Below are 72,089 nucleotides of genomic sequence, written 5' to 3' on the forward strand. Positions count from 1 at the left end.
TAAGCTTTCCTATTAATCATCCCCTCTGCACAGTATATTATCTGCACCACCTAATTTATGATGTCCAAAGGACACACATCACCTCTTCCTTATTTATTCTGATTTTGGCATGAAATTTTTATCATCACACGAAGGGGGGTGGTGACTTTGGGATGTTTTGCTCATGCCTTTTCTTTTGAAACCACATTCATTATGAAAACAAGTGACACCATTGAGAGAGTATCAGCAAATAGTAATCTATATGCATGCATAGTTGTTTAACCTAATCTATTCCCTAATGTCTTTGCAAAGGTATTTTTTTAAATTTTTTTATTTGTTCTTTCTGCTTGGTATAAATATATAGGTTGCTTGTTCATCTTCTTTAGATATTTTACTACCTATGATGAATTTTGAAGGAATATCCCATAATTCTTTTGACATTTTGTTCTTTTTAGGATTTGATGATATGGATAGCATATTTGCATCACCTGATGATTTCAAAAGCATGAAAGCCAAAGAAAAGAATAAAGGACTTCATCTCTTGGAGTACTTTGTTCAAAGATGTCATGAAATAGGGGTAAAGTGAAATCTTTTCAACCTCTGAACTCATCATCCTTACATGATTTTTTTGGTTTCTTTTGAGTAGGCTTGCTGATATTTGGGCAATTCTTTTGGTTTATCATTCTTTTAATATATGCTTTTGTTGGCTTTCAAATGATTCTTGCAGATTGCTTGTGAAGCTTGGATTCGGAAGGGTGATCCACAAGAAACTGTTTGCCATGAGGTGAAGCGGGTTCAGCCTGATTTCCTTGTTGTGGGATGCAGGGGACTTGGACCTTTCCAGAGGTATGCTAGGCTCTCTGGGGTTCTTTTTTTTGTTGATTTTCTCCTTCATTCTAATATTAGTGTAGATTTGCTTTGCAGTCAAGGGAAGAAATATTCACTACTCTACATCTGAAATTTTCAATGCTTTTATAATTTTTTTTTTTTTTAGGTCATAAGTATTGGCCCCTTCACACCAAACTGAGCCATCATTTGCAGAAAACTGCCATCTTTTCAAGCCTTGATCCCTAGATGCACCGCATTCATTTACTGAGTGCTACTAGCCACTGACTGTTTAACTAGAACATCAAGTAGGTGGGGTTATCTGGATTGTACCTCCTCTCACTTCTTTAGATCATTTACACCATGAGTTTGGAATTTAAGGAAGTTATTATTATTAACCTTAAGTTTACAGGCCAAATTCAACTAATTTTTAGTTTAGCTCTTTTACTAGTATTGAGTATCTGAATTCGAACTTGATATTCTTACAAAATGAGTTAACTCCAGTCAACCTTTTAGATAATCTGATTTTGCAGCGCCTTTATTATTAGCTACCCAGTGCTACATGGACCAAAATATCTTCCCTATTAGTCTTTAATCAAAGTAAAATCATCTCCACTCCAAAATTATTTTGTTCAATCTGGCCTTTGTACTGTAGGAAGAGCACAGACATGATTTGGCAGTTGCTTCAGATTGTCTGGCTAATGCTTTGTTGTTTTGTTTTTTTTTCCCTTTCCGTACTTGTGCTTGGTGGACCTAGTTGGGTGACATGATGAGGGGTTGGATTTCTTGACTGAATTACTGGACCAAGAATTAGAGGGAGAGAAGCTTATCTTGGGTTGGGGGCTATTTTTTTTTTTTTTGGACTATTAACTCTTTTTTGGTTCTATCAAATTAATTTGCAACGTAGTTCGTAGTACAAATTTCCCGCTTTCAAACAGTGATAGATATTTTGGAATGGAGACATGGAGTAGTCATTAAAATTCATAATCTGTTGTAGTTTGGGCTAATCAAATTCCAGATATAGTTTTTCTTAATTTGTATCTACTTTGAAAGTATAAAGACGTGGTTTTGACTGTTTTCTATGCAGGGTATTTGTGGGTACTGTCAGTGAGTTTTGTGTCAAGCATGCTGATTGCCCTGTCATTACAATCAAACGGAGTGCAGAGGAGACTCCTCAAGACCCTGTAGATGACTAAATGATGGTGTCGTGGCCTGAACTATCGTGTTTTGTACATAGACCTGATTTTAAGATTGTGAACGTCGTGTAAATTTGAATTCGAGTGAAAATTGGGGGGTTTAAGACTTGTTTTTTTTATGACAATGAATTGAATATGATGCGTTGTGCCATTGTGGTGATCTCTTGTCGAGTTCGCTTTAAGGTCTTTATACTGTACAATATTTGAAATATACCTTCTATATTGAATACTGTATGATTGTATTGCAGGGCCTAATAACTTTAGGCTTATTAGTCTTTGGACGTGTAAGGCAAAATATAGCTGTGAAGGTAGCTGTTAGCTGTGTAGGTAGTTTTTAGCTGTTAACAAACTGTTAGCTCTGAAGATAGATAATTTAGGTATAAGTTTTCGGTAAAGTAGTGGTTGGCTAGCTGTTACATTTAAAAATCAATATTTTATATTTAATACTATAGATTAAATTCTCAACAGCTACCTCAAAACCTCCCTTTAATTTCAAAAGTTAATATTTCTAACGTTTCATAAAACCTACCTTCATCACTAAAAGCTACCCTAACTACTATTTTGTCAAACACTTATATTTTTTGTTAAGTAGTGATTTGACCAAGTCAAACCACTAAAAACTACTCAAATGCTAGTGCCGAACATGTCCTCTGTAGTACATGCAACTATGCAAGTCTAGTCCGATGGGCGGTGGGATGAACATTTGTGTCCTTGAGGTCGCAATTGCGAATGACCTCTGGCAGCAGGTTGGAGTTGTCGGGGAAGTTCACAGCTATTTCCTCGTATGCTCGGGGCATGTGCATTTAAAAAAAGTTATTTTAAGTGAAAGGGAAAAAAATTACGAGGCACTTTTTTTTTTTATGAAAAAACTCTTTATTTATTTTATTTATTTTTTTTTTTAGCATTTAAGAGGAAACTCTTAATAAAAAATAAAGGAAGGTGGTTAAAAATTTAAATTAAGGTGTGTTCTTAAAAAAATAAAATTATAAAGAGATTTTTGGTAAAATTTCCTTTATTTATATAAAAACCTTAAAATCATTAGATAGTTGTTAAATTTTATTTTAAATTAACCTCTCAAATTAACTTTTTTTTTTTGTAATTATTTATTTTTATTTATTACTTGACACTTAAATTTAAACTCTTAAATGAAAGTGCAAATCTTTTTTTTTTTTTTTTTTTAAATTTAAACCTTCCAAAAAAAAAAAAAAATTCTTAAAGGCTTCAAACACGAAAAGAGTAAATAAACATTTTAAAGGGTATAAATGTCTAAACACTATAGTTATCTCAAATTTTTTAAAAGGTGGAGATAAGTAAAAACATTGAACCAAGCAAAATTTTAGTGATGCATTAATTCGATATATCTAAAGGTAGGTACAATCGAGTAGGGGTATCCATTATTCGGATTAAAACAGAAATCTAATCAAATTTAATTCGAATTATTAATTTGGATCGAATCGAATTGAAATTTTTTGAAAATTCGGATTTTCAAATTAGATCTTATTGACCTTGTTTGAGTCCAAAAAAAACCAAAATATGAAACCATGATTTTAGAAATAAGAATTTTTTGTATTCATCATGTAAAACTATATTTATAATTGTACTAGAATGTACTCGCACGGGATATATGTATGTTTAGGATAAAAATAGTGTTAGAGGAATTTATAGTTTTTTTTTTTTTTTTTTTTTTTTTTTTGGGTGGGGGGGGGGGGGGGGGGAGGAAGTTATGTATTATTTTTTCATGTTAATTTGGAATTGTAGCAGTTATTTGTAAGTAATCTTTTACGTATATAATTTAAGAGACGTTTTAACGTGGAGCCTTCAAATCCCCAATCCTAAGCTCACATTCACTTTCGCCCTTTTTCCTTAATTTAAATTTCAAAACCAAGAAAAAAAAAAAGAAATATACATGTGCTTTACATATACACAAATTCATCATCTAATAACTCCTCTCTAAAGAGATCAACCTTATCTTAATCTAATTGTAATCTCATTTTCATTACTCCACACCTCCACTTTCATTTCCACTCCCCATAATATACCAAAGTTTAGATTACTACTACACTTATCAACACTCATAGTTCATAGGAAAAATAATAATAATAATAATAATAATAATAATAATAATAATAATAATAATAATAAATCAAACTTGATGATATAGTAGATTATTGTATTGGGTATCTTTTATTTCCGATTCGGAAAACAATTAATTTTTGCTTTTAATGTTATATTTTGAGGAATCTCTGTTTAGTATATAATAATTATTTTTTTTAATTTTAAAGCCTTATGATTATAACGAATGTTATAATGATGTGTACTGATTAAGTTTATATGATTAAAACTTGATTTTTCAGCGCAATGTTGGTTTGATCTTTACCAATAAGTAGGGTGATTTTTAAAAGTTCGTGAGCCAATTGGAAATACAAGGTTTTGTTTTTATCGGATACGTAATTAATTTCTTATATAAATATGTAAGTTGGAAAGTGAATAAGGAATGTGCCATCATATTATGTAATTGGATTGGTTATAGTTTGTTATGTGTGAATATATAGTTCTTAGTATGTAAATGAAAACGGATTGAAAGATGTTGATCAAGGTAAATAATTTGATTAAATAAAGTGAACGTTTCAAGGTTTTCGATAGTTTTGATTATTGGTTATGGATGATAATTTAATTTTATTTGTTTACTGTATAAATTTTATGAATGCATTACAATTTAATCTTAATCAACCATTTAAATTCTCTCAATTATATCTTAAAAAATTCTCTCAATTATCTCTTTTACTAATCTTTTATATAATTTAAGAGACGTTTTAACGTGGAGCCTCCAAATCCCAAATCCTAAGCTCACATTCACTCTCGTCCTTTTTCCATAATTTAAATTTCAAAACCAAGAAAAAAAGGAATACACACGTGCTTTACATATAGACAAATTCATCATCTAATAACTCTTCTCTAAAGAGATCAACCTTATCTTAATCTAATTGCAATCTCATTTTCATTACTCCACACCTCCATTTTCATTTCCACTCCCCATAATATACCAAAGTTTAAATTACTACTACACTTATCAACACTCATAGTTCATAGCCAAAAAAAATAAATAAATAAATAAATAAATAAATAAACCAAATCAAACTTGGCGATATAGTAGACTATTATATTAGGTATCTTTTATTTCTGATTCGGCAAGCAATCAATTTTTGCTTTTAATGTTATATTTTGAGGAATCTTTGTTTAGTATATAATTATTATTTTTTAATTTTAAAGCCTTATGATTATAACGAATGTTATAATGATGTGCACTGATTAAATTCATATGGTTAAAACTTGATTTTTCAGGGCAATGTTGGTTTGATCTTTACCAATAAGTAGGGTGATTTTTAAAACTTCGTGAGCCAATTGGAAATACAAGGTTTTGTTTTTATCGGATACGTAATTAACTTTTACTAGATAAATATGTAAGTTGGAAAGTGAATAAGAAACGTGCCATCATATTATGTAATTGGATTGGTTATAATTTGTTATGTGTGAATATGTAGTTCTTAGTATGTAAATGAAAACGGATTGAAAGATATTGATCAAGGTAAATGATTTGATTAAATAAAGTGAACGTTTCAAGGTTTTCGATAGTTTTGCTTATTGGTTATGGATGATTATTTAATTGTATTTGTTTACTGTATAAATTAAATTTTACAAATGCATTACAATTTAATCTTAATCAACCATTCAAATTCTCTCAATTATATGTTAAAAAATTCTCTCAATTATCTCTTTTACTAATAATGATTAATAGGGGGAAAAAAAATCTGAATTTGTTTAATTTATCTCTTTAAAAAAAATTTGAATTCTATTTTCTAATCCCCTACTTACTACGAAAGAGAATTTGATACAAGAAATTGCTACACCATTTGTAACTTCAATTCTTCACCTTATCAGTATGCGCGTAGCAGCTATGATTTGCTAAAAAAAATATCATCGGCCTAAAAAGAGGGATTCGCATTTTCATGCCTCAAACTCCTATCCTTTCTCATACTTTGTCATATCTCAATAATGGGTAACTGCACAACAGCACAAGTGCAATAAGAATCTTAGGGGCCGTTTGGTTTGCATAGGGTAATCGGAATGGAATGAACAAAGGTAATGAAAGAGAATGGAATGAAACCCTTTCTATGTAGTATGTTGTTTGTTTTACAAGACAAAAGGGAATCACCACCATCACCACACAACCCCTCTTCCACACTTTTCCAGCCACTCCACCGCTCAACCACCACCTCACTGAAACTCGCTGCCCGTATTTGCACTTCTCCCATCCCCTCGCCGCTTGTATTTGCACATCCCCCACCCCTCGCCGCCTGTATTCAGACATCCCCTACCCTTCGCTGACGTATTCACTCATCCTCCACCCCTCGCCGCCCGTATTCGCACCTCCCCCACCCTCGCCGCCCCTTGTAAATCGTCGATTATCGTGGCTTGTGTTGGAAATCGTGAACCTATAAATCGCAAACCTGAAAATCGCAAACCTGAAAATCGCAAACCTGCTGCTCCTTGTGGCTTGTGTCGGAATCTTGGGCGGCAGAGAGGCTGCGATGTTTCGAATCTTTGGTAGGGGAAGGATTATCGACGATTTTGAGGGTAGGAGGATGATTTTCTAGGGTTTGTGTGGGCGGGGGATGGTTTTTCAAGGAGGGGAGGGGGAGGTGCGACGGGTTTCGACGAGGAGAAGGGGAGATGCGACAAATTCGACGAGGAGAGGGGGAGGTGCGCGGCGAGTTCCAGCGAGGTGGCTGGGCGGTGGGGGTAACTGGGTAAGGTAGTGGCTGGTGTAGATATGGTGGTGCAGTGGTGGCTTGGGAAAGGGAATGCAAAAGTCTAGGGGGGTGGGGAATTAATGTAGAAGGATTTTGGGTAAACTCGAAAATAAAAATGGGTAAAGGGGATGAAGAAAATGACAAACAAACAGCAACAAAAGGAATAAATGTTCATTCCTTTTCCCTTTGATTATAAACCTCAACCAAACGGCCCCTTAATATGTACACCGTATTTTTTCAATTAGTGATTATTATTGCTTTGATTTGTTTAACTATCACTGTATTATACAACGCCATATCGATTCGTGCATGATATGGAAATTACTTTCCCTACAGCTAAGGAATATGAAGATTTAATCAAACTGTGAGATGGTCCAACCAACTATTTGTATATATATATTTTTCATTAATATTGTGTGGTTTATTATAATTGAGTCATTAACCATGTACTCCGTATAATTTATTTTGAGTACGGTGTAAGTCTTTTCTATATAAGCTTTAGAGCTTTAAACCACGTTTTTAATGTAAGTCTATCATTAGTTATCTGAAAGCAAATGTTTAGCTATCATACGTTTTAATAACTGTTTTCAAAATCAACGATTGATAGTACATTATATTGTTTTATCATTATTGTATAGTTTTTGGTTCCATTAATATTGTGTGGTTTAGTTATAGTTGACTCTTTATCCATGAATATATCATTTTAGATATTAGAGGTGGGCAACGTGCCGTGCTGGGCCGTCACGGGCCGTGGCTCGTGCCGTGCCTGATGGTGGCTCGTGTCGTGCCGTGCCTGCATCTTAGCGTGCCGTACCGGACCACCTTTTAGCACACCCCAGCCCACGACACGGCCCGCGTGTCTGGCGTGCCGTGCCGAGCACCGGACCGCCCATAATTTTTTTTTTATTTTTTTGAACAACTTTTAAAATGGATATATTATTTAAATAATTTTATTAATTTATGTTTTTTTTATTTTTATATTTTATTCTTTTTATTATTCTTATTTTTATTATTATAGTTCTTTATTATTATTTATGTTATTTTATGGCTGTGCTGGGCCGTGCCTAGTATGCCATGCTAGCGACCAAACAATTTTGCCACCCGCAAGTTTATACCGTGCTCGTGCCTGATTCTTGAAATCGTGCTCAGAGAACGACCCACGGCCCACTCCTCGGTCACCGTGTCATGCCGGACCAGTGCCGCCTGCGGGCCGGCACGGTCCATGCCCACCTCTATTAGATACTATGTGATAGCTATTTGTATTTATCTTTGAGTTTTCATCCACTCCTATGATATAATTTTATAATTAATCAATCTTCTAAAAGTAAATTTATCAATGGTTAGTAATTAAAGATAAAAGAAAGGATATTAAAGTCAATAATTGATAATGTATTGTATTATTTAAAAAAAATGATATATGTAGTCCTTAATAGACTTTGTAAAATCAATAATTGTTTTATTTGTTAGATTGAAGTTTTGAGTAATCCCTATTATTAATACACCGTTTGGTTTCCCTAAAAAAAAAAGTTTTGAGTAATCCTATCTATACTAATATATTAAAAGGCGTTTATAAAAACGTCCATGTGTCACGTAAATCCTTTTAAATCACAAACCGTTCATGACGTCACATCACCTACCTAACATCTCTGTATGCCATATCATCATTGAATTAACCTTAATAGTTACACCACGTCACCCAAGCTAAGCAACCCACATTATTTCATACAAATATATAAGGTTAAAGGGATTTGATCACCCAACAACTTATATAAAGTTGGTTATTGAACCATTTTAGCCCATTATAAACATGTTATAAATGTGAAAAAGAAATGTACATAAGTGAAAACCATATTTCGATTTTGTTTCGGGTATTTTTGTGATTCCCCCTGGGACACTGGTCACGCTCTTCAAATACACGGCCCGGACACCTGCAAAACACGAATATTCCGTTGACCTCCGACGGTTAAGTTAGTAACCGAAAATCGAAAAAGCTAAAGAGAGAAAGTAGAGAGAAGTTGAAGCTATTTAATACTCTATTGAATGTTATGTCACAGTCCACCCGTCCCATCATAAATTATTGGGGTATTTATAGGGGTGGGGATTTGTGCCTTTTAGGGTTATTACCCTAGAATGCCGTTTTCTGATTGGCGGCGTAATCAGGCATGGACACGTGTCCTTAGGGGGCGCCGTTTTGCGGCTTTCTCGAGATTTGGGCCTACTGATGTAAGGAGGCCCTTTCCTCTCTTTTTCAGGTGCTCTTTGTAAGGCTTGCTTATGTGTCATCTTCCTATAGGGACACGTGTTGCCCTTTGATTGGGCCACGTGTCACTATGGGATTGGTCTACGTTTTGGGGGTAATTTTTACCCATTACCCTAAATATTTGCCCCTTAGAGGGGGTGGCTCGTACTCTACGGGCTGCCTCCTCTGATTTTGTACTCGTCCGGATATGTCTGAGTATTCATAGAAGTTTTGAGCATTTCTTTGGATGCAGACAGTACCGTTCGTCATATCAGGGGATTTCTCCTTGGGTCAGACGCTTGGTCTAGTTCGCCTGTAATTCCTCTATTGGACATTTTTGGGTCTTAAGGTCAGTCGGATGGAGCAGGCTGACTGTCTTTTTAGGGAGGACACCTGTCGTCCAAGATTTCGGGACGACAGTTTGGATTCTGCTGACCTGGCCATCTATTTTGACATGCCGTCAGCCCGTTCGCATTCCCTATTGTTTAGATGACGGAATTGGTTTTTTACCATTTGAATTCTAGGTTAACTTTTTCAAAAAGTACCTGTTCGAATTCTTGGGCGGGAAAGACGGATTTACTGTTTTGCCCTCATAAATTTTGCCTATAAATATAGAATGTTTGACTTCATTTTGTTACTTTGGAATTTTGAGAATTTTAGAGAGAAGTCGGAGCCATTTAGACAGAGAAAGTGATTTCTTCCCTAATCTTCAAGAGCTCTGCCGTACGTTTGAGGTTTCCGGTTAGAGTTTTTCAGTCAACCTTCGAGACTTTCCCAAGTTTTCCACACAGACGAAGGTAACCGCCTGCCCATTTTTCTTCCTCTTTTACTTTGTTTTGTCTTTCATTTTTATTTTTAAATCTGACTCAACACTCGGCTTTGCCCGTTTCTCCTCATGAGGCCGGCCGTTCTCCTAGGACGTAGGAGTCTAGAGTGGACAGGGACGAGTCGTCTCCCTCGTGGAGTGGGTCCATTTCTAGTGCGTACCAACTCACATAAACCTATTCTTCTCTGTCCCAACAGTCGTAAATGGCTCGGACCATGTAGACGTACGACAAGTACGCCGCTAGAAATCCAAAAGGCAGTCTGGTTAACCCAAGGGTTCCCTATGATTCGAATAACACGGACGGGGAACCACAAACACCACTACCAACACCAACATTAACACAGCCACAGTTAATATCAGCGAATGTTCGGTGGTCGAGGTGACCGCCTCATTCGAAGAGCGCCAAAGGAGGCAGGGCGTCTCTTCTGCTAGAGAAGTGTCCGAGAAGAGACGCGCCCGAGCAGACTCCGAACCTTCGTTTTTCCCAATTTGCCAACTCGGTCATAGATCCGGCCGAGTTGCAACCCTTGAAAGAACCTCAATTCTCTTCTCAGGCGGACGTTGGGGAGTCCGCTCGAATTTCTGAACTACCCCCACCACAAACTACCAGGTCGGCCAGGCCTAGGACATGCATAGTGATTGCTGAACCGGCCGACCTGCCTTCTCGCAGCGTCCTCCTCCTGGAAATCAGGCGGACGCCAGGAGGAAGGATAAGGGCAAAGGGCCCTTAGTACCAGAAGGAGTTTCCATCTCTGAGGGCGACCAGGGCTCCAAGACTAGGAGCTCGGCCGAGGCTGCTGAATTGGACACGGTGTTGTCCTCAGAATTTGAGTCCGCCCCCACCTTGATGAAGGGGAGGCGGAGAACCAAGAGGCAGAGGAGGCGGATGAGAAGGCCAATCCGGACAATTTTAAAGATCTGTACGCCTATCCGGTTGGGGACACGGCCCTAGGCTTCCTCAATGGTGGGCTGGAGGAGTTCAAGAACTTCCTCATGCTGGGAGAGGGATAAAAGCTCAAAGCGCCGAAGCGCTCTCATTCAGTTGCCGCTTGGGAGGATGAGCGGCCGTGTCGGCAATCATTCAGCGTGTACTGCGCTGCCCTAGAAGTGGGACTCCGCTTTCCTCTTCACTAGTTTGTCCAGAAGCTCTTGGACGAGTACAACATTGCCTCTTCCAGATGATGCCAAACAGCTGGTTGAACATCTTTGGGTATTTGGTGACGTGCATCCGGTAGGGCTTTAAGATGGACGTCCCTCAAGACAGTGGGACAAGTTCCGCGGGATTAACGATGGCTTCCTCGGCCCCATGATCAACTGCAGTGCCGAGGTAGTTTAATTTTTGGCTTTTGCGGCTGCCTTTGATTTTTACTTAGAACATTTTTCTCTTTTCATGCTTGCTAACTTTTATTCGTTCGAATGTCGCTCTTCCTTCTTCTCTGCGCCTTCCAATAGTAGAAGGACAAGGAAAATGAAAAGATCAAGAAGGCCTGGGCCCAAATCAGAAGGGCAGAGGACCTGAACACCGGCAATGTTGCCCTCCTGAAGATTCATTATTAGACGACCCTCAAGGCCTTATCCGACAAGGATGCTCGACAAACTGAGGACATCGTCAAGATAGGGAAAGCCCTTAAGAGAGATGAGCTGGCAAGGAAGGTGCTCCAGGTGGATTGGGACAAGTCGGTCAATAATGCCTCTTAGTGGAAGATGGGCTTTGAGGCCTCTAAAAAACTGAAAGCCGAATTATCCTCGTCCCAAGAGGCCTTCAAGTCCTCCCAAGATGAGGTGGCATCCCTCAAGCTTCGGGTGGGCGAGCTGAACAAGTCCGTGGATGACTTGTCTGAGAAGCTGAAGGCCCCTCGGCTGCCTAGTGCAATGGAGGTCGTCCAGATCGAGCACAAGGCCGAGGAGAGACTCAAAATTTATTTCTTTGAGGCCTTCCAGCTGATGAGCTCGGAAGGGATGGTTGCCTATCATCAGGAGCGCTTAACTAAGTGTCTGGAGTACGTCTGCCTCAAGGAGGAAGCCGAGAAGGTCGGTCAACCTCCTCTAGAACTCGACGTTACTTCGTCTGACTCTGAAGACGAGGAAGACGATGATGATGAGGATGACGAGGCATAGCCAACTGGCGAAGGGGAGGCGGCCAAGGGGGAGTCGACGGATGCTTCGGCCAAGGGGGAGCCGACGGATGCTTCGGCCGAGGGTGAGCCTGCCGATGCTGCGGCCGAGAAAGAGTCGGCCTTGGAGGAGCCTGCCATAGGTGATAAGCCGGCTGAGTAAAGAGCTCAGGTCCTCCAACAGCAATTTCAAAGCTTTTAGTACTTAAATTTTTCTTGCTTTCATTTCGCTTGTTTGAACAATTTCATATTCGGCCGCCTATTTGAGCGGTCTTGTATAAATTTTATTTCTGCCGCCTATTTGAGCGGTCTTGTATAAATTTTATTTCTGCCGCCTTGGCTTGGTTTTAGTTAATGCAACTTTTGTTTTTCTATACTTAGCCTTTTTAGCAATTTTTTCATGCTTTATATATGCTTGTACATGCGAGTACTGGGGGTATGCCCCCTTTGTTCGGCATTAACGTAGTCCATATTCCAGGTGGTTTAATTAACTTATTAGGTTTTAAACCTCAAAGGGTATGTAAGTTAATCAAATCATAATAATGATTGCCCTTAGACTAGGTGAATGTCGAATCAACATCATATATGGCCGCTTTATTGGCTTTGTTTGAGTTGTCCTTTGACACTATCGCTCGGACGCAACTCAAGAAATTTCAAGTAATATCTCAACTTAGAAATTTCTAAATATTGGCTGGGCTTGTATGCCTAGGCATGCCCTTGCCCCCATTTAGGTAAAAATACCTTGGGCAATTTTTATGGCTTCCTAATGCTCAGTCTGGTAAAAATACCATGTTGAGGTCGGATAGTCTGGTTGACTTTACAGTCTTTGTGGCCAAGTTGTGTAACTAAGGGATGCCCTTGCTATACACCTACTCGGCCGCTGTGTAGCACCTTCTTAAGGGCCGAGCTACCATGTTGCAAACAAAACTTTTATTACTTTTATTCGGCATTTCTGCTTAAGTAATCATAAATAAATGGAAAAAAATTTAGGAAACAATGTTCGACTTTTCATTAAATTCGTCAAAATTACATTGTTGGGGCAGTACGGCTTTAATTACAAGGCTCGGTCGTTTAGACGTAGTTGTATATACAACTTTTTTTGGCTAAGTGCTAGATTCAAACATAATACTTTCTTAGATTGTCTGTATTCCAAGTACGAGGAATAGGACGACCATCTAAGGCTTCCAGACGGTATGTACCATCCCGCACTTCTTCTCTGATTCGGTATGGCCCTTCGCAGTTTGGAGTTAACTTTCCGTCTTCATTAGCTCGGCCAACCGCTTCCATTTTTCTCAGAACCAGATCCCCCATCTTTAGCGGCTGCTTAGACACCTTGCAATTGTATGCCTTCGTCATTTTAAGACGATAGTTTTCATGTCTAAGTGCCGCATTGCCCCTGGCTTCTGGAAGAAAGTCCATGGCAGTCTTCATGGCCTCCCAATCGGCCGATTCATCATATAGCATTACCCCAAGGGTAGGCTCGTTCATCTCAATTGGGAGTATGGCTTCAGCGCCGTAGACTAGAAAGAATGGGGTCTCTCCTGTTGAACTCTTGGCTGTGGTTTGAATGGACCATAACACATTGACCAACTCATCTGTCCAAAGGCCGCCTGCTTTCTCAAGCTTGCGCTTGATATCATTGGAGATCAGCTTGTTGTAATCTCAACCTGGTCGTTGGCTTGCGAGGGTCCGATCGAGGTAAAACAGTGAGTGATACCTTGGTCACTTAGCCAATTTTTGAGTTGGCGTTTTCAAATTGGGGTCCATTGTCGAACACCATTGATTATGGCACACCATAGCGGGTGACAATATTCTTCCAAATAAAGGTGGACATATCCGTCCACTTGATTCCTCGGACGGCCTTAGCTTCAATCCATTTAGTGAAGTAGTCTACTGCTACTAATATATATCGCCTCTGCCCGAACGCAGGAACATATGGCCCCAAGATGTCCATGCCCTATTTTGCAAAGGGGAGCGGACTACTTATGGCCGGCAACCTATTTGCAGGTCGGTGAATAAGGGTGGCAAACCTCTGGCACTTGTCATATTTTTTCACCATTTTCATGGCGTCCGAATTCATGCTTGGCTAGTAGTACCCCAGGTGGGTAGCCTTTTCTGCTAAGGCACGTCCGCCTATGTGCGATCCGCATTGCCCTTGATGAAGGTCGTCCAACACATCATGCCCTCTCTCTGGGGTGATGCACTTCAAATATGGCTTAACAAACGCTCTTTTGAAAAATTCCCCATTCTTCATTTCGAACCAGGCTACCCTCCTTTTCATCAGCTAGCTCTCTTCGGTATCGTCCGGGAGTGTTCCATCCCTCAAATAGGAGACCACTCCGTCCATCCAAGTGGAGCTTCTGTCTATGATCTGCACAGGCTCGGGGATCAATACTCCTCTTTTCTTTTACTTCCCAAAAAACTGATCTGGGAGTATCACATGATGCCGAGGATGCTAACTTGGAGAGCGCGTCCACCTGATGATTTTCCGAACAAGGAACTTGTTGCAGGGTGAAATGCTCTAGACCATTGGCCTCATCTTTCACCATCTGAAGATATTTCATCATGTCCGGCTCCCTAGCCTCATATTCACCATTAAACTGGCTGACTATTAGTTGGGAGTCTGAACTAGCATCAACTTTTGTTGCCCCGGTCGCCTTACACATTCTAAGGCCGGCCAGAAGGGCTTCATACTCGGCCTCGTTGTAAGAGGCTTGGAATTGAAATCTCATAGCATATTCAAACTTATCTCCATCAGGAGACTAACAAATGATACCACCACCGCATCCAGTCACTGTAGCACTTCCATCCACAAAAACCTTCCAAATTTGATCCCCTGCCGGCTGTAAGTCCGGCCGTGTCATTTCAGCTAGAAAATTAACAAAGGCCTGACCTTTGATTGTTTTTCTGGGCTCGAACGATATATCAAAACCTCTCAACTCCAAGGCCCATTTAAGAATTCGGCCACTGGCCTCCAATGTTATGAACGACTTCTTCAGCTGTTGGTCCGTGTAGACCACTATTGAATGAGCAAGGAAGTATGACCTTAGCTTTTTTGATGCCATGAACAGTGCCAGCCCAAATTTTTTAATGGGTGGGTACCTCAGCTCGGCATTGTGTAGGGCGTGGCTTATGAAATACACGGGGATCTGATGGACGTCCCTCTCAACAAGGAGGACGACGCTTAAGAGTGATCTGAAATAGCAAGATACATGCATAGTTTCTCATCTTTGAGCGGACTGATGAGCCGAGGAAGTGTATGTAGATGATTTTTCAATTGTACAAAGGCTTCCTCGGCCTCTTCGGTCCACTCAAACATAGGTTTTTTCTTGATTGTTTGAAAGAAATATCGACACTTATCCCCTGACCTTGACAGAAATTGGTCGAGTGCAGCTAGACAGCCGGTCAATCTTTGAACCTCTTTGATAGTTCTCGGCGATTTCATGTCCAAAACCGCTTGGATTTTTTCAAGGTTAGCCTGAATGCCGCTTTGATCAATTAGAAATCCGTGAAGTTTGTCGGACTCAACACCAAAAACACACTTCTTTGGATTTAACATCATCTTATGCCGCCTGAGTTCGGTGAATGTTTCTCGAAGGTCATTCAGATGGTCAGTCGACTGCTTTGATTTGACAATCATGTCATTAATGTACGCTTTCATGTTTTGGTCGATCTGATCTCTAAAGACAGTGTTAACAAGTCTCTGAAATGTAGCAGTACAGACCCTGCTTGTCACAAACGCAATTTTCTCTTGATCTTATTCCCACAAGGGGGTTTGGTGGAATCTGGAGTATGCGTCCATAAATCTTATTAGGGCGTGTCTGGTCGTTAAATTGACCAGCCGTTCGATTTTAGGCAAGGAAAAACAATCCTTGGGACACGCCTTTTTTAGGTCAGTGTAGTCCACGCACATTCTCCATGTTCCATTCAGCTTCTTCACCAAAACTACATTTGCTACCTAATCAGGGTAGTAACATTGCCGAATGAAACCGGCATCTAGAAGCTTTTTAACCTCTGCTGCGACCGCCTGATTCCTTTTTTCTCCATGATTTCTCTTTTTCTGTCGGACAGGCTTCACCATTGGATTTACCGCCAATTTATGGACGGCTAGACTTGGATCTATGCCCGGCATCTCATGTACTTCAAATGCAAAAACATCCTTGAATTCTCTCAGCAGCTTTATGAGGTCGTCTCCAAGCAGGCCCACAGCCATAGTACCCACCTTGACCGTCAGATCAAGCTGGTCCGGATCGAGCACTATGTTCGTATGATCGCCAGCCGGTTGTGGCCTTAACTCTTCTGGCCGGCCGACGACCATTAGTTGCTATGCATGTTCTCTTTTTACGCGCTTCTGGCCGACTTGCTGTGTTTGGAGTAACCCTTCATCTGAATTTGGCTCGAACGATCGTGGTCTTCCTCTAGCTTTTGGCTTCACAGCCAGTTGATTGCATTCCTTAGCCATTTTTTGGTTACCATGAATGGTACCAATTTTCCCGTCCGTCCGCTCAACCTTCATCAGCATTAAATGAGGTACGATTATTGCCTTGGCTGCTGTTAAAGTCGGGCGGCCGAGTATGACATTGTAGACGGTAAGCTCTTTGACCACCAGGAAGCGGACGACCATGTCCCTTCCCTCTCCCTTCTTCCCAAATCGGACGGGTAAATCAATTCGCTCAATCGGGTGAGTGATACTCCCACCAACTCCAACAAGTGGATGGGAGATATCCTGGAGGGCATGTTTTGAAAACTTCAGATTTTTCAAACATCCTAAGCTGATTATGTCGGCCATAAAACCAAATTCAGTGCTATTCCCATCATCTTCCTTGTCATTTTGCTTTTTCTTCTCAGATTTGTTGTCTATCCGAGTGTACGTGAATTTTGACTTCAGGACGTACGAATTCAACATGCCCTTCTCGGCCTAGCAATCTTTTCAAATTGATTCATTCATTCGTGTCATGTCCCACGTCCTTGTGGTAATGATAGTATTTGTTTTTGTTGCGGTACTGGCCTGGGCCGAGCCTCTTAGTGGTTGGGGCTTCTCGAACTTAAATTTATCTTTGATTTCCATCAGGATTGAGTAACAATCCTTGTTGAACTCATACTAAGGTTCGTACGTTTTGGCCTTCTTTGATTTTGTCTGCTAGCTGTTGGCCACCCAGACTTCCTTTCGCTTGTTTCCTTCTTTTTTCTTCCCGGCCGAGTCTTACTGAGAAGGTTGTTTCTTCTCAGCCCCCTTGGCCGGTTGTTCTGCTTTGGTGAGCGAACAAAAATCAGATGCTTCGATATAGGCTTCGGCCTCCCGCAGCACGCCTTCATACGTCCGAACCTCTTTCCCGACTAGATCAAACTTAAAACCATTATGCCTTAATCCCTAGAGAAATTCAGAGTAGGCCATTTCATCTGGCAGATTATGAATTTGGGCTTTTTCTTGGTTGAATCTTTGCACATATGAACGTAAGCCTTCGTTCTTCCCTTGAATAATAGTGCCCAAGTTAAGACAGGTTTTTTTTGGGGGAATATTGTACGAGAAGTTTCCAACAAACAAAAGGCTGAGAGTAATGAAATAGTTGATGCACCCGGCCGGAAGGCTGTTAAACCAATCCTACGCCACGCCCTTTAGGGTGGCCGGGAAGCATCGACACCAAGTGATGTCATCCACACTTTGAAGATATATTAAGTTCTTGTACGAGGTGACATGCTCTTCTGGGTTGCCTGTACCATCATAGGCACCCACAAGTACACTCTTCACCTTTGTTGGTTGAGGAGAGTTGAGAATTTCTTGAGAAAACGGAGGTGGCTTGTCACCAAGATTTAACAGACGCATTTGCCAATCAATGGGCTGAGGTTGTGTGAATGGTCCGGCCAGGTACATAGCCTAGTCGAATTGCATTAAAATTCTGGGGGTTTTGATACTGAAACGGTTGAACAACTGGAATAGGAGTTGGAGTACGGAGAGCTTGACTCCTGTTGGTCCTGGCCGAGCTGGTATGTTTGGAAAGAGAGGGGTTTGAGAATTCACCCGACATTGTTGGAGTAGAGGCGGTGTCCGAGTAGGTTGCTCATTCTCGTTACTTGTGCCGGATATATTCCCTTGCGTCTTTCCAGCGCCGAGACGGCTCAGGATCTTCCCTTTGAGGCTGTCTAGTCTGCCTGGTCTGCCCCCCAGCTGACTGTGTTTTCTCAAGGAGCTTGGACATGTTCATCCGTGGCACCATGGGAGATCTTCCATGTCGTTTGAAAGGGGTGTTCCCAGTATCTTCGGCATTGGTTGCCTTGCTCTGGGTCTTCTTTTGAGTGCCCTCTCCTCCTCTTGTGGGTGGTGGCCTAGAAGAAGAAGGCAGCTTACCCTCAAGCTCTCTTCGGAGCATGCTCAAGGCTAGCTTAAGTGAACCAGCAGTCACCGAAGGATCCTCGGCCTCATGAAATGAAGCGGTCAGAGGATCACTGGAATTGATCGTTGCGATTATATCCTCTACATGTCTGTCCTCACCAGGACCAGGACCAGGACCGGTGTTAGGTGTCTGACCATCTATTGCCATAACGGACGAGTATCCCCACAGACGGTGCCAAATGTTTCAGGTATTTTTGTGATTTCCCCTGGGACACTGGTCACACTCTTCGGATAGATGGCCCGAACACCTGCAAAACACGAATATTCCGGTGCCGGAATATTCGCCTCTGACGGTTAAGTTAGTAACCGGAAATCGGAAAAGCTAGAGAGAAAAAGTAAAGAGAAGTTGGAGCTGCTCAAAATACTTTTAATGATCTATTGAATGTTATGTCACAATCCACCCCTCCCATCATAAATTATTGGGGTATTTATAGGGGTGGGGATTTGTGCCTTTTAGGGTTATTACCCTAGAATGACGTTTTTTGATTAGCGGCGTAATCAGGCATGGAAACGTGTCCTTGGGGACGCCGTTTTGCAGCTTTCTCGAGATTTGGGCCTCCTGATGTAAGGAGGCCCTTTTCTCTCTTTTTCAGGTGCTCTTTATAGGGCTTGCTTACGTGTCATCTTCCTATAGGGACACGCGTCGCCCTTTGATTGAGCCACGTGTCACTATGAGATTGGTCCACGTTTTGGGGGTAATTTTTACCCTAAATAGATTTCATAAAATATCCCAATTGCACGATTACAAAAGCAGCAACCCGGGACAACGTCCGAGCTACTCACTAGTTATTAATTATAACCCGTGCGGGCGCACACTAGTTTTTTTTTAAAAAAAAGGAGGGAGAGAGAATGCATGAGAAATGAGAGTTGGAAGTTTGGAGTGTTGTGGTGAATTTACTTTTTTTTTTTTTTTTTTTAAAGAAGTCCTAAAGGACACATATATCATTAATTAAAGCCATACGACATTTACAATGACAACAAACAATAATGAAAACAGATCTAACAGAATCAAACAAGAATTGATCGAGGAAGGGCTAAGAATCCAAATACATAAATATAACAATTCGACACAATCTCGATTTGTTGTTTTATACAACTTTTTGAGTGAATCCGTCACCGCTTCATAATTTTGTGAAAAAGAAAATTCTTGTGCTGATTTTGTAAACCGAATCCGAGCAATAATCATTTGCAGCCTCGCACAACTGGAGACCAAATTAAATGCTTATCTTTCGAAGGAGTTCGAAAAATCTTGTTTTTTGAAGGAGATCGAAAAAACTATCTTTTAAAGGAGATAAACCCTTTCTTTCGAGGGAGACATTATTATAACCCAAGAAACAAGTAAAAAACTTAAAGAATCAAAGATTGGGGCTTTTCACCGGTAAAACCGATGAAAGCCCCTTCGAAATTAACAATGATAGCTAGAGTTTAGGAGAGAGGAGGCTAAGCTAGGGTTTTCTGGTGAATTTACTTTTAAATTATATAAAAGATTAATATTAATCAGGTAAAACTACGTTTTCAACACTTGTAATATGTACAAGTGTACAACTATGTTTTCCAAACACTTAAATTATCTCATTACACTCTTAAAATTTACAACATACGAAGTTTATTCATTTGTATTTTCGGATCGAATTCAAATAATTAAAATTTAATTCAAAATTTTGAATTTTTCCAAAAAAACCAAAATTTAATTAGGATTGGATTTGAAAATTAAAACTAAATTTCAGATTAAATTAGATTTGGTTTAAATCCAAATTCAAAACAGAAAACCGAATACCGGAGCCAGAATACTCGAAACAAGAAAGCGCTGGGTTAATGTAAGGGCCACGTCAAATGATCAAGTCTATTTGGGCTCTCTTTGCCTCTACCCAAAATTTGTTTCCTTCCACCATTAAAACTACTCTAAATTCTATCATTTAAAGCAACATCATCTTCGTCATTATAATTTCAACAAATTCCATCTCATCTAATCTAATTTCACCTAGATTCCCAATTTACTTGACATAATCCAATTGATTTGCAGTAAATTTTGATTTCTTTTTCTGGAACAAAAATCAGCAGAAGCTGAAGACGAAAGCAAAGAAGTCATCGATCATCATTGACTCCTATGGTTGTTCATCGAATTTGATTGAATTATTCATGGAAGATAATTTTGAACCTTCTTCGTCAGTTGAGAGCAGCAATTTTCGATACCCTAAGATTGAACTCCATGATTATGAACCTCGCGCGTTTCCTACCCTGGTAATTTGAATTTGTGTTAGTTTAATTCAATTATTATGAAAATTGTTATTAGTATTTTGATTATTTAGAATTTAATTGTTCTGAATGATTGATTGATGATATTATGCGATTCGTGGCAACTTTTTGATTGATTGATTGAGGAATTATTGTGTGATCGAAAGGGGGTATGTTTTTGGTTTGATTAGAGTGTTGTGATAAGGTAGAATTATGGTGTTGATTATTTTAGGGTTCTAATTTGATCTTATGTTTAGGGTATTGTAGAGAATTGCTGATTGTAATTATAATACTTTGGTTGTTTTTTTAATAGCTTACAAGTGATTAATAAATGTGAAAAAAACTGAAAGAATTATGATCATCTTGAAAAACTTCTAGTTTTAATTCTATATAAAATGGAATTGAAATTCTGGTTCAGTCCAGCCGTAAACAAACAGGAATTCGAAGTCTTAGACTTTCAAATAAGAATAAAAGAATTAATTTAGATGCAAATTAATTGTCTACAGTCTCATGGTTGAGTTGTGAAGCGCTGTTTTGTATGCGATTAGCAGTGTAATGAAAATTGCTACAAGGCATCACTTGTAATTTACTGTGATATATGTAGAAATAGTTTTGGTGTCATCAATATTACCTGTTTTAGTTGACTTGAATGGTACTGCTTGTGCATGGTTAGGTTAAAGAGGATGTGAGATGTGTAAAACACTGTGAGATTGGAGTAGCTGATGAAGTAGGGGAAGAAGAGAAGAGAGAGACAGTGCATTCTGAAATTAAGTCTTCTTCAGATCCCGAAATGAATGATGATGTCATACACAATTCAGTCACTGGCCATAAAAAGCATGGTAAAATCTTCATTTATGATGCCCCTGTTTCTGAGGAAACTGGGTTTTGGATTCCTGTCTCTGTCCCTCCTCTACCAGAAAGTGAACATGAAAAATGGGCTTTGAATCCTTCTTTAAATGGGGGCTACTTGCCAGACACAGATATGGATTGGGATCATTTTATTGGAGAAAATAAGGATCTAACAATGTGGGATGTGGTTATGGAGATGATGATTGTGGCTGGTGGGAAGGTGAAGGCGATTGCTTCTGGGGACTTCCATCAAAGACAACTCTCCTGGATAACATCTAACTTTCTGGAGCAAGCATGGAAGGAAATGGCTCAAACTCTCACTGAGGCAACAGTAGTGAATGTGCAGGAGATTTTGGAGGCAGAGCCTCCACGTTGGCTTCCTGACAGTTCTGCATCAGCCTGCATGCTTTGTAGTGTTCGTTTTCATCCTATTATCTGCTCCAGGCATCACTGTCGCTTTTGTGGGGGAGTGTTCTGCAATGAATGCTCAAAGGGGAGGAGCCTATTGCCTGTGAAGTTCCGTACTTCAGATCCACAACGAGTTTGTGATGTGTGTGGTGTGCGTTTGGAGTCTGTGCAGGGGTATTTGATGGACCAAGTTAGTCGTGCTGCACAGTTGCCAACCCATGATTTGACGGATCTCAGTACCTTGAGATCTTGGCTTAATTTCCCTTGGAGCCAGTCCATGGAATATGAGATTTACAAGGCAACAAATGCACTCAAAAGCTATAACAAGGTATCTATGCTTATGAATGTGAAATAATAATAATATATTCGTAGTAAGTTTCTTACTTTCGTCCCACTTCAGGTAGGATTGAGCTTGTGAACTTATTATGCAGCTTGTGCTATCCATCTAAAATAAGTGCTGGGATTTGTTTAAAAGTTTGTGCATACATTTTAGTGATTTCATATGTAGATTTTTGTAAATCCTGTGTTGTGGTAGTGTGGTGAAGCACTGAAACTGCGAAAGGTTATATTACTATTTTATAAGTATAGTTGCGTAATTAATTAAATCTCATGAAAAACGTTGAAATGATTGCATTCATGGAGTTGTTTTCTTTCTCTAAACTTAAAATTTGCTCTTTTATTGCCAATCAACTAAAACAATAGTATCTTCATGAAAATAATGTACAGATGGGTTCTATGTCAAATGAAAAGTGCATCCCAGACGCTATTTTGAAGCAGGCAAAAGGCCTTGCCATTCTCACTGTCGCCAAAGTTGGTACTGTCATGACTTACAAAGTAGGTACTGGGCTGGTTGTTGCTCGAAGAAAAGATGGTTCTTGGTCTGCTCCTTCTGCCATTGCTTCATTTGGCTTGGGTTGGGGAGTTCAGGTGACACTTTATCCTTTTTCTTAAATGTGACTTCATTGAAGTTAATATTATGCATTGAAGATGATTGTCAAAATATTTCAGTTGATTTACGCACATCATGTTTCCTTTTCTGTGGCGTTTGGTTCGCAGAGTGGTATGGGTTTGGAATCAGGTATGGGGTTAATTTGGTATCGGGTTGGCACTTGATACTTAATACCATGTGTTTAATTCAATTCTGTGATGGAATCTCTCACTATTCCCTCCTTTTATTTGATACCTAAGGGAATGGAACGAGCCAAACCCACCTCCCCCAAGGTTTCTAAACCATTCATATTTTTGACAACCAAACATATGGTATGAGTTTTAGTCATTCTAAACCCATACTCATACCTTTATTCTGCGAACCAAACGCCCCCGAATACCTCATACTATTGATATATTTTTACTTTTTTGAATTATTGATGTATTAAATATCAATGAGTACCTTTTTGACAATATTCACCTTGTCATGTATTTTTCTTTTCCTTTTAAATGTTCACCATTATAAAACAAGGTTTACAAGGGTTTCTCTATTCGTACATTAGTAAAAGTTATAGAATCTTAATATTATGAAAATATACATTAGAGATGAAATCATTAGATATCATGTGACAATTTTTTCCTTATATTAAAGAGAATTTAAATAATTTTTTTTTTTTTTAAATTTGACCTTTAAAAAAGAAACGGTGCAACTGTTAGTGATAAGAGGAAGTATGAGTATATATTACCAATTATCTGATGAAATTTAGCATTCTTTTTTGGAAACTTGGGTGGCTGGGTGTACCAAACAAAATAGGGAAATTGAAAATTTCCAAATTCTTTTTGGATGTACCATACTTTGAGGTGATACAGTGTCCTGCATCATTGCAAATTTGCGATTCTGTTTTTTTGAAAGTGTCATAAAGATGCATGTGATTCTCTGTGATGAGCTATAGTCTCAGGTCACTAGACAACTCATAAGCTAAAATTTGAAATATCCTTGATCTCAGCTTGAAAGAGCTTGTTTTTATGTTTTTGTTTTATGGGTGAATTGCTGACTTATTGTCATGCGGCTGGCCTGCTAGTGCATATAATTGGAAAGGATGAAAGCTTACATCTAAATACCTTTGGAGATTAAATAAATCAGTGTTACTTCATTTTGACATTGTGGGAATATGAATAACTTCCTTTCCTGGTGTTGCCTACTTGTTGTCTATGAAGCATGGAATTGGGAGAGACGCTGCATTTTTCCATTCACATGATAGAAACACGGAAATATGTTTTCAAAATGCTTAACAATCTGTAGGACTGAGAAGTGTTTAAAGGCTTCTTAAATGTCTTCCATAACACAGACCTTTTTCCCCCCTTGTCAAAGGCGATAGAAAACCCTTTCAGATACAATGTTTATATTCAAAAACTCAACATCTATAAGTTAAGCATCAACTGATATGAATAGAGTCCCAAGTCTCAGGGTCTTTACTTGCCTCTGAAATGATTGGGTGTTTCTTCTTTTGTGGGTTTGTTTTACCCAGTTATATCCGTTTGCAGACAATTACAGATTAGGTCTTCTTCCATTCACCAAATGTTTCTAAAAAAGTTTACTTCCCTATGAATAAAAGGTATGAATAAAAGGCCCATTTCATGCAGACTGCATGTGCCTACTTGTTGGATTGGCTTAGCAGTATAGAAATTCTGCAGGAAAAAAAGATTGAATAATAGTCCATTTCCTTAATTTGTCTGTCTTATGCCTTAGTAGTGAGGAGTTTGGAAGCCTACTTTATTATGGTGTACATTGCAGGCTGGCTTCCTTTCCTTTGGACAGGTTTGCAATTTTTTGAATCTTTGAGTGTGTTTGCTACCTGACATTGATCATTTGTTTGTGCATTAAATTACATTGGGAGGCTTAAGGGAAGGAGAACTTTATGGAAGATAGCTTGTTGAGTGACTATTCCTTTGGTGTTGTGGATGCAAAGGAATGACTGGATCTTCCAGGGTAAAAGTTATAGTTGAGAGTCCTTGTGGGTTAAAGTGGTGTCTATAGCTGTTATTTGATGGATTTGCAACGTGAGTGGCCTTTTTTTAATTAGCATTAGCATTGCTATGAATCTTGGTCCTGTAAATGATGTACATATTGAAGTCCTGGTCTTTATGGTGTTCCTCTTGCTTTTATTTCATTTATAAATTCTTTTGTTTTATCTAAATCATCCCCCCCCCCCCCCCCCCAAAAAAAAAAAAAAAAAAAAAAAAACTTGTTTTGATAATTTGATTTCATGTCTTATTCGTATGTGGTATTTAGTCGTTGGAGTATTGGACCATTAAATGTTAGCTCCATTAAGGTTGTGGTTCATTTAAACCCTCCCTTAACCTTTTTTTTTTCCCCCAATTCATGTGGGAGAGTTATTCTTTGTTTGGATAGCAAAGAAGGAAGGAAAGGAAGGGGGAGGGAGGGGGTCAGGGGGAGGTGAGCTCCATTTTCCCTCCAAATCTGTCCAATTTTGGAGGGATTATGCTTATTAAAAAGAGATGGAAAATGGATCCCCCCTCTCCTTCCCCTTCCTTCCCCCAATCCTTTACCCAAACAAGAGAATTTGTCCCCCTCCCTTTCTCTTCTCTTCTCTTCTTTTCCTTTCATTTCTTTCTATCCAAACAAAGTGTTAATGAGGTTTGAGTATAAAGATGATGATGATGGCATTATTTTACAGGCAGGAGGACAATGTACAGATTTTATAATTGTGTTGAGAACTAGTGAAGCTGTCAAGATGTTTGGAGGAAATATGCACATCTCTTTTGGTGCTGGAATGAGTGCATCTGCTGGTGTTGTGGGAAGGGCTGCAGAAGCAGATATACGTGCGGGGGATGGAGGTGTTGCAGCTTGTTATACATATAGCTGCAGTAAAGGTACATTGAAAAAAAATTTCAGCCAATTGATTGCTACCTCTATTGATTCCCTTGTGTTATCTAAACGTTTACATTATTAATTTTATGATTCTGTAGAATTTTCTAGTTTTTATTTTTAATGTGAAGGGTTCATATTCTTGACCACAGAGCATATTTGTGCATGTAGAATTGTAGACAGTAGACTACTTTGACTGGCAATTGAAAAAGAACCAAAGAATACAAAAGTGATGTCGGGTTGGGTATATGATTTGTGAATTCAGTACAGTAGTCAGTACTCAGTGTCATGAATTTTTTTTAGAGAGATGTTGGTTTCCCAGAGGAATCTATGCTCAAAAATCTGTTTATATTTTCTCCCCAGTTACAAGCCACTGCCATTTGGTAGATTGTGGGGATAGATGAGAAAAAGTACTACACGTCTACACTACTAGTCTACTACTCAGATTAACTCCCGGACTGACTGTCGTTTCAGTTACTCGAATGCTCCAGTTACTCGAATGCTCTATCTGTAGGCCCCTTTTGATTCACTGATAAAATATGGCACCGATATAAAGAATTATGTGAAGTTTGGGGTGTTCAGTATTTGGGATAGGATTTTGGAAATTTACGAGTGGAGTAAGGACTGGGAATAGGTTCTTGCATTGGGAATTCATGAAGATATGGCGAATTTCTTTTTTGGTAGTTGAAGAGAATTACCCTTATTAATCTTCCCCCTTCCTCTTTCCTTTTCATTAATGGCTGTTTTAGTCTTTTCCAACTCCTCACCAAGTCACTAGTCACTACTCCACCCCCACTAGGTAATAAAATTTTGGGAGTTGAGATAGAGGAAATTGTGAGTTTCTATCCTTAACCCTAAAACAAACATTCGAAATTGTATTGTTGGGAAATAAAGTCTCATTCTCTCCCTTAATTCCTGCTAAAAAAACACTCCGGTTAAGGAATTGATGACAAAACACACGTTTTGCCATGATATGAAGAAGTTTCAGCTGTCATTGACATTATTGGGAGTGTTGATGCATATGTGTGATGCTGACTATCAACTTATTGTAGCACAATAGAAGGGTATCTTGAGTGATTAATCATAATTGAATATCTACTAGCTGAAAAGAAGTTGCAACAAAGAATTGCTAGTGGAACTAAATATATGGGCAGGAAAACTTGCCTAATATTAATAGGCCTGACTTGAGGTTTCAATCATAGAGTTGCATCCATATATTTGAATGATATTTTAATTTCCATTTCTTGATTCGTTAAGTTGAACATTTTTATCTGAAAGTGTTTCCTTTACTGGCTTAAGTTTAATAGTTGACCCACTGTTGAAGAGCTTCTAACATTCCTTCAGTCATTATTTGTAGACTTGTAGTAGCTCAGACAAGTGATCTGATGGCTGATTACATCGTTGATTGTACAGGTGCATTTGTTGGTTGTTCCCTTGAGAGTAATATAGTTACAGCTCGTCATAAAGAAAATGCCAGATTTTATGGCAATTCATCTCTGAAGGCGTCTGACATTTTGCTTGGATCATTGCCACGACCTCCTGCTGCCACTATCCTCTATGATGCACTATCAGATTTATATCAGAAATTGGAGGGATGAAGGTCTGAAACTTTTGTATATACTGGCTTCGTCCCAAGCCTGGGTCTCAACTGTAGATTCTTTCAGCCTCCTAATTCTTCAAGTTACGCCATCTCATTGATTTATTCTACAAAATTTAATGGCGTTTACAATTTGTACAGCAAAATTTACAAATATTGATTATGTTTACGGTAAATAATCATTAAAATTAGAAAGTTCTTTGAAACAATCTGATTGTATATATTGACATTAATTGTTGAAATCTTGAAATTGCCTAAGCTTTGCGTCTTCCATTGCCTCAGTGGCCTCATGTTTTTAAGCCTCTGATGTCGAGTGTTTGGAGGCAAGAGCTTCAATGAGGTATTGATATACGTTTGATGGTTCTTGTTAGGATGCCGGGTAACTCAATGTACATAGTACTCAATAGTCGCCTGCTACCAGCAAACAATAACGGATGCATGATTATGCATTACAAAGCTACATCTATAAAAATCTGGAGGAATTGGGATCATTATAGCATGAGAAGCTCAAAGTTAGAACATATATGACAGGTTCAACTTCTAATCACTGTATTTAAAACGAGTTTCAATTTCCAAAATGCAAACCTAACACGAGGTTGCAGATCGTAACAATGAAACCAAGTCAGTGCAAAACAATAGAACAAAACATCTGCTAGCAACACTGCGCTACTGATGCTAACTATTAATATGCGCTACCACAAAGCTAATTGACATTAATCAGTATAAATTTGAATCTTCCATTATAAACCATATCAGGTTTTTGTTAATTTAGACCTAGCTGCATCACTTCCCAGTGCACGAATCTCTTACCTGCAAGAAAATTCATTACGAGTCAGGCATATATCAGCCAAATGTGCAGCCTCTTTGTAGTGAATTATGCTATTCAACTCAAAAGTACCTTGTCCTGGAGGATCCAAGTGTGAGCTCAAGATCATCGGATCCACAATCTTCATGAATGATCTCTCCTTCCCATGCTTTGAGAAGTCCCTTGGCATTACCCCTGAGAGCAAACTCATCCGACATCATTCTAGACACCGGAACCTCAGCACTGTGATCACAACCTGCAGGAATAGAAGGAGAACAAGTTCCACTTTGCAGAGGCGACAGCATTCGAGAAGAACCACCCCCAACCACAGCATTTGCTGTAAAGAATCCACCAAATGGATGATGAGAAGAGACAAGGCTGAATGTCGGAGTGGAAGGAGATGAGCACAAAGCAGGGGTTACAGGAGCACTAATAGAATTCCCATGAATGTAGAGATGAGGTAGCTTGGAAGACGAGGGTGGTGGTGACAGGTTCTTAAGCCATGGGATCAGAGAAGTCCCTTGGAGAAAAGTTGTGTTTGCGGTGTAAGAAGATGAAGCAGGGCTTGCTAAAGAGGAGGATGCAGGGCTCGGGTGGAAAGAAGAACTAGGGCTCGGTTGGTACGATGAGCATGGACTCGCTGATATAGACCTGCCTGTGATGCCCAAGAGTTTGATAGGCTTGCACCCCTGCATTAGAAGAAACAAGTATTGGACCTTTGAAAGTGTAAGCCAAATAAGCATTACAATACAGAATGTTTATGATGATTGTTGTTTTCAACAAATTTTTTCATGTGTAGTATTTATAGATGGGATTGGATTTTTTTAAGTCGAATTGATTTTAGCTAGTAAAGTTAGAATTCCCAATTGTTTCTTGGGCAACCAAATACATGAAATATGTCTAATGTAAAGAATGGAGCAAAGGTAGACGTTTAGCCTGGCATCGCGTAACCACACACTCATGCTATCACGACTTCAAGCTACACCATACTTCCTCATTATTTTCCCTTTAATTTTTTCTTTTCATAAACATACATAACTCATCACGTACTCACGCCTACACCATTCAACCTATCGCATGTTATGGCCAAGTATCCAAAATTTATTTTAGTCCACCTTAGAATTCATTTGAATTTACCGAAAAATCAAATTGTTCATATTTTGTATTACGTATATACTTTCTTATATATACTCGTATTTTTTTTTTTGACCGGATCTTTCTTACAAATACTTTCACACGAGCACTAAATTTCATCCACGATGAACCGATACGATTAAGACTAAAATATTCTTACCAAACAAGTATAGAGTAAAATCATATACTCAAAATTCCAAAGATAAATCCAGTAAAACGATTTCTACTCTTTTAAAATTAAATCTTCATAAAAATGATCATTAATTCCTTATGCAACAAAATGTAAGAAAAGTAGTCAGAAAAAACGCAGTAAAAATTGACCCTTAAATTATTGAATCCCATGATTTCTGACAAAAGCCGAATTTTGCATCACAACTATTGTCGCTGCTCAGAAAAACACACTAGCTGACCAAAGCACTGCTACACTTCTACTACTAAGCCCTATCATTTGACATATTTGCTCCTACCCCTAAATCTCACAAAAGGCCAAATCATTTTGCAAAAAGGGTATTTTGGTCATTTCCTAATAAATTATAAAGTGTAATGACTGTAATCATATCCACAGCCATTTTCTCCCACCATTTTGTTGGTCCAAATTTACATAAAACAATTATTAAAAGGCCCTTAATTAGTTAAAAATGAACAAATCAAAATATATGATATGATGCATGGTGTATAACAATAATTAATGGAATAAGATACGGTATTACGGTCAAATGGAAATTATGGTCCATGGTGCATTATTTTTGATAACAAAAGTCCAAGAAGAATTGATGATCATTATTTTTACCATTTTGGCCAAGGAGTTCATACGAGTCGTTACATTAAGACAGAAACAAATACTGAAAAATCAATTATTGCCAAGAAATTAGCAAGTCCTTTATACCCATTTCAACATGTGGGAGTTAAAGAGTGATAGTAATTCCATTGATTGTGGTTCATATGTTCATGGATGAAAAGCTACGTTCATAACTATTATTACGTAATGGACTAATAATAAGTTTATAAGTTACAGAGTATATTGTAGATATTGACACATCCAAGTACTTTTATATAAATACTCCGTACTTTACTTAAATCGTGTAAATACAAATAATTACGTGAATCACTCGTTTTTTTTTTTTTTTTTTTTTTTTTTTTTTTTTTTTTTTTTTTTTTTCCTGACGGTGTTCAATACATTGTGGCAGTGCTGCATTGAATTATAAAATTATACAAATTTACAAATTAATTGAGAATTCAATATTTTTAACCTTAATTCCCTTAAATTTTAAGATAGATGACATAAATATGATTCGTATGAAACTAATTTAACTCAAATAAATAATTAATATCATATCAATCTTCCCTTCACATTATCATTTTCGCTCATCCAAAAACATTTTATTTCTTATACTCACTCTGTTCTACAACAAATAAGAAAAGATTGAAAAGAGACAAACCTTTCGATACGTAGTGCCATCAGGTTCAACAATCCAGCCAGCTTCATGACAAAGAGCTCTAAGAACTTGATTATTGTCACAATGCTTGGGTAGTTTATAACTCCCGTACATTCGAAGCCCCGAGAAGATTTTAGCAGCAATGGCTCTACGCTTTCGCTCTCTTCTCTTGTTGTTCTCTCTCTCTTTCCATGACGGCGTCCTAGTCGTCGTCGAAGCCGTTCCGCCACTTCCTGGTGCCATTGTATTGAGATCTTCTTTTAAGTATAAATGGGTCTGAATAAAAATAACAATGATGATGATGATGAGGGTGTGTAGAATTGTTGGTAATAGAGTTTTAGAAATTCAGAGTTTGTATGGAAATTTTTATAAGGAGGTATAAGTAATACTGTGTAACATAAATAAATAAAAGTAGTGGTAAATTGGTAATTGGTAAATAATATAGTGTAGGAATTTGTAGGAGAAAAGGGGTAATGACGTTTGCTGGAAGTGATTGTGATACTGCTATAACAAACCTAAAGCTAAACTCTATGATGACTTTAGGCACTTTGTCAATGTTGGGTTTTACTACAAAATTTTACCATCTCAGCGTTTCTTGTGTTTAAACGAGTCATATGTATCATTTAAAATAAGCCATGAAATAAATATATCATGTCGGACTTTTATCGATCTTTTAAAAACAAAACCCAAACACAACCTAACTCGCTTGCTAAACTAGGCCAATCAAGCCAATGCAATTAGCCCCATAATTTTTTTTAAAAATATATTTTTAGTTAAATTGGTCAAAAAAAAGTATGCCGACACCTAGTTCAGCTCGTCGTCCTTTTACCAAATTCGTTTTATAGGTAAAAGTAAAACATAAAAAATGAGAATTATCCTTTCTCCTCCATCCATCTTCTCTCATCTCAAACCCAACCGTCACTAGTGAATTTTGGACGAGTTTTTAATCCATTGGTTTTTACTGATCAATAAACCTACTTTATGTTATTTTGTGGTTTATTTCTATAGTTTTATGAGATTTTCTAGATTTTTAATAATGCTTCTCATTATGTGAAGATAGAACTGCTCTCCTTTTAAAGACAAATTACATTTTATCCTCCTTTAATTTTCTTCCAAGAGACTTTTCATTTTTTTAAAAAAAATTTTAAGTTTAATATCTAATGGATGGAATACCACAATTGGTTTGATAAAAAAGAATGTGGGATTGAAAAAGTTTTCAATAATCAGATGGAATCATCCTCTTTTGGCTACAATAAATCACTAGCTTAGATGGAAGGCATTTGTTAACTCTGGATGGTTGCTTTTCAGACTCCGTATGTTTCGCTGTTAACTCCGTCTGCTCGGATTTTTGACGTCGTTTGAATTTATTACCCGATAGTTGTTAGTTATGTATTCAATTCCTTAAATTTTACATTAATATTTCGTCCAAGAGATGTATATGGACTTGGCTCCAGTGCTGCGAACTCAACAAGTCAACAGTGGTGTGGATGTAGTTGATGGCTAACCATGCATGTGGTCGGAACCGACAATCTGCACTTGACAAGGCCGAGAAGAGAAGAGGAAAAGTGGTAAATTTGAGGAAAAATACACTTTAATAATTCTAACTATAACCGATTTACTTTTAATAGTTCCAACTAAGGTTTATTATCTAATAATTCTAACTATTGGGTATGTTTGCCTCCAATGGTCCCAATGACTGATAACCTGCTAAATGGGTAAAATATTGGCCTAAAATTAAAAAAAAAAAAAAAAAAAAAAAAAAAAACAAAAAAAAACAAAAAACCCAAATAAATCCTACAACCACCACTCAGTCACCGTAAAACCCAAGGCTAAACCCCCACAGCCCATCGGACCCGACCAACCACCTCCCTAACCCCCCCCCCCCCCCACCCCACCTAAAACGGCTGATCAGCCCTCCCAAACCCCAAAACCATTAGCCACGATCCACCCCCAAAACCACCAATCACATCAACCCCTAACTGCAGCCGCTTGACGCAGCAACAACATCCACCAATTACTCTTTCTGCACCGCCAACGGCGCCCACGCAACAACCACTAACTGCTCCAACTATTCAACCACCACAAATTCAACCTCCAATTACCCAACAATCGACCTCCAATTCAACCTCTAGCCACCAATTGCTCCATAATTCGACCTCCAGCCAACAATTCAACCACCATGAAACAACAATTTAATCTCTAATAACCATAATTCGCCACAAATCACATCAATTTTGACCACCAATCGCAATAGTTGCGTGGGTTGTTGCGATTGGTGATGTTGAGGGGTTGTGCGGGTTGGTGCGGCTACCTGGCTGTTGCTTGTGTTGTTGCGGCTGCTTGTCTATTGCGTGGTTGTTGCGGTTGCTTAAAGTTGGTGTTAGTTGGCGGTGCATCAACAAGGTAGTTTTGGAGTTGGCTCGTCAAGTGGTTTTGGAGGTCGGGGTAGGCCGGCCGGTTGGTTTTGGTGGTTAAAAGGGGGTGGTCGGCCGGTTCCGGCGAGGTTAGAGAGTGGGGTTGGGGTTTGACGGTGGGGAAAGGGTGGCTAGCTAGGATTTTTTTAAAATTTTTTTTTTATGTTTTAATTTATTTTTATTTTTTTATTTTGGACCAATCACATATTGACACGTGTCATGGTTACTTGTTACAACAAGTCATTGACTTGGTGTTGACCGGTTGGGACCATTGGAGGAAAACATATAGTATAGTTGGGATTATTAAATAATAAACCTTAGTTGAGATTATTAGAAGTAAATCGCCCATAAATGGGATTATATTATTAAAGTGTATTTTTCCTAAATTTAAATTTTAAAAAGGAAAAATTGCAAATAAGAAATCATAGACCTACAAAGTGGCAATTTATGATTTGAATGGTTGGAGTTATTATTTAGCGGATTTTTTTTTCAATATTTTTTAATTTTTTGCTGGATTTTTTACGATATTTGTTTTCACCCGTGACTTTATGAGGAAGACGATAAATATGGAATTGAAATTAGGTTTATCATTATAGGCGTCGTTTGAAGTGCGCCTATGTTAAGCATGTGTGAATATACTTGGCAGTTGACACTCATAGGAAGTGGGAATTGACGTATACGATTAAGGACAAATAAAGTAGGGAGCCGCCAACAAGTTTTTAAGAAACTTGTAAACCATTCACGGATCATTAAAGACAACCACGAATAAAGGGACAACGATAGGCAACAACGATTGACTCGTGAAGGTTACACCCCATTCATAATCCATGAGATTACTAATTCCATATGGTTCGGAACCACGAAAGGAGGATCGGGGATAATGGTACGAAGTGAGTCATGGAGTCACATTCGCCCGTATTGGCCTCTACTCGATTCTTACAGTGAAAAGTAATTCCTGAGATCTCAAAGACATACAAACTAAGATTCAATTTGCTCTAAGCTATTATTAGGCTAAATTGGTTGAATATTAATGCAACATATAATTCTAAAATATTTGTGATCATTTTGATTAAACAACAAGATTAAAAAGGAATCTAAGCCGGTTGTCCAAATTATCTTATTAGTCGAGATTTTCAATTACATATTCCCTTTAAACATGTAATATGGTGATCAATAAATATAACAGAATAAAATTAATATTGGAATCAATTTAACCATAATAACGTTAGTCAAATCAAATATAAATAAACCTAATCATGATACTAGCAATATAAAATAAAATAAGTTATTAAATTAATTAATTACTCACATTTCACGCGCTCCTTTAAATTGCTACATCATGAATAAATTGTTAGTAACTTCAATAAAAAATATAAATCAAATTGAAATTAAATTAAATTAAAAGTAGAGTTGATTTGGTCCAAACCCTCAGTTAATCATACATTTCACGCCTTGGTTTAAGGACGGATTTGGTCCAAACCCTCAGTTAACACCTTGGAGTGCTTAGGGGAAGTATTATGGAAGAATAAGGAGGCTAGTGTTTAGGCTAAAGAGGGAGAATAGAATGATTTTTGGTGTAAGGAGAGAGAGAATGATTTTTGGTGCACCGAACTGTAGAAAGGAGGCTCGTATTTGTAGAGGAAATGAGTAGGGGATCATACGGAACCCTAGAATAGATAAAAACCCTAATTTGGGGCGCCGTGACACGGTTAGAGGGTGCCGTGACACAGTACAGATTATCGTGTCGCAGTGCACTATTTTGCCCTAAAATGATAAAGCACGTGCAGTTGTGTACACGGAGGAAACACGGAAAAATCCCGTGTCACGGCATGTGTGCCGTGACACGACAAAGGATGCCGCAACGCGGTAATATCCACCGTGGCGCGGCACGTGGCGCCGTGTCACGATGTACAGTTTTCCCAGATTTGCGTCCAAGTTCATAAGCGCGTGAGAAAAGAAAATGCGAAAAAGACACGGGAAAGCACCGTATCACGGTATGTGTACCGCGACACGATGCAGAATACCGTGTCACGGTATTAGGCACCGTGACACGTCAGCAATTGCCGTGACGCGGAATTTTGGTTATTGCGCGGTAATTCCAGTTTTTTACGTGTTTTTAAAAGTATGATAACTTTTGATCCGTTACTCGGAATAAGGCATATAATATATCATTGGAAAGATTATCATGTATAATTTCCAAAACAATTGGAATCAGGTCAAAATCATTTTTAAATTTTAATATATGGCCGTTTTAGTTAAATGGTGTCGGTTTTGGGCCGAGTTTAGTATTTTGCTCATATCTTCTTCGTTTTAAATCGGAATTGGGCTTATGATATATCGTTGGAAAGCTTATTGAAAGGCCTATCCAGCTAAATAATAATTGGATCAAAATTATCAGGCCACAAAATCAATTTATCTCGGTTTTGTGATGTGGACACGAAAAGTGAAAAGTAAGTTATGGTTTAGGGAAATGGGCTAGGAATTGGGTTAGTTTATGAAATGTATTGGGATTGAATATGGATTTAAGCACTCCAAGATAAAAACATTCAAATTGACCAATAATGGCGGTGAAAGGTTGTTCATCATCGGGTTTGGTTATGGGGATACATTTTTAGGTGTCTATAGAAGCCACCACTTTGACTGAGTTTGTAGAAACTTCAGTTTCGAAAAAGATATTCAAAGTAGTCGATAGGGATGGAAAATGATTTAAGACGTTTTTGCGATCCTAAATCACTCTTTATACGCCGATACTTGTAGAAAACGTTAGTTCCACAGATAAAAGAGTAGAGATAGTTAGCTTATCTGTCACCGGTTTGTCGGTGGCAAATATGTTCGATAGCATCTGACACCAATGTATCGATGGAAAATGAATTTGGTAGCTTCTGACACTAGTGTATAGGTGGTAAATGAGTTCGGTAGCTTTGTATGCTTGAAGAAATCCATCGGATGAAGATTGTTGTAATATAATCGCTAACTTCTTCGCCTTAAGAGGTGGCAACGACAGAAAATTTTCCATGCTTGAGGAAAAACTTGTCTGCTGATGAGATTGCAAGTCTCTTTGTATTGAGAACCTTGCGTCGTGAATTGTCTTCACCTGGGAGATGATCACTAAAAATGATGATGGTTCGATTGTCCCCGAACGTGGGTTGTTAATGGTTTGCTTATCCCCAAACGTGGGATGTAAATGGTTCGCTTGTCCCCGAACGTGGGCTGTAGATTGTTCGCTTGTCCCCGAACGTGGGCTGTAGTTGGTTCGCTTGTCCCCGAACGTGGGCTGTGGAAAAATAAAATTTGCCAAAGGACTCGTATAGACTGCGATTGACTTCACCAACAGACTTGACCAAGCTTAACTTGACTTGACATGACATGAAATGTGTATGACTTGTGATTGTGTGTGTATGTGTATGATCTGAGTGTGTGCAGACACAAGTAACCGACAATGCAAAAAGAAAAAATTTTCCGTCATTTTTATCATGAGTGAAGGGTACCGACTTTCTCCCAAAAAAGAAATACGTGAAAAATGAAGTTTTGTTTTCGACCTTCCCTCGATGAAATTTTTTTTAAAAAAGTTTTTGAACTTCCCCAAAAGAAAAGACATGAAAAGGGGAAGAAGTTTTAAACTTCCTCGTTTGAGCAAGACGAAATGAAGATTGAATTGCTTATCTTGAAAATAATATATGCATGATGCATGTTCTTAGGCTAGGAGGCTAAGGCAATTACATCATGTGACACGATAGATGAATGAACTTAGGTCATGGAGCTAAGCATCATATATGGTGTAAAGAAAAGATCTTAAACGTCACTTAGGTCTAGAAGCTAAGCACGTATATAGATGAAGTGATTGATGAGTATTGCATAATGATTGTTGCTTAGGTCAAGGAGCTAAGCACGATATGCGATGCATGAAACAATGAATATTGCTTAGGAAGCTAAGCAAGTATACAATGTTTCTTTGGATATTGTCTTGAAAGATGATGAAACATGCACAGTGTTGAAACAAGATTTCATGAAAAAGGGTTCCTAAAGGGAAGGGTGATATGGGCATATGGCTATGTATGTGTGAAATAAGTGTGTGAAAGTGATACTAAGGTGAGGCTGCAAAGGCTATGGTGATGGAAAGAAATGTGAGAAGAGTCGAGATGGTGACTCTTTAGGCTAGGTTGGTTAAGTGACGTGGGTTCAAGCCCCCAAGTCTAGCTCTAAATGGGTAGGGATAAGCATTGAAAATGACTCAATCATGTGTGGATATGAATGTGGACATGAATGTGAGTATGAATGTGGTCGCACCTCATTGTGAGGTTGCCTACGTATCCGTTAGGAATCAGGCCGAATGTAGCTCTAACCGAACTTTGCACAAGTGTATGTACACCTCAAAGAGGTATTTCAAGGGTTGTAATGTGGTTAAACTGATGGTTTAAGGAAGAAAGGGGTAAAAGGCTCAAGACCCGAGAGAAGCCCCCAAGATATGCAATTATGTATTTGAAAATTTGGACTTTGCAAGTTTAATTTTTCATATTTTTTTTATTTGAATTTATTTTCTTTTTTTTCTTTTGAATAAATATAGGCAATCTCGGATCATGCGGTCCACCACTCACTTAGAATTCATGGTTATCAGGCACGGTACCAAGCACTCGATGAGAGACGCAATTTGAGACGTGTTCGTATCCAAGACATTGGAACACTTGCCTTTAGACATTGTTTTTTATTTACTTATTCTTCTTTTTTTTTTCATTTGAACTTGCTTTCTAAATGTTACAAAAATTGCACACCTTCCCATCCCAAGGTTAGGTGAATATGGGTTGAATAAATAAGGTCAATCGTTAGACGAGGCTCAAAATGGTTTGTGAAGAAATGGAGTGTATATTTGATTGGTTAGTGGAAAAAATGGGTTGCAAAGGTGCCTCAAATCATTGGTGTACCTTGTGTTCGGTTCGGTATTTTTTTTAATGAATGAATTAAAAATGCTATGATCGAGATGTAAAGGAAATATGCTCGTTTTATTAATGGAAAAGATGAATGAAACACATGAAACATAAAGAAATTCGAAATGGAAAACCTATGCTAGACATGAATGGGGGAAGGGAGATGAATGATAAAAAAAAAAAGAAATCATGGAATCTTGCACGAAGGGTCTGCTGTGCGCCTTGTGTTCATTACTTCTTGCCGCCTAGAGGGACAGGAAGTTTGTTTGCATCCACCAAGTCTTGAATGATGCCCTTCAAATTCCAACATTGCTCGGTAGTGTGGCCCCTTCCTTGATAGAACTTGCAATGGGCATTGGGATTCCACTTGGCGCTCCTTTCTTCAGGTTTTGGCTCGGAAAATGGCCCAATAGGCGTAATCAAGCCTTGACTGTAAAGGCGTTCAAAGGCCGTATGATAAGTCATTCCCAAAGGAGTGTAAGTTCTCCTTCTCTTGGGCAATGGAGCATTAAGAGCTAACACTTCATTGAGATCAACTTGGCTTATATTGTTGGTAGTCTTTTCGTGCTTAGAAGACGAAGAAGAAGGAAGGTCGTTCTTCTTGTTTTTCCAAGTGTTATTATTGTTACTACCAGCAGTCTTTATTAGCTTGTCCTCGATATTGATGCTAATGTCGTATACAGCTTCGAAAGTGTTCAGTGGAAGAAATTTGAGATGTTCCCTATACTCGTGAGTCAAATTTTGGATGAAGAGGCGAACCATCTCTCTTTCTTTGGGAGGATCTACCAAGAGTGCAGCCGTTTCCCTTCACCTATTCAGATAAGCGGTGAAGCCTTCATTCTCTCTCTGTTTGAGAAACGTTCAGAAGTTTTGGTTTGAATGTTACACTTGTAACGATTCATGAAACTGTCAGCGACATCTTGCTAAGTTGCAGTATGCTTGGCATCTAGGGAATAAAACCATTGTTGGCAAGTACGTTCTAAGGAGAGAGGGAACACCGTAGGGAAGAGTGTTACGTCCAATCCCTTGAGAGCCATGGTTGCAGAGAACGCCTTCAGATGGAATATTGGATTGTCAGTAGGCTTGAATTTTGGAATATCAACAGTGGAGAACTTTTCAGGGAGTCTGTCCTTCATATCCAAAGGAGTGGGAGGCTGTTCCACATAGGTGAAATCCTCAGAAATCTTTCTTATCTATTCTTTCAATTTGTCAGGGTAGCAATAGTGACCTTGTTTTGTTCCATGGTAGTGACCCTAGTTGTAACACCTTAGAAATTCCTTTCTATAAAAATACCTATTTCGCTCTGTTTAAAACTCAAAATAGGAAAATCTAAGACATTACCGCCACCGTGAAAATAGCTAAGGCAACTATCAAAGACACACAGCGGAAGACTCTCTTTAAAAACATTCAAAATGACTCAATTCAACTTAAAATTCAACCAACGAAAGTAAAGTCAATCAAAGTAAAACAAAGTCAACCTACAACTCGGAACCATTGTAGGCCCTTAACAAAATCAAACCAAATTTAAAACCTTTGTGTTAGTCTCACAAACATAGCATAATAAAATAATGAAAGCAATAACACATCATAAACTTATGGAAACTAGCATGATTTGCTCTTCACTCATGCCCATCATGAATATGATTCATCACCTGAAAAGCTTCTCTCTACTTGTTTCCACTACTCTCCATTAAAAATGGGTCATCATAGGGCCAAGGTAAAGACAAGGCCAACAAACACACAATCAGCAAAGCTGAGTACATAAGCGTAGTTAAACACACTAACATGCTTTCACCTATCACACACAACTTACCTCGATGCACCTGTTTACAAGCACACAACGTACAACAAGACTTCTCAACTAAGTAACTAAATAATTTATTTAGTATTGATTATGAATCGAATGGGTTTCCCCCCTAACCTGCCCCAATGAAGGGGTACTAACACGGGAGCTAACTGTGCCAGTATAAAAGAACCACTCGTAAGTGGAGGGATTCCTGCGCATAATAATAAAAGGAAAATACAGCGTCCTGTACTCCCAGTAGAAGTTATGATTAAATATAAAACCCCATAACTCCCCCCATATGTTCATACTCAAGGTGTATACGTTCCAAAAGTTTTGGTGCGTATTATTTATATATTATTAAACTTGGTGATGACTCTCAAACCATAATCATTCAATCATAATAATTATTCAAACAATTAAACAATCCAATTTAATTCTTGAATAATTAGTGACCACATAATATTTAATGTTGAACCCTTTTTAAATCTACCTCGGTGTCAAAGACACCTTAAAAGCATAATGCGCCACAAATCCTATCCCTCGGTGTTAGGAACACCTTAAGTGCACTAAGGCACCAAAATATAATTAAATCCTCGTGTACAAAGACACTTAAATAGCATCAATAAAAATTATATGAACCATAATAAAATTCCTTCTTAATATTCCAAACCAAATTAAACATGTAGTTTAATTAAACATGCTTTCTATCATGCCATAAATAGAAGTGTGGTTCATATTCAACATGCCAAACGATTATTTTCAAATCATTAATCCATCACAAATAAATCATGCTCCATAATTCAATCACCAACATCAACCAAATCACGATTTCCAATCATAATATAGCATGATACTACTTGGGATTAATTAATCAAGCCTAGCATGTTACTACATTATTAAAAATATGCCAAGTACGCGAACGCACCTTGAATACGATATTAAAATCGCCACGACTAATAGAAATCACTCACTTCAAAGTCTCTTACAGACAAAAATCATAACATGGCATTAAAATCCACTTCACACAAATTTCCAGAAATATATACTCTTATTAAACCACTCATAATTTAATTAAAACAAGCTAAAAATTAATTGAAAAGCTCATACTTTAATCCCAATTAATGGGTAGTTAAAATTCCTTCAAGAAACTTAATTTTTAGCGTACTACCAAAAATTCCAGCAATATTAATTCATGAAAACTTGCTGTAAATATACTTTAAAACCCTCAAATTAAAGATTTAAGCCACCCTAAATCATATTCCTTCAAATTTATGAATCTAAGGTTTCAAAAATTGGGGCTTTTTAATTAGAATTAAAATCTGAAAAGTAATTTGCACCATACTTAATATTAGAGCTATCAATTTGGGTATTCAAGTCGGGTTCAGGTTGGGTCAAATCAGGTTTCGGGTTAAATTAGGATCAGGTTATGTCAGGTCAATCTAGCCTCAGATCAGGTTCAGATTCCGGCCGGGTCAATTTTGGTTTAGATTATTCCAGGTCGTTTACCTTTTCGGTTATAGGTCGGGTTCGATTCGAGTCAAATTCAGATCGGGTTCAATTTCAGGTTCGGGTTGTGTTGAGTCGGGTTTTGGCGGGTTAATAGATGGTACATTCGGGTTCGGTTTAGGGTTGGGCTAGATAATTATTTGGTCGGATAATCTTAAAGTTAGATCATTCTTGGTTTTGGTTCAAGGTCAATTCGAATAAATATCGATGTGGTGAAGCTGAACCTATATAATTACGCCTTTTATAATTTGATAAAACATTATCAAGATTTTATTAAGCCTATATGTGAAGTAATAGAGAACAAAAGGTATATAAGCTGAACAAATTGTACTAATTTTTGTTAAGGATTGAGGGTTTACCAGAACGAAAGGTGTGTAAAATTTTATTAAATCTTTCATGACTCGGGTCAATAACAGGTTGTGTTGGGTTAAAATCGTTTTCAGGTTCTAATCGGGTCGGGTACTAATTCGGGTTCGGATTGTTGTCAGGTCGGATTAAATCGGTTGACGGTTACTATCAGATCAGGTGCAGGTTCGGGTTTAGGTCATAAAGTATTGGATCAAATCGGTTGTCGGTTAACATCAGGTCGGGTTACAGGTCACTAGTTTCACCCCATTGTTCGGGTACAGATCAGGTTCAGATCATTGCCGGTTCAGGTCGGGTTCTCGCGTCAGGTCAGTTTTTGACAGCTCTACTTAATATCACTCATCATAAAATTAACACAAAACTCATAATTTATAATTAGAACTAGGATTTAAACAAAAGAAAAATAAAAAGATTAATTTTTTTTTCAAAAAGAGGAGGCCGGACAGCAGTGCAGCACCACAACCGGCTGCTGCTGGTTGTGGCCTGGGGCCCACCGGTGGTGGTGGTGCCCGGCAGTGGTGAGTGTCGAAAAAGGGGAAGGGGAAAAAGAAAGAAAAATAAAGGATAAGTGAGAGAAAGTTTACCTTGGGTATTCTCCACTCTGGGCAAAGTTTAATTTGCCTAAGTGTTGAATATTTATACCCCTTTCTCTAGAAACCCTTCTTACCTAGACTTTCCCTTTTTAATCTTTCCTAATCCCTTCCTAATAAAACTTTACTAAAATAAAACTTTCCTAAATTAAATCCCCACTTAATAAAATAATTAACTAAATAAAACTTTCCTTTTATAAAATATTTCCAAGCTTATTTAAAATAAATAATTAAAATGTCATAAATAATTCATTTCAAATTATTTAAATACCCCACAAAATACTTATTTAAAATAAAATACGTATAAAAATATGGGGTATTACACTAGTGGTAAGGGTTTGTATCATGGCAGACAGTGCCTCGATGGATTTGTTGATATTCTCAATATCTTCTTTAGTGGTCATTGGAACGAACTGAAAGTAGTTTCAAGGTGATAAGTAATGTGGAGATGACAAAGTTTTCTTTAAACGGCTCTTTGACCTAAGAGATTGTTGCGGTAATGACTCAAACCGTATTAATCTATCCCTGCTCCTTGACCAAGTACTGTGAAATAAAAAAAAATTCACTTAATGGTTTGACGCACTGATCGAAATTGAGAAAGGAAGAGGGAAAAATAGTCATTTGAAAACAGGTCAGACAAACTCTGATCCACTCATTTTTATGACAGAAAAAAGAGGTGCATGAACCTAGTATACGATCATAAACGACATGGTGCACGACTCAAGTTGGAAAATAAAGAAACTGTGTGGACTATACTTGACTTGTCAGTGATTAAGTGATGTTATAAGACTCATGGTATGATCATATGGCTAGACATGTGAATAGTAACCAAAATGACTGATGCGAGGACCAAATCAGCACGGAAGACTAAAAAAATGCTGACTTGACTTATTCCCTAGGCGCCATGACACGGAAAACTGTATCGTGTCGCGGTACAAATTGCCGTGACACGGCACTGATTGCCATGACGCAGCACTGATTGCCGTGGCACGGTGATCAGTTCCATGTGTTTTTGTGTGTTTTTTCCGATTTTTTTTTATTTTTTCATTTTAGTGTTTGCGCTAATTACTAAGTGAGTACGGTTCGTTGGCATTAGTTAGTCATAAATAAACCACCGTAGACAAAGAAAACTCGTTAAGGTTAAGATCAAAACGATCACACATAGGGCACATAGGCACAATGATGCAAAGTAGAGTTTGCAACCTAAGGTCAAGTTCTATGTTCCATTATGGTAAAGTTTATTTGGTGTCAAAAGGGTACCATGGTTAAGAGTTTGGACGCGTTAGCAAGGCAGCCTCCCTTGAGGGTGTATGCCAACGGGCGACTCCGCAAGTTCGTGATTAAATCGAACTCGACTCCATGGTTTGGGTGAATTTATTAACTCGGATGAACCCTTATTGCCATGAGCGTTTTTGGATCGATAGAGCTTAAATTCCCCGGGGCTAAGACGTATGTAGAACACACACGTTTTTTTCAGAAAAATCAAAGGAAGCTAACTGTGATAAAAAAAATAAAGCCACTGGAAAGATTTCAGGACTGTCGCGACACGGCAGGAAGCACCCTGTCACTGTACAGAACGCCGCATCACGGCATTTTGCACCGTGACACGGAAGTCATGCCGTGACGTGGCAGTCAGGAAATCTGACTAGTGCCTCTGTTTTCTTCGTTCGCAATCAGGTTATTTAATTTTTCCTACGGGAGAACCTAAAAACGACGGTAAAACGTCTATGAAAATGCAAAATGCCAATTTAATCACAGGAATACGATTCAAGAATCTTTCAAGTCTCATCCACTCATCTTAATTAAATACCGATCACTCAAATCGATAAATAACAAAAAATCCTCCCTAGTGGAGTCGCCAAATTGTAGGCGTCGTCTGAAGTGCGCCTACGTTAAGCATGTGTGAATGTGCTTGACACTCATAGGAAGTGGGAATTGACTTATACGATTAGGGACACATGAAGTAGGGAGCCGCCAACAAGTTTTTAAGGAACTTGTAAACCGTGCACGGATCATTAAAGGCAACCACGAATAAAGAGACTACGATAGGCAACAACGATTGACTCGTGAAGGTTACACCCCATTCATAATCCATGAGATTACTAACTCCATATGGTTCGGAACCACAAAAGGAGGATCGGGGATGATGGTACGAAGTGAGTCATGGAGTCACATTTGCCCGTATTGGCCTCTACTCGATTCTTATAGTGAAAAGTAATTCCTGCGATCTCAAAGGCATACAAACAAAGATTCAATTTGCTCTAAACTATTATTAGGCTAAATTGGTTCAATATTAATGCAACATATAATTCTAAAATATTTGTGATCACTTTGATTAAACAACAAGATTAAAAAGGAATCTAAGCCGGTTATCCAAATTATCTTATTAGTCGTGATTTTCAATTACATATTCCCTTTAAACATGAAATATGGTGATCAATAAATATAACAAAATAAAATTAATATTGGAAGCAATTTAACCATAATAACATTAGTCAAATCTATAAATAAACCTAATCATGATACTAGCAATATGAAATAAAATAATTAATTAAATTAATCAATTACTCACATTTCGCGCGCTCCTTTAAATTGCTACATCATGAATAAATTGTTAGTAACTTCAATAAAAATATAAATTAAATGGAAATTAAATTAAATTAAAAGTAGAGTTGATTTGGTCCAAACCCTCAGTTAATCATACCTTTCACACCTTGGTTTAAGGACGGAACATCGGGTCAAGTATGGACTCCTTGGAGTGCATAGGGGAAGTATTATGGAAGAATAAGGAGGCTAGTGTTTAGGATAAAGAGGGAGAATAAAATGATTTGGTGTAACGAGAGAGAGAGAATGATTTTCGGTGCCCCGAACTGCAGAAAGGAGGTCGTATTTATAGAGGAAATGAGTAAGGGATCATACAGAACCCTAGAAAAGATAAAAACCCTAATTTGGCGCATCGTGACACGGTCAGAAGGTGCCGTGACACGGTACAGATTGTCGTGTCGCGGTGCACTATTTTTCCCTAAAATGATAAAGCACGTGTAGTTGTGTATGTGTTTATGCTAAATTTCTTCTAGTAAGATTTGATGTGGGATACGGGCTATGGATCAACTAAATTAAAATAAGGAACGTTGAATGCAGAAAGTAAATGACAGAAAAATAAAGGGAGAGGGAGGAGACACAATATGGTGATGCGAAAAACTCCAATGAAGGTGGGTAAAAACCGTGGGTGGCAATGAGTCCACCAATCCACTATAGTATGGGCATGAAGCCAATAATTACAAGTACAATGTGTATTTAATGTAAAGATAAAAGAGCATAGTATAAAAGAATACATGTGCTTATAAGATAGGACATTGTAAGTTAACATTTGGGCATAAGTGTACGGTGTAACGTGGTTTATAGGAACACATACTTGTAGGTGTATTTGCGGAGGAAGATGTGATTAATGTATAGTAGTTGATTAAGAGCTATACTAATGGAAAGTCTTGGTGGAAAGGAACATTGAATAACTTATGGTTTGAGAGGAGTCATATGTATTTCTTGGGGATAATTCGTAGGAGTAGTAGGATTAAAATAAAGTAGCTTGGCTATAATCTTTGTAGTGGAATGTCTACATAGATAAAGGATTAGTAGTGTAGTTTCGGAGAGGTTATGTACGTGGGATTGGAGTGGATTTTATGAGAGTAAGGCTTCTCTATTTATAAGGCATTTGGTAGGTGGTTGGAGGATAGTGGGGATGACCTCCTTGAGAGTAGGAAGTGATTATTCACCCTTTTACTTGGTCTTCTGTTGAATGTAGACATTATGGATTGTTCATATGGTCAACGTCTTCAATAGACTTCTTCTTAGCAAGAGAGATTATCTCCTTGATTTTAGGAACCATTAGTAACTATCTTGACATGGTCTTGTACTCTTGTATATCTTGGTCTTGACTGTCAACGCCAGTCAACGGTCGAACAAGACTCCCCATAACAATAGCCCCCATTTTCTTAGTTGGAGCACGGCGAAAACTAGGAAAATTATACTTACTTTAATTTGAATCCGTCTTCATTTTGATGTTTGTGTCATTATCCTTGTGTCCTAACTCTTGATTCCTTCGTCATTGTCTTTTCCTAATGATGCACTTTGTTCATATGTAACCTTAAGTTGATGCCGTGTTGATGTCGATGATATTGTTGGACGTTGTTCGTCGAGTCGAAAGCTAGTGACAGCTCTGGAAGCAAGTGTCATTGATGACGAACGGGAGCTGGTCGTCGATGGATGAAAATTGGTGTCGTCGGCGGACGGAAGCTGATGTCGTCAGCGGATGGAAGTCGGTGTTGTCGACTGACGGAAGCTGATGTCATCGACGGACGGAAGCTAATATCGTCGACGGACGAAAGTTGATCGTTGACGGACAGAATCTAATGTCGTCGATGTTGACAAGAGGAAAATGTATGTCATTATCTACCCTTCCCCTAAATCAAACTAAATTTGTAAACACCTAACCAACCTTATATGAATATAGGGCAAGTTAAGGGTCGATCCCTAGGGAATGCAATGATGAAAACTAGTCTAAGTCAAGCTACCTCGAAGATGGAGTTGAGATTATGGTTGGCACTATGGTAAACTAAAACAAGTCTAATCAAGTAAATCAAAGGTCTAAACACTAGGGATATGGGTTCCACATGCAAGTTCAATGATAATGCTAATTTAGAGCTCAATCAATTAATTCAAGTATTGCAATGGACAAACAATAGTAGCAATCAAGAGAGTTCAAATGCTATCTCCTATAGGCCAATCTAGGAATCACTATGAAAGGAAAATCAAGAAGAATCACAAGCAAACCCAATCAATTAGAGCAACTTTCAATTCAATTGTTCATGTCATTAAGAGTTGCAATGCAATCTAGATTAATCTTATAGGTTGATCACTCCTAGTCTAATCAATCACATGCAAAACTATGTTAACCAATTTAATTGCAATAAATCAATCAATCAAAGAGCATCAACTAGCAATCTCATTAATCAAACATGCTTCCCCCTTTCCCTAGCAACTAATCTACTCACTAATCATGGTGAAATTCAAGAACAAATAACTAGAAATTGCATTAATCATCATTCTATATCAAAATCTAAGAGAAATAAAAAAGATTCAACAATATCAAATTCAAATCCAAAGAAAAACAAGCAACAAGCATAAATCAAATAGCAAGTAAGTAAGAGATGAAAGAAGGAAGAGATTCTCACTAATATTGATGATTGAAATTGAAAAAATCCAAACTTGATTGATCAAATGTTGAGTTACAAATCCAAAACCAAGAACTTCTCTCTAACTTCTCTCTAAATTCTCTCTCTAAAACTAAGCTAATGAAAAATTATCAAAAAAAAGTTCCTTTCAAAAAGGAATTACAATTCTATTTATAGGTAAAGAAGAAACCGGCAAATCCCGCGACCTCTCTCGATGAATCCGCGGCCGCGGAGAAATGGGTACGGAATCCTCCGCGGGCTTTCTGGGCAACACCTGCACCCGCGACAAGATAAACCCGCGCCCGCGGCCAAAGATGCCGCGCCCGCGGCTAATCCCCAGCTCCCAAAACTCAATCAGGGGGCCGCGGTCTCTCTGAGATGGAGCGCCCTCTCCAGATTTCCCGCGCCCGCGGAGAGCCCGCGGGGCAACCGCGGGAAGCTCCTGCCAAAATCTTGCAATTTGCTCTTCTTGAGCCCGCGCCCGCGGCTCCACTAACCCGCGCCCGCGGCCTGCTGGAAATACCTTGGAGACCTCTCCGAGGCCTCTCCAAGGCCTCTCTAAGCCCTCTCTAGCCAAATGCTTCTTCCTTACTTGATCATTAAGGTCCCAACTTGATTCCTTTGCAAAGGTGATTCTCCAAATACCTACACAAGCAAACAAAGAAAGGAAATAAAAGGAAAAAGAGCCAAATAAAAGGAAAACACGAGGAAAACACGAGAACCATAAAGAAAAAAGGAGGAAGAGAAACCTAAGGAAAAAGGACCAAAAATAAGAGAAGAAAGCATGAAAAAAAGGGAAAGAAATAACCCTAAAAGACTACCCTATGAGTGCCATAAATGACACTCATCAGACGTCGGAAGGACTTTGTCGATGTTCAACGCTGATTGTGATACTGGTCACGACATTAGTCGGAGATTGTCAACAAATAATAAACTAGCGACAAAGCCAAAACAGGTGATTCGGGTGCTAAGACCATTGAAGAAAGCGACGATGTCCGTGTACATTGGCGATAATACCAAATCTCGAATGTTGTAACATAGATTGAGTACTTGGACAATTAGATGATAGAAATACTTAAAATATAGATAATGATTATAGAAAGACAATAAATATACTTACTTTTGATCCTGCATCAACATATCGTTAGAGGATAATATAATAATTCATTAATATAAAAGACGTTAGATTAAACCAAACCTGTTGATGATCGTAATGTTTCTTTAAGGTCGCTTAATTCGAGGGTAGAGCAATTAAATCGTCGTCATTATGGCAATAACCACGAATGTTAAATAAACGTTGACACGTTAGCTCTTTGTTATGACATATGGTGTCGAACTCGGCCCATTTAGGCGACAAAAACTCTTTTCAACATGGTGTCTAGCGACGAGGCCGCATATGTAATTTGAATGCAATCGATAAAGCATTTCTTAACGTGTTAACTCATTTTATGGCGTTAACGCCAATCGGAGAACTTTGTTGCGATGGCCGATGCTAAGTTCATTTAATGTATTTAGTGTTCACACTTGGTGTCACAACCAAGTGGTGCTTTCGTCATAATTAATTCAGGCGTCAAGGCCATTAACATTTCAAAAGTTGTCTTTGTACGGAGATAACATTCGATCGCTTTGTATTGCACTTTAAAGCACAAAATATTTATCGTATGTGATAACTTTTGTAACATCATTGAGAATAAAGACTTGTGAGCAAATATAATCATTGCATGTGTATCGGAGGGTAAACTCTAATGTAATTCTAGAGCTGCAACATTGGGCATTATGTTTTTATGTTACCGATGTATGACAAAACCAAATTAAATTAGAGAACGAAAAATAAATGTTTCATAAATAAAATATTGAAGACATGCAAATGAATAAAAGAATGTTTTTCTAAAACGATTTTTATCGACACTAATGATACTCTACATGATTATGACACTTTGTAGACATAAGACACTATGTGTACTTTAGGACTTACGTGCTTTGTGGTGTTTCATTTGTTAATAGATCAATCGTTACGACCGATCCTTTCGGTGTACTTTTGAAGAATAACTTTGAAAAAAGTTATACTATCGTTGTATGGCCATCATTGTGCGCAAATACCCCTTGCGCCCTGGCGTCTGACGCTAAACACAGAGAAATAAAATGGTAGTTCAGGTACCGGGTGTTTGACGTCTGATGCTAAGGTCTATTTTGCCCAGGATTCGTTTGCTACAATGTTCTTTTGAGCAGCAGTTTTACTCATCCCTTTTGGGGATGTCGATATAACTGACGCCTTTGTGAGTAACCATTGTTTGGAGCTCTGGTCGTGAACCCTTTTCCTTTGTCGTCGCCATGGAATAGAGGTTTCGTCTTCACACATGTCATCATGATCTTTTTTTACGTCATCATCTTCATGGCGTCGAGGTATGTGATGTTTTCATACATAATATTGAAATCATTATGCTTAATCTTGGCGTCGAGTAACCTGTTTGTCATCACTCTAAACACTAATGTCGGATTTTCGCATTAAGTCATTAATAAATTGAAAATGTGAAGTATAAACGATGCGTAAAAAGATTTAGATATTGCATATACATTGATTCATAAATCAAGATGTAGCCACATCTTTCATCACAAGAATTACTGATAATCAATTAAGAATAAGAAATAGGCCAAACACTACAAAAAATCATCACTTGTGCCATGAATTATGCCACGGGAATTAAAAATTCGTGGCATAACTTCATCTAGCCACGGGAAAAACAAACTATGATACAAAATCTAAATTAGAAGAATAATTTATGCCACGGGTATTTATTTTCCCGTGACAAATATATCACTTGTGCCACGAATAATGCTTCTCCCGTGGCAAACTTTATTTTTGTGCCATGAATAACTCTTTTCCCATGGCACGCTTTAAATTTATGCCACAACTAGTTTTTTCCCGTGGCAAACTTTACACTAAGCTAGTGCCACAGATAATAATTTTCCCGTGACAAACTTACAAGCATACGCTTATGGCATTGTTTTTGGTACAATATAAAAATTTCGTAGCTGGATCTACTCGTACCACGAAAAGGGAGGAAACATAGTATATAATAAATTTACTAAGAATATACATTATTTATATGATATTTATATACCATGAATTAAACCATATGCACTCACTAATTAACATAGAGTAGATTATTAAACATAATACAAATTAGAGGTGTATATACATCACTAGTCACTAGCACTACTAAAAAACGTGTTCCCTCCGTCCATGAATAATTGACACGTTTGACTTTTTTTTTACTATCCATCCCCTTCCTCATAGTATCTCTGGTGGGGATTGAATCCCCAACCTCCAGGTTGAAAGGTGCAATATTTTCGATTGGCCAAATTTAGTTTGGTAAATAGAAATGAATATGAAGTTACATAACATAAATTTTTTTTTTATAACTTTTATGGACATTTAATCATATATATTTAAGTTTGAATTAGTGCATTGACTTGTGTATCAAATTTATCGATTATTTAAAAATGGAGGGAGTAACATAGTTTGAGCCTTTAAGGCTTTTGTTTTGACGCTCTTCCAAAGGGTCTCAACTCCTCATAAGAAATTATTGGGCGTGAATTTTTCATTAGCTTACTTAGACACTTTACAAAAACATATCTGAACACTATTCTTTTTTTTTTTTTTTTTTTTTTTGGTGGAAACCTATCTGATATCTCAACATTTAAAAACGTCACTAACTGAAAAATTACTCACGTGTCACACACATGCTACGTATAGACCAGTAGTATGATTTTTTTTTTTAATTTTTAAATAGTAATATGAAAAGGGGATTTTTCTATGTGGCCGGGGTTACTCGAGTTATTTGGTCAGGCCCGAGTAATCCCTGACTGAACCCCTTAATAATCCCTGACCGAGTAATCCCTCGATTAACGCTTAACCAAACCTTAAGTAACATCTGACCGAGTTACTCGAATAATCCCTGACCGAGTAAATCGAGTAACCCTGACTACATGGTGTGGCCGGCTACATATAAAATTTGTGAATATGAAATTTTCAAGTCCTTAACAAAAACTAAATCCCTTATTAACATTCCCTCCTACGTTCCGCTACTTTAACTGGTCTCCCACGAAACGCTCAACTTATATTTTCCCCAAATTACCATAGTTATCTTTCTAAAAAAAATTACCATGGTTATCAGTTATGGAGTATAAATTATTCAATTCAAGGTCGTTGTTCCTCTCTCATCGATTTCTTAAACATGGGTGTGTTTGTGGGCTTCAATTTTTATCCAAAACATAACAATATATACTTCCATTACTTCGCTGAAATTGGGGGATATAGCGCAGTCCTAGCCTTCACAATTTGTGGAAAATAGTTCTTTCAATTTAGCATTGGTGTGTTTATGGGACTTAAGTTTCGTCGGCTCTTTTATTTTTGGAGAAATCTGGTCAGAATTCATGCCAAAAGAATATGTAAGTTTTCCTTTTAATTTTTTTAATTTCTTTTACTTTTTTTTTCACTTCAATTACTGAGTAATTTTATACCTGCATGCTCTAATGTATTAACATTCAATTGTTGTTGTAAATGTATCAATTAGGATATATCTTAGTCCTCTGAAGTTCTACAATTTAACCGATTGAGGTTGTTATCAAAAATTTTGGATTATCGTGTTTTTATTTGATGATTTGAGTTGACTGATGCTTAAGAAAATTAAGTTTTTTTTTTTAAATGTGTTTCCTAGATCCAATGGTAATTTGATTGGGATATTTACTTTTTTTCATTCCCTTAAAAACCCATTTTGTGATTTATCTATTTTTCTGATAAATCACAAAATGTAACTTCATATTACTTCCCCTAGCCTATTTGAAAAGGGCAGTACAATAGATGCTTGAGTTGCCTCTGGAAGGAATAGCCAATAATCTTGTAAAGTTTTCTAAAGCTATGAGAAGTAAGATTAGTCACCTATTTTTTTATTACCAAGGTATTTCTCAGCCCTTTAACTTCTAACCAAATGTAGATTTGATCTTATAGAAAAGAATATTTTTTTGGATCTATCTAGTATACATAGAAGATGTGCAGTGAGGGATATATCTAGCATTAGGATCACTTGTGCCTTGGGTAGGAATGTAGGATGTAGATATTTGATGAGTAGTCTTCAACTAGGTAGATTTCAACTGCCAAGTTTGCTTTAATAGTTTTCAGCAGCCTATGATGTCTTTTAGTGAAGTTGCAACTAAATGGAACTTTTGGAAGACTGAAATGGACAAATATGACAATTATGCTGTGTAATTTGCAGTTATCAGAGACTTTCTAGATTTTCCTTTCATCTGCAGCCAATTTTATAAGTAGTACATTAAGTTAATGAATCTCATAATCATCTTATATCAATATTTCTAGTATGTCTTTCACAAGTGTGAATGCTTTTTCTTATACGTCTGATGAGTGTCATTTATGGCACTCATAGGGTAGTCTTTTAGGTTATTTCTTTCCCTCTTTGTTGCTTTCTTCTCTTAGTTTTGGTCCTTTTTCCTTTTAGTTTCCCCCTTTTCCTCTTTTCTTTATGTTTCTCGTGTTTTTGTCGTGTTTTCCTTTATTTTGCTCTTTTTCCCTTTTATTTCCTTCCTTTGTTTACTTGTGTAGGTATTGCGAGATTCACCTTGGCAAAGGATACAATTCGGGACCTCAATGATCAAGCAAGGAAGAAGCATTGGGCTAGAGAGGGCTTAGAGAGGCTTTGGAGAGACCTCGGAGAGGTCTCTAAGGAAATTCACCAGGCCGCGGGCGCGGATCATCAAGCCGCGGGCGCGGGGTTATGGTGCTCAAAACTGCCAATTTTTGGCAGGAACTTGCCGCGGTTGCCCCGCGGTCTCTCCGCGGGCGCGGGCAAAATGGAGAGGCCTCTCCACTCAGAGAGACCGCGGCCCCCTGATCAGCCTTTGGGAGCAGGGGATCTTGCCGCGGGCGCGGGTCATTTACCCGCGGGCGCGGGCCCTTGATGCCGCGGGCGCGGGTGCTGCCCAGACAGCCCGCGGAGGGTTCCGTACCCATTTTTCCGCGGGCGCGGGTTTATCGGGAGAGACCGCGGGAGCTGCCGTTTTCTTCTTTGTTTATAAATAGAGTTGTATTTCCTTTTTGGAAGGAACTTTTTGATAATATTCATTAGCTTAATTTTAGAGAGAGAAGTTAGAGAGAAGATAGAGAGAAATTGTTGGCTTTGGATTTGTAACTCAACATTTGATCAATCAAGTTTGGATTTCTTCATCAATTTTAGTGAGATTTTCTTCTTTCCTTCTTCTTTACTTACTTGTTATTTGATCCTTTTGCTTGATGTTTGTTTCTCTTGGAATTGAGTTGTGATAATATTGAATACTTTGATTTCTATTAGATTTTGATATAGAATGATGATCAATGCAATTTCTAGTTATTTGTTCTTGAATTTCATCATGATTAGTGAGTAGATTAGTTGCTAGGGAAAGGGGGAAGCATGTTTGATTAATGGAAATGCTAGTTGATGCTCTAGATTGGTTGATTTGTTGCAATTAATTTGGTTGACATAGTTTTGCATGAGATTGATTAGATTAGGATTGATCACCCTATAAGATTAATCTAGATTGCATTGCAACTCTTAATGACATGACCAATTGATTTAAAAGTTGCTCTAATTGATTGAGTTTGTTTATGATTCTTCTTGGTTTGCCTTTCATAGTGACCACTAGATTGGCCTATAGGAGATAGTATTTGAACTCTCTTGATTGCTACTATCGTTTGTCCATTGCAAATACTTGAACTAATTGAATGAGTTTTAATCTAGCATTATCATTGAATTTGCATGTGGAACCCATATCCCTAGTGTTTAGACCTTTGATCTAGTTCATTTAGTACCAACCGATATCTCATTTTCGACTCCGAGGTAGCTTGACTTAGACTTAGGTTTTCATCATTGCATTGCCTTGGGATCGACCCTTAACTTACCCTATATTCATATAAGGTTGGTTAGGTGTTTACAAATTTAGTTTGGCTAGGGGAAAGGGTAGGGAACGACATGCATTTTCCCCTTGTCAACGTCATGACCTATTTTGGATGATTTTTTTTTTTAATTTTTTTTTGCGGTCCTTTCCTTAGTTCAATCATTTATAGTAAGGTTGCTCACTTGCTCAAGCTTTATGTAATAATAATTTGTAGTATATTGGATATGTATATGTTTGACTTTAATTTATGCTAATTAATGTTCATTTGATATTATAATACTATTTTTTGTGAGACTATAGTTTTCTATGAATGATAGGATTGAAAGATAATGTAGTACTTCATCACATGTACTTTGGGGATAAATTGATATGATTGTACCAATCTAATTTATTTGGAATATGAAAGTTTACATCACTCATACTACCGAAATTTTAGGCCAAGTTCAATATCTAAAGCTAATACACTAATACAAGATTAGCAAAATAATAACTAAATAAGCCTAGTTTTGTTCAAAGATAGGTTTCTTTAATTGACAACATACATCTCCTTTAACACTTGTTTTGGGTGGTCTCTAATATGTGCTATAGCAAAAGTAGAAGATGGGAAGATACTTGTTGTATTAGGTAAATGGTCTTTTTTTCTCACTCATTTCAATTTTCAAAATTTAAAACAAAATATGTGCCCTCCCTCATCATTCCTGGTCTCTCTACTCTGTTCATTCTAGTCTAGTCTAGTTTATATATCATTTAAAGAATCTGTGTCACCCGACCTAGCCAACAGAAATTCTGGATTATATTATATATAGATCATTAAAATATTCTTGGAAACTATTATTAGTTTAATGAGTTATTTTAATGAGGTAGGACTAAATATATTGAATGGTATATTTTGAACAATTTTAAGCTAAAATTTTCACATAAATCAAGAAGAATATATACCCAACAAATAAGAACAATAATAATAATAAAAAAATTATTCTTTGATGATTTTTTTGTATTTCAAATATTGGAATCTTCTATAGTTTGATGAAATAATTTAGTAAGTTAGTGAGTCATTATTTGTGGGTTAAATCTATTATGGGATATGATTGGTATGAGGAGATTCGATAAACCTTGTTGTCAATATGTAATTATACTTGGCTTCTACTAACGAATGATGGATGGATGGTTGAGTGATGTTTAAGAGGTTTTGCTGCCCTTTAGTCAGTGGGAATAATTGGTGCTTAGTGTATACAATAAGTTTGGATCGTGACTATTATATGCTAATTATATATTATCTTATTAATTGCAAAGTAGCTATTCCATATGATATCGAGAAACTATGTCCTACATTTGAGGAATAGGAAGTGGTTCAAATTGAGGTTGACGTATTCTTAATGTTGGGGGAATTAGAGGAGTTTTCCAAAGAACTGCCTTATTAGGTAGTTGTTGACATTTTTTTAGGCCGATAGGGTTTAATCGTTTCTTAAGTTTGAATCAGAGAGACTTCATTTGTTTGCATTAGGAGGTATTTTTCTAACTGTAGCAATTTTAATTTTGTTTCTGCCAGGGCTTTATAATATGCATTATGTAGATCCTTTAGCAAATTTATTTTTTATCTTTAGATTATGATGGTGCTTGATTCTGTAACCGATTTTATCTTGAAATGTTATGAAATCATGGAAACTCTTTTTACTACAGCTCTGACCCTTCAAATTTTATGCCTCAGTTGTTTCTTATCTTAGCTTACAACTTTTTTAGCTTGATTATAATCATTGGTTTGTATTTGAAATCATTCTAATTTGCACTACTGCTCATTAAAGGAGAGGAAGTGGTGGTCCTGGTTATATAAGCGATGCTGGAGAAACCGAGCTAGAACTTCAACGTCAAAGATTTTGTTTGTGAGTGAAGGTTAGTAGGTTACAATGCATATTTCTATGTTAATATTTATAAGTCATTAAATCATATAGGGCATCATGTCTAAATCTGGGATATAAAAAGGCTATTTCTTTTTTGATATGTAACATTAGTTCTGGCTCTTGTAATTATATAATCAATATTAGTATTGAAACCAGTGAACTTGCTAAAATCACACTCTGGATGAGCTCACGTGAGCCAATCTTTTTTGCATGGAAGTGCACTTTTGAATTTCTTTCTTAGTGTACTAATGTACTTCTCCTTGAGCAAAAGTCTATCTCATTGATTGGCTTATACTTTTTCTAGTATGAAATTGCAGTTAACTAAATATTTGACTTATAACGACAGAATTTTGGAAAGCAAAAAGCACCTGCTGGCTGAAAGTGTACAAGTTTGTGTTGTGCATTGTGCTGGCGGAGAAAGCAAGGTGTTTTAAATGCTACTGCTGTAGTCGAACGCTGCTCTTTGTTGGACTGGACGTTGCTAGTGCTTCTACTTTGCTGATTGTTGTTGCTCCAATTCGAAGCTAGTGTACTCTAATTGTATTTATTTTTTTCCCATTTTTGTAAGGACAAACAATGTAAATTTACAAGCCATTAATGAAAATATTTAATTTTATGCGTATATATGTACTGAATTTGCTGATCAAATTGGTTGGAAAACATTTAATGCTATATACATAAAATTATATATAGCCACTGTAGTATTTGTGGCAAACAAATTTATTAGCCACGGTAATATTTGTGGCAACATTGTTTATTAGCCACAATAGAATTTGTGGCAAATATCATTAGCCACGTTTATATATGTGGAAAGTGAATTTATTTTCCACATAAATACCCATGGCATAAAATCTAAAATTTGCCACGATATCCATTTTCTAGTGGCAAATTCCTAGCCACGGCATCTGTGCCACGAGAGTAAATTTCAAAATTCCCATGGCTAAATTACGTAGCCACAATAATTTTAAACTTGTGCCACAATTTACCCGTGACACAAAGGTCAATTTGTTGTAGTAAAATGACGAAAACATAAATTAATTAACTATGTGTATTACCGCGTCAACAAAGATGATAGACATAACAAGTAAAACTTTAAGGCGGTAGAATCATGTTAGTGACAATGCTAATTAGAAAATCAAAGTAATAATACGTTAACGAAGGTGATCAATGGAAACAGAAATAAATACTTTAAGCTATGCAACAAATTAAATAGCATGATCATGACAATGTTAATATAGAAACTAAAAGCGATAATGTTGTGTATCTCAATAGTGTCGGTGACTTCCACGGTTTGTGACAAGATTGATGGAAGGCGACATATATTTTTTAAATAATAGAAAGTTACCATGATAAGATGTCATTTAAACCGAGCCCTCAATGTTGGATCACTCGGAAGATTAAGTCAAGTCTAGCCTCTTGTGTCATATTCTGGATTGGTAAATTATCTACGAGAACATTCTCATATACCAACTTGTTGTTTAATTAATCATGAAATCATAACAAATAACATACTTCACCATATGTATTCAAAATAGCATTAAATATTCATAATCACGTTAAGAATGAATAATAATCAAAGCATCAACAATTAATCAAAGTATAACGATCAAAGCGTTAGACACTAAAGTATTAAAAATAAAAAAGTATTGACATAATCATAATAACCAAAGCATTTAATATTAGCGTATTAAGAATTAACAAGAGTTAAATGATGAAAATTAAAATAATCGAAGCATTAGATTAATATTCAATGTATACTATCTTGCCCCCTTGTGGCAACTTCATGAAAAATGCAAACAATATGAAATGGAGTTAGCCACAACATATAATGTTACCGTCAACTTGTTGTTGTTGTTGATGACAATATTCCGATGTCACAATCAATTAACGTTATAAATCTCCACCTGTAACTTTACTTTATCTAAAAATACGCTTGTTACGACATAAATTAGTCATCATAAGACATAAATCTAAGCGCTACATAAGCTAATGTCATGAGTTATAGATGTCAATGAAAATATTTGTAGAATAGAATAGTCTCTATTAATAAATCTGAATTTCGAAATAGGTAAAATCTTACTTGTATCATCATTAAAGCTACATTTGTCTTCAGGTCGTCATTAATAGATGACTTTAGGTTGCTGACTGGTGTCGTCGTCGAAACGAGCCTTTCGTCGTCGAAACAGAAGGAATTATGTCTTCGATAAGTGCAATTACTAGATATATCAAGGATCACTATTATGGAGATAATAAGTTCATTCTATAGGGTCGTCAATATCTGGTGCTAGATATGATAATTGATCTTTGGGTTAGTTAAATAGCCCAAAGCCTTATAGAATGGATCCTATGAGGTCACACAACAAGGGTATTGGGTTAAACAAGTAAGAGGCACATTAATGGGCCTTATGAGATTATGACATACCATGTAGAGTGTTGGGCTAGAGTAGTGTGTTTAGGATAAGGGTTTTGGGCTTTTGACATGGGCTCTTATTTAGAGATATGATCTATAAATAAGATCCATGCCTAGGGTTGCAAAAAAGCAGTAACAATCAACATACAGTAGATTGTGAAAGAAGCAACCAAGCCCCAAAACCCTAAACACTCTCCTCTCTCACGGCCCTCCCCTTTCCCCTTCACGTCCGTACGTGCGGTGCCCCTCATGGTGGCTCGTGGTGTTCATCGTGGTGGTTCATGGTTAGCTCGTGTCTCTCTTCTCCGTTGAAGGTTGATTGAAGCGTTCAGTCACGACTAACTAGCATTAGTGGAGGTTTAACTTGTGCCCGTGGACCAAGTAGAGGAATCACGCTTGGGGTTCTTTATCTCCCTTTGTTCTTGCTCGATCCCACGTGGAATCACGCTTCAAAGGTATGATTATGTGTTCTTTATGTGTTATGAAATGATCCTTGGATTTGGTACTGTATGAATATGATTCATGTTTATTTCCGCTGCGTAGTACCTATAAACTCCTACAGTGGTATCAGTTAGCCTATTGCATTTACGCATATTGCCAATAATTCTTTGATAATCCACAATTTTAATTCAATTAGGAGGGAGAATATTTAATTATGGTTCAATTGTTATATTTAATGGGATTAAACTTTTGGAATAGATTAAATGCGATTTAATTATGCTCAAAATAGCCATGAAGAGGACCGAAAGTTAGCCCTAAAGTGTTCGAAATTTTCGAACCCCCTATCCCTATTTTTCGAATAATTTCGAATTTCTAGCCTTAAAATATGATTTTTGTGCTTGATTTTGATCTAATTCGATTTGTTTTATGTTTCATAATTTTAATTGGATTGATTTATGCATAAAAATGTTTTATGTATGATCAAATATTTAATTTTAAAAGTTAGAATTAAATTGGGATTAATTTTATGATAAACCCTAATTTTAAAGTTGAATGTGATTTAATTTTAATTTTATGGACTGATTTAATTTAATTACGATAAGTGTTATTTTAATTAAATTAAAACAAAAAAAAATTAATTTGTGGCCGGCAATCGCGGCTGGGTGGCGCAGCCACGGCGGCTGCCGACCAGGTGGTCAGTCCAGAGGGAGGGAGGGAGGGCAGGTGGTCCGAAAGGTGGCTGGACAGCAACGTGCAAGAGTTGCACGGCTGCTGTCATAGCCACGCTAGGCTGCTGCTGCTGCCTCCTTTGCGCGGCAGTGGCTGCTAACCGCAGCCAGCCACCGTGGCTAGCTTTGGCTGGCCACGCACGGTGGCCTGCAGCCCCGGCAGAGGCAGCTGCCACGCTGCTGCCCTTGCGGCAGTGGCTGCTGTCATGGCAGCCAGCCACCGTGGCTAGCTTCGGCTAGCCAAACACGGTGGTCGGCGTTGGTGGCTCACGGTTTTCAAAAAAAAAATGTTTTTTGAAAAATTATTTCAAGATAATTACAAATTATTTTGGGATAAAATCAGTTTTATTTTGGATAAATATTGTTTATTAAAGGATAAAATCAATCTTTGAAAAGTTGTTAAGCTTGATATTATCCATATTTAAAATTGTTATCCATAATTAAAGTAGTTAATTATGGATAAGAATGATTAGGATATTCTGAGCATATTCCAAAAGGATAATAATTGATTTAAATAATGTGATTATCCCATAATTAATTTTGGATATAATTGATTTAAAATTTTGTGATTGGCTAGTAATTAGGATAGAATTTCCTAACTTTGTTAGGATAATCTTTAAGGATAAATATGATTTATCTTTTAAGATTAAAATAAGATTTGATTCTATCTCATGACAAATTTAGAATATATGATATTTTATTGATGATCATGAATAATATATGATATTATCTAATTACATTAATTAAAATATGAGATATTTAGATGCCATGTTTCCTTAATTATGATCATTCGATGTTATAGTTTAGGAAAGCATGATGAGTGATTTATTATGTGACAATTTTATAATATATGATGTTGTTTATTGCTATATAATGACTAGTATGGCCCAGTAGATTGCTAAATACGATCTGCGCATCGTGATGTATTTTTGTAATCTTAGTACGGTCTACGAACCGATAAAGTATTTTGTAATTTTATTTTATTTTATTTTATTTAAGTAGTAGATAGAATAGAGTAGAAATACAGGTTGCAGTTAATCCAAGAATCCCATGAAGTGAAGGCCCAAAGGAGCAAGGTGGATGAGATCCATGAAGATTCAAGTGGGAGCATTTACTTTATTAGTTTTCTTAGGATTAGGGGCCATGCTATGTCTTATTTATGCATTCAGTATTTTATGCGTGTTAGATTTTATTGATGTTTTGTGATGATGCGCTAGAGTTCACTATTTAATCACAACATAATAAATCTAGATCCCAGTAATATTGAGGCAGCTTTTCCAATTAAAAGCTTGACGAAACCTTCGATCGTTTATGATGGGTCGGCCTCAGCAGAGCGTCATAATATATCTTGGGGAAGTGGGGGTAGATCACGTTCTACACTTTTAATTGGTTATACTCAACAAGGTTACCTAAAGATCAGTTTAGAACCTTGAAGCTAAGGGTAATAATTAAACATGTGATGGTTAATTATTCAACCAAGAGTTACAAGAGTTGTAATCAGTAAAGAGTTTACTCACCTTGAAAATGTAATGGTTGATGGCACGGCCTCAGTCCGGTCAATTATTGCACAAATAAAGGATCTTGGAATCACTTAATTCAAGTTGGGATCACTTAAATTGAATAGAGTGCTTTAAAGTTACAAATTTAATTCACTTTTGGTACTTTAAATTTAATAAACATAATTGAATTTTGCGTTTACTTATAAGTAACATATCGTTCTAATTTTATTATTATATATAATCTCCTAGATTGAAAATAAAGTTGAGAAAATTTCTCAAAAGGTTAAAAGATAATCCATAAACCTATATTCCAATTTTGCTAAGATGGTTCTAAAAGGCAAGTTTTAGAAATTCATGTCACATGTCTGTTGGGGTTTGGTGAGTCCGACTCACCGCGGAAACAAACCCAAAACCAAGACCGCACTCGCAATAAATAAAACCATAAACATAATTAAATTAATCACAAGATTAAGATAAGCTAATTACCCTTGACGCGTGCTTCGCTCCAAATGAGCTCTTACTTGAAAGCTTCAAGTCCCGCTCGCACGGAGACCTCCAACGAAGTCCACCCGCACCAACAAAACCGACTAGGTCCAATGTCTTGGAGTTAGCAAGACCCGACCAATAAAACCCGAGTAATAATATTGAGTTCAAAGGTTTTCACTAATTGTGATGCCTTTTCCAACTCTTACTCAAGCATCTTTCCCAATGCCCATACTTGGGTATTTATAGGAAATGATGGGAGTATCATTTACTCTCCCATCAATGTGGGATAGTATGATTTTTCCATTTTATTTTAAAGCTAAAATAAAATCAATAATCAAGCTAGTAATAAATCAACAAGTGGCAAGCTCATGTGAGTGGTTAGGTGAGGACCATTTGGAGAAGGGGGGGACCAAACTTGCTCCCCACTCCCTCTCCCATAACCGGCCACCTCACTCCCCACACACTCAAGGACCACAAGCCACATGGCACCCACCCTTGGGCACCAAGGCAGCCAAGGTGGGCTGCCATGTGCTGCTGTCCGTGGCAGCCACGCCCAGCAAGCCCAGCACTTGCATGCGGGCTGCTGCTGCTGCTGGCCAGCACGCCCAGCATGCTTGTGCGGGCTGCTGCTGCTGGCCTTGTGCCTTGGCCAGCGCTGCTAGGCAGCAAGCAATGGCCTAGCCATGCTGCTGCTAGCTGTTGCGGGCTGGCGCGCCTAGCGTGCTAGCTCCAGCAGCTTGTTGCGGCATGGCTTGCTAGCCATTGCGCGCACAAGGCTGCGCCTAGCATGCTAGCACGCACTAGGCAGCGCCTAGCCTTGCGATGCTAGCATGAGTGCGCTAGCACGCACCAGCCAGCCTAGGCTCGGCTTGGTGCGCATGCTAGCCACCATGCTAGGCCATACGCCCTTAGCACTCGGTTTGCTAGGGCATTCCGATGCTAGGGGTATTTTGGTCTTTTGTTGATTTATTACTATTTCTCGTCTCGTCTTTCACTATTTTTCGACTCGACTTCCGACGCTCGGTTTCGACGCTCTAAGCTTGAATTTCCGACGTCTAAATAAATATTACTCGGTCGACTCATTAATTCCTTCCGAATTAATTCGTCGTTTCGGTTTGTTGAATGCTTGGGTGTGACCCGAAGGGTTCAGTCAAGATTAAGCTGTAACATTAATTATCCATTAATATTACTGATCGGAAGCGGCCTCCACCCAGGCATTCCGATCACTTGACCTTACTGAATATATTAGCTTTCTAATAATTCTGAACCCGCTAACGGAATAGTACACTTGTTCGAAGGACACCATTCCTTTCAATCTCCCACTTGTCCTTCCGGACAAGTGCTCATTTTGTGTACAGCCCTTTCCTATGTCGCTTAATGTCTCTTCATGAACTATAAGGTAAGATTTATTTTGTCATCCTTATTACGTCTAGAAGTGTTTCCCGATTCCGAGTCCGACTGTCAATAAACAGATGATTTCTAAAATCCATCCGAGCACGGCCATGCATTTTACAGTCTCGCTCTACGAGAGGCCTTGAATACAACAAAGACATCTTCCCTATTTTACTAGGGGGACATTCCCAGTCTTGTAATGTAGCTCCTCTTACTGAGAGGACCTAGCCGCCCGAGTGTTGCCGTTATAATCCCCTATTACGGCAGACGTTTGACAACATCAAAGCGAACTAGTACTCAAACAAGAGAACTCACAGTACTCATGGTCGAGGAAATAGGTTCCGATAGCCATAATGAGAAGTATACTTATGACAAATTTTTAATTTCTTAAAGTATTCTCATAGGTCGATCCAGTATGGTTCTAAACCAATACCTGTGCAAATGATTTATGACAATCATGTCCTCATAGCACATGAAACGGTGCTATAAATCAGACTACACACTAATCTCAATTGGTCATTAATCGTCCATCGTTTAAATGACCTTGATTAGGGATAATTTTCGATTATAATATTCAATGTTCACTTAATAGGTGTTTCCTTACCAAGACTGGTCTTGATACCCTATTTTGAATATTCTCAGAATCCAATGGACTCATTATTTAATCCTAAACCACAATTAAATAGCATAACGGAGTAATAAAATGTTGCATGAAATTTTATATTACTCCAAAACATGAATGGTTTTCCTTAGTGTCTTACATTAACTTTTCTCAAAATTAACTAAAACACTAAACAAGGAAATCAAAGCCAGTCTCCTACATGCTTGATTCCCATTGCCTCAACGTGCTTGTTGTGCTTCACTTGAGGCAAAGGTTTAGTAAGTGGATCGGCTACATTGTCATCCGTTCCAACTTTGCAAATTCTGATTTCACCCTCTAATTTCCATTCTCGAATCATGTGAAATCGCCGCTTGACATGTTTGACCTTCTGATGTTCTCTAGGCTCTCTGGCCTGAGCAATAGCTCCATTGTTGTCACAATAGAGGGCTATTGGACCCTTTATAGAGGGTACAACATCAAGTTCGCCAACGAACTTACGAATCCAAACAGCCTCCTTAGCTGCTTCAGCAGCTGCCAAGTATTCGGCTTCAGTTGTAGAATCTGCAGTTGTACTCTGCTTTGCGCTCTTCCAACTAAACGCCCCTCCATTTAGACAGAACACATATCCAGATTGCGATTTCAAATCGTCTCTGTCTGTCTGGAAGCTTGCGTCGGTATAACCTTCCACAACTAAATCCTTTGTACCACCATACACCAGGAATTTATCCTTGTTCCTTTTCAGGTACTTTAGGATATTTTTGGCCGCAGTCCAATGCGCCTCTCCTGGGTCTGATTGGTAACGGCTCGTAGCACTCAAGGCATACGACACATCTGGCCTAGTACATATCATGGCATACATGATAGATCCAATAAGCGAAGCATATGGAATCTGATTCATTCTTACCCGCTCATCAGGTGTCTGTGGAAACTGCTTCTTGCTTAGGGTTATGCCATGTGACATTGGCAGGTGACCTCTTTTGGCCTCCTCCATGCCAAATCGAGCAAGTACCTTATCAATATAAGTACTTTGACTCAATCCAATCATCCTTTTCGATCTATCCCTATAGATCTTGATGCCTAGTATGTACTGAGCCTCTCCCAAGTCTTTCATTGAGAAGCACTTTCCAAGCCAGGCCTTTACAGACTCTAACAACGGAATGCTGTTTCCAATGAGCAATATGTCATCGACATATAAGACTAGGAAGGTGATGTCACTCCCACTGACCTTCTTGTAAACACAAGATTCATCTGGATTCTTGATAAAACCAAACTTACTGATGGCTTCATCGAAACGCAGATTCCAACTTCTGCTTGCTTGCTTTAATCCATAAATGGACTTCTTAAGCTTACAAACCTTCCCAGCATTGTTTTGGTCGACAAAACCTTCAGGTTGTGTCATACACACAGTTTCTTCCAAATAACCATTAAGGAAGGCGGTTTTGACGTCCATCTGCCATATTTCATAGTCGTAATATGCAGCAATCGCTAGGAGGATCCGAACGGATTTAAGCATTGCAACTGGTGAAAAGGTTTCATCGTAATCAATACCATGAACTTGTCTGTAACCTTTTGTCACCAATCTAGCTTTGTAAATGAATACATTTCCATCTTTGTCGGTTTTCAACTTGAAAATCCACTTACATCCGATCGGTGTATAACCTTCGGGTAAGTCAACCAAGTCCCAGACTTGATTATCAAACATGGAATCCATTTCAGATCTCATGGCCTCTTGCCATTTAGCAGAGTCGGTGCTTGCCATCGCTTGCTTGTAGGTTGCCGGTTCATCTCCATCCATAATTAGGATGTCCTGATTCTCGGTTAATACTAAACCAAGATATCTATCAGGTTGAGATCTCGGCCTCAGAGACCTACGTAGGGTAATGGATTGAGCATTTGCATTGTCGGTTCGACTTTTCACATTTTGATCATTTTGACCTGCGTCAACAGATGCTGTTTGAGCACTCTGACTGTCATTATGATTTTGTTGCTCATCCTCACGAACTTCGTCGAGTTCGATTTTCCTCCCACTTGTCATTTTGGAAAGGTGCTCCTTCTCCAAAAAGACACCATCGCGAGCAACAAACACTTTGTTCTCCGATTTGTTGTAGAAGTAATACCCTTTGGTTTCTTTTGGGTAGCCCACAAAGTAAACCTTGTCAGATTTGGGATGAAGTTTGTCAGAGATCAATTTCTTGACATATGCTTCGCATCCCCATATCTTTAGAAAAGATAACCTAGGAGGTTTCTTCGTCCATAATTCATATGGAGTCTTTTCTACAGCTTTTGATGGAGCACGGTTCACTGTTAGTGCCGCAGTTAGAAGTGCGTGTCCCCAGAAAGAGATAGGAAGATTACTAAGACCCATTGTTGATCGTACCATGTCTAACAAGGTCCGATTTCTCCTTTCGGATACTCCGTTCCATTGTGGAGTTCCTGGAGGTGTCAATTCTGAAAGTATACCCTTTTCTTTCAGATGGTCATCGAATTCTTGGCTCAAATATTCACCACCTCGATCTGATCGAAGGGCTTTGATTTTCTTGCCAAGCTGATTTTCAACTTCACTCTGAAATTCTTTGAACTTTTCAAATGATTCAGATTTGTGCGACATGAGGTAGACATAGCCATATCTACTATAGTCGTCTGTGAAAGTGATGAAATATCGATGTCCATTTCTTGTGGTTGAGCTCATTGGTCCACATACATCGGTATGTATAAGACCCAATAAGTCACTTGCCCTTTCTCCCAACTTGGAGAATGGCTGTTTAATCATCTTGCCTAATAGACATCCTTCGCAATTTTCAAACGATTCTAAATCGAAAGAGTCAAGAACACCTTCTTGTAGAAGTTTCTTGATGCGTTTGATGTTAATGTGGCCAAGACGACAATGCCACAAGTAAGTCTGATTTGACTCCATGGTCTTAGCTCTTTTGGTATCATTATTCACATTATAAACTTGTTTGTCTAAAGAAAGCACATAAAGACCATTTTCAGAATGTGCAATACCATATAAAACATTATCGAGATAAAATGAACATTCTTTGTTCTTTACTCGAAATTCAAAACCTTTGGCGTCCAACGCCGAAATTGAAATAATGTTTTTGGTAATGTTAGGAACATAATAAACATTATCGAGTTCCAAAACTAGCCCAGTGGGCAAAGACAAACTGAGAGTTCCTACGGATACGGCACCAATTCTGGCTCCATTGCCGACCCGGAGTTCAATCTCTCCCTTCTCTAGCCTTCTAGCGTTCCTTAGTCCCTGAGAATTGGAACAAAGGTGTGAGCCACATCCGGTATCTAATACCCATGATGTTAAGCTAGTGAAGTTAAAGTCTATAACGAATATACCTGATTCAGAAGTAACGGTTCCGTTCTTCTTATCTTCCTTGAACTTGAGGCAATCTCTCTTCCAATGTCCCTTCTTCTTACAGTAGAAACATTCGGAATCAGATTTAGAAGACGCTACCCTCTTATCCTTGGTAGCTTTAGACTTAGGCGGAAAAGTTTTCTTCTTACCTTTCCCCTTAAAGCCTTTCTTCTTCTTGCCCGAAAATTTGAACGGCTTGCCCTTTTTAATCATGAGCATATCATGCTTTCCCTCATCCTTGAGCGTTTGCTCAGCTTGCTTCAACATACCATGAAGCTCGGTGAGGGTTTTCTCCATGCTGTGCATATTATAGTTCATCTTGAACTGATCATAGCCTTTGTGCAGCGAGTGGAGAATGATGTCAATTGCCATCTCGGTTGAATACCCCGCATCAAGCCTTCCCATGTTTTCAAACAATCCAATCATTTTGAGTACATGTGGGCTGACTGGCTCTCCTTTCTTGAGCTTGCTCTCAAGGATCTGCCTGTGGGTTTCAAACCTTTCAGTTCGGGCCTGCTCTTGGAACATATTCTGCAATTCAGAAATGATCTCAAAAGCCGTCTCCTTTTCAAAGAAAGTCTTTTGAAGTTCAGGAGACATTGTGGCCAACATGATACATTTGACATCTCGATTGGCACTTTGCCATCGATTTAGGGCAGCTTGAGTCACCTCCTCATTGGGAGTCTCGGGCATTTCCTCATCAAGGACATATTCCTTTTGCTCTTGCATGAGAACAATTCGCAAATTCCTTTGCCAATCAAGAAAATTTGGCCCACTCAGTTTCTCCTTGTCGAGAATTGAGCGTAACGAGAATTGGTTGTTTGAGTTATTTGAAGACATGATTCTACAATTGAAAGAATTTAAAATGAAAAACCATTCATTATACTTAAATAAGATTGAAATCATGCATTTTAATCAAACTTATTTAAAACGTCTTATTCACACATTAAAGATTGTCCCCAATTTTGGTGAGAATAAGTCGATTCCAAGATCCAAAGAAACAAAGAGTGGTTAAGCATGCTTTGGCTTGTCTTAACACTCAATCTCCTAAGGTAAGCAACGCTTTGCTAATGGCTCCAAGCCACTCTTGGTTGAATAAATCGTCGCATCCAATGCTCTCTAAACAATTTATTCACTTTGCCACGACATGTTAGGACTCCATCACTCATATCGTTGAGTATAACCAAAACCACTTGCATACCTAGTATGCCTTACGTTCCTTGGAGAAGTAGTGATGCCTCGCTTTGGCGTAGCCCATCACTACCCTCGTTCGGTTGGTAAGTGTGTTTTGGAATGGCAAGTTTTACTCAATTTTAAGGGACCTAGGGTTTCTATGTTGGTTGATTTAAGTGAACTTAATTAATCATCTCAACATTCGAAATCCTAACCATGCATCTAACATATAATTCAAATATATAAACATAAATATATATCGAAAACATAAATAGAGATGCATTTGGCAACTAGCATGACCCCTTGAGATCTTCAAGTCTTCAAAAGGTCTTCCTTTGCAACTTCATGGCTTCGTCTTCTAAGAACTCCGTTTTCAAGACTTGACCAAATAATATAATTGCTAGTTACTACGATTAGGACTAATCTAAATATTAAGGTACAAAAATACTCAACGGTTCGCAGACCGTATTTAGATTTACAAAAATACATCACGGATCACAGTCCGTATTTTCTATCCTAATCGGGCCCCACTAGTTGCCATTTCATAAAACCTGTGAGAGAGTTTTACATTCCATTCATCCATTCACTATCTGTGAATGGCCCATGCATTTTACAACGATCAAACAAGTAACAATGCATAAAACCGCGCGGGAACTAGTAATTAATCTAGGTGGTTAATTCAATTAACTCGCCTAATTAAACTAGTCAAAGTTGTTTTAACCGGTTATGGTAATAACTAAGAGACGCTCCCACTAAATTCCGCATCCAATCTTAACTAATCCAATTAATTAAGTCGGTGAACCCAAATATTTGTCAAAATTAATTTTGCAAATGTCGCTCAAAAACCCGAGGCCTAGCCTCCAAAATTTTAATTAAATAAACAAAATAATTAAAATAATTAAAACGACAATCTAAGCAAAATTACGTATTCCATAATGTCTAAGTGCCTAGCACTAAGACTTGGAACCCAAAATTACCCTTATTTACATATTAAGCAATGCTAAAATTAACTTAAAATAGCATCGCCTTAATAACCCGGGGTTATCGTGCCAATTATGGGATCGTACGTACCGTACAACAAGCTCGTAACATACCCATTCGCACCCCCGCAACACCAAGCATGCCCATGGGCTGCTTGTGCTCGCACACGCCACGCCCAGCCAAGCCAAGCGTAGCAGCACGCACAGCGCGCACAGCACTATGCTGCTGCTGCGCCATGCTGCTGCTTGTTGCTGGCTGGTGCGGTAAGTGGTTGGCAGCGAGCAGCAGCCCACGCCCTTCCTCGCACACACAGTCGCACAGCACCACGCACCTAAGCACGAAGCACCCAGCAGCCTCGGCAGCCACATATGGGTTGCGTGAGCAGCCCAGCTGGCCGAGAGCTAGCTCGGGGCTCTTAGGCCTCGTGTTGCGTGCTAATGCTTCGAAAATTATCGAATTTTATGTGTGACATTATAAATCAATTCTAAATTAATTTTAGAATCAATTTTGAGGAAAAATGAAAAATAACAAGTCCAACTTAAATAATTCATCCAAAGCAACTAACCAAATTTATTACCAAGAATCATTCTTTAATAAAATTGGTTTAACTTGGTGTAACAAAATAAATTAGGGCATTTCTCACTATTAATTTAATCACTTTAAATTAATCTTGAGATTTTGACAAAATAAAAGGGAGTTGGAAAAATGAACATAAGTTCAATAAAGACTCCAACTTTAATACTTGTGACTTCATGAAAAATTATATCTTCCAATATGAAGATAAACCAATTTCTATCACAAGTTTTAAACTTTATGATTCCAATCAACTAAAAAATGATTAAATCAACAAAGTTTAACCAAAATTCATGGAATTTAGTAACTCAAAGTTTCAATCACTTATCATAAGTAAAGATTGAATCTTTAATACTTGGAAGCATCAAAGAACAACTATTTCACACTCAATGCAATTAATTTGCAATTATGTGAAAAATAAAACCAAACTTTCAAGCACCAATTACTACCAAGTAATCATGCTTAAAGTGGTGTAAAAATTGCATATAAAATAAGGAAAGAACCATTTACATAACCACCATAAATATGCAATCAATTTTCAAGGTTAGAAAGACTTAAAATTTTTCGTCAAAACGAAAAATCCCTCGAAAAATGCATTTCTGGTCGTTTTCTGGCTAAAAACCGAGCCCTAGAAGGGTAAAACCATTTCTAGAACACCTTTTCCACCCAAAATTCACTATTTTTGGGTCGAAATCTGGGTTCGGGGCTGAAGATAGCTCTAAAACGAGGTAAAATTTGAAAAACGAGTTACTAATATAATTAGCAACTTAAAACCAGAAAAAATAAGCCATAATAACACCTTGAAAATATTATGATTTTAAAATAAACGAGCGAGGCTCCGATACCGCTGTTGGGGTTTGCTGAGTCCGACTCACCGCGGAAACAAACCCAAAACCAAGACCGCACTCGCAATAAATAAAACCATAAACATAATTAAATTAATCACAAGATTAAGATAAGCTAATTACCCTTGACGCGTGCTTCGCTCCAAATGAGCTCTTACTTGAAAGCTTCAAGTCCCGCTCGCACGGAGACCTCCAACGAAGTCCACCCGCACCAACAAAACCGACTAGGTCCAATGTCTTGGAGTTAGCAAGACCCGACCAATAAAACCCGAGTAATAATATTGAGTTCAAAGGTTTTCACTAATTGTGATGCCTTTTCCAACTCTTACTCAAGCATCTTTCCCAATGCCCATACTTGGGTATTTATAGGAAATGATGGGAGTATCATTTACTCTCCCATCAATGTGGGATAGTATGATTTTTCCATTTTATTTTAAAGCTAAAATAAAATCAATAATCAAGCTAGTAATAAATCAACAAGTGGCAAGCTCATGTGAGTGGTTAGGTGAGGACCATTTGGAGAAGGGGGGGACCAAACTTGCTCCCCACTCCCTCTCCCATAACCGGCCACCTCACTCCCCACACACTCAAGGACCACAAGCCACATGGCACCCACCCTTGGGCACCAAGGCAGCCAAGGTGGGCTGCCATGTGCTGCTGTCCGTGGCAGCCACGCCCAGCAAGCCCAGCAAGCCCAGCACTTGCATGCGGGCTGCTGCTGCTGCTGGCCAGCACGCCCAGCATGCTTGTGCGGGCTGCTGCTGCTGGCCTTGTGCCTTGGCCAGCGCTGCTAGGCAGCAAGCAATGGCCTAGCCATGCTGCTGCTAGCTGTTGCGGGCTGGCGCGCCTAGCGTGCTAGCTCCAGCAGCTTGTTGCGGCATGGCTTGCTAGCCATTGCGCGCACAAGGCTGCGCCTAGCATGCTAGCACGCACTAGGCAGCGCCTAGCCTTGCGATGCTAGCATGAGTGCGCTAGCACGCACCAGCCAGCCTAGGCTCGGCTTGGTGCGCATGCTAGCCACCATGCTAGGCCATACGCCCTTAGCACTCGGTTTGCTAGGGCATTCCGATGCTAGGGGTATTTTGGTCTTTTGTTGATTTATTACTATTTCTCGTCTCGTCTTTCACTATTTTTCGACTCGACTTCCGACGCTCGGTTTCGACGCTCTAAGCTCGAATTTCCGACGTCTAAATAAATATTACTCGGTCGACTCATTAATTCCTTCCGAATTAATTCGTCGTTTCGGTTTGTTGAATGCTTGGGTGTGACC

General features: G+C 38.1%; 2 protein-coding genes and 1 pseudogene across 3 annotated transcripts in view; 2 read left to right on the forward strand and 1 right to left on the reverse strand.

Annotated features, from left to right (window-relative positions):
• The window catches only part of LOC145576675 (universal stress protein A-like protein), a 4,695-nt gene extending 2,453 nt beyond the window's left edge, over positions 1 to 2,242 (forward strand). For both annotated transcript variants that reach the window (XM_081634394.1, XM_081634393.1), the window contains exons 3-5: positions 435 to 556; positions 707 to 825; positions 1,892 to 2,242. In XM_081634394.1, coding sequence (XP_081490520.1) covers positions 435 to 556; positions 707 to 825; positions 1,892 to 2,000 — 350 coding nt within the window. In that variant the 3' untranslated portion in view covers positions 2,001 to 2,242. The remainder of the gene's footprint in view (positions 1 to 434; positions 557 to 706; positions 826 to 1,891) is intronic.
• Positions 2,243 to 20,181: 17,939 nt separating this feature from the next.
• Positions 20,182 to 27,529, forward strand: LOC145576676 (uncharacterized). The gene is made up of 5 exons (XM_081634395.1): positions 20,182 to 20,622; positions 21,290 to 22,201; positions 22,600 to 22,800; positions 25,500 to 25,695; positions 27,104 to 27,529. The coding sequence occupies exons 1-5, from the start codon at positions 20,521 to 20,523 to the stop codon at positions 27,286 to 27,288; spliced, it is 1,596 nt and encodes a 531-aa protein (XP_081490521.1). The 5' UTR covers positions 20,182 to 20,520; the 3' UTR covers positions 27,289 to 27,529.
• Positions 27,530 to 28,093: 564 nt separating this feature from the next.
• Positions 28,094 to 30,905, reverse strand: LOC145575538 (BES1/BZR1 homolog protein 4 pseudogene; annotated as a pseudogene).
• Between the last annotated feature and the right edge of the window lie 41,184 nt (positions 30,906 to 72,089).

Source organism: Chenopodium album, chromosome 13, assembly GCF_948465745.1.
Source record: "Chenopodium album chromosome 13, dcCheAlbu1.1, whole genome shotgun sequence".
NCBI lineage: Eukaryota > Viridiplantae > Streptophyta > Magnoliopsida > Caryophyllales > Amaranthaceae > Chenopodium > Chenopodium album.

Excerpts from the sequence above, each read along its gene's own strand:
- LOC145576676 (XM_081634395.1), top strand. The coding sequence starts at position 20,521 with ATGGAAGATAATTTTGAACCTTCTTCGTCAGTTGAGAGCAGCAATTTT. Across the intron at positions 22,202-22,599 it reads CACTCAAAAGCTATAACAAG|ATGGGTTCTATGTCAAATGA; the intron begins GTATCTATGCTT and ends AATAATGTACAG. Across the intron at positions 25,696-27,103 it reads TACATATAGCTGCAGTAAAG|GTGCATTTGTTGGTTGTTCC; the intron begins GTACATTGAAAA and ends TTGATTGTACAG.